The 72,089-nt window shown below is 38.2% G+C and overlaps 1 protein-coding gene across 1 annotated transcript; it reads right to left on the reverse strand.

Annotated features, from left to right (window-relative positions):
• Window positions 1–48,164: 48,164 nt before the first annotated feature.
• On the reverse strand, window positions 48,165–58,378 carry Gmnc (geminin coiled-coil domain containing). The gene is made up of 5 exons (XM_076548659.1): window positions 58,063–58,378; window positions 56,230–56,404; window positions 54,288–54,376; window positions 53,317–53,433; window positions 48,165–51,685 (listed from the first exon to the last, which is right to left on the reverse strand). Exons 1-5 carry the CDS (start codon window positions 58,063–58,065, stop codon window positions 51,068–51,070), a joined length of 1,002 nt encoding a protein of 333 aa, XP_076404774.1. The 5' UTR covers window positions 58,066–58,378; the 3' UTR covers window positions 48,165–51,067.
• Between the last annotated feature and the right edge of the window lie 13,711 nt (window positions 58,379–72,089).

Raw genomic sequence — 72,089 nt, forward strand, 5'->3', positions numbered from 1 at the left:
AAATGACTCACCTTCTACTTTCTAACTGTGTAACAATTAGGAGATATTTCTTTAAAATAAACTGAGATCTTTAGAGGCTTTCAGTGAGATTTCAGCAGAGTAACGTAACTTTTTCAGTGTTACCCTTTGCTTAGTTTCCTGTAATCCTGTCTTTCATTGCAAATGACTTTAATTATAGCCCATATTTTAAAATGAAAAACATAATGAAATATGAATCCTGCTGTTGACCAACTTATGTGAATTCAGAAGCTAACAACTTGTGTGACATTTGTCAATACTAATCAGGTTTCCAATGTAACAAAAAAAAATGCAACAATGAACCACAGAACCAGGTGCACCTCAATGACACCTAAATAAACATTGTATGACAAATTGCTCAACACTAATATATGCTTTTAGTAGCTCACTGAATGGTAGAAAGACCCAGGAAGCAATTTCACATACCATAAACTACCTTCAAGAAGATACCAAACTGGATTATTTATCCCCAGAAATCCATAAGGAATATATTAAAAATATTTGGGTTAGACTTCTGATTTCAAGTAACTACCATCAACCTTTATTTTATTGCCTATGAGTAATTGTGACCTAAAACGGTAAAAGGATTTGTTTCAAGTTTCACTATTTTCAAAAATGAAATCACAGATTCTATCATCCATATATTCAATGATTTATTTGAGAATTACATCATGGATATTTCCAGTTGACTCTGCTATTTTGTAGGGATAAAATGTTTCATGGGCAATATAAAACATTGAACCTCATAACTTTTACTTAATTTTCTTTTCCATTTTTTCACGTGTTTATGGTATTTATGTTTATATGAATGTTTTTATATGTGTGTAGGTGCACATATGTATGGGCACATGTGCACATATGTATATGTACATTCAGAGACCCGAGGTTGATGTAAAAATTCATTATTGATTCATTGAGATAGAGTCTTCCCATATTGAATTCATAGCTTGCTCGTACGGTTGGTGTTGCTGGACAGCCTACTCTAGGAATACCCTTCTAGTCCACCTAGAATTCATTTGGATTTTTAAGGATGCCAACTCAGTTCTCATGCAAATGCTTAAGCACTGAACTATCTCCTCACCCTATATATGTTTAGTTGTTTGCAGGGGAGGAGGAGTGGATGAGGGAGGGAGAGACAAGGAAGGGGAAATTGGGGTCAGGATGAAAAAACAATAAATAAATAAATAAATAAATAAAATAGTGTTTCAACATGTTGTTTAAATATAGTTCTCTTATTTATTTATCTATGCTTAATTGATTTACCAATTACTTATTTAATCATTGTTATTATTACTTATGCTAACGCTCAAATGTTCATAGATGTGCACAGGAAAACTCATTAGCTTTTGCTATAGTACCCTCTTTGATGGGTACAAAAGTTCTTGTTTAAAGACTTGTTTACATTGAGGCATAGTAAGTTTTTCTAGGTTTATCATCTCATATATAGAATTAGGCCTCCTCTGCGGGTTCCTGGCCCTTTTATGGGAGGACAGGCGGGGATTAGCATCCAAAATCTATGTAATGATAGGTACAACATTGTTAGGTACTTTTAGAAAGATCCAACATCATGCCTTTGACCCATCCACTGAGCATGTTACATGAATGTAATCTGAGTAAGCATTGGTCAAGCCTAGGCTCAGAACCATTTCACAAAATACTTCACATTTTTCAAGACAGCCAAGGTCCTTAAAGGAAGAAAAGACTTGGGGAAGCATGGAAATTGTAAATAAAGGTAAGGAAATCTTAAATTATCCTGCCTCAGGAAAAAAAAGTCAGTAGTACATTGATATTTTAAATAAAGGGTTACTAGTGATTATGCAGAATAGAAAGACACAGTCTTCTAGTGAAACGGAGAAGAATCAAGAAATGGAAATTGTTTTACTGTATGGAATTTCCTGGCAGTATGGCATAATGGAATAAATTGTTGGGCAATATTTAGCTATGTAAAGGTGTATTACATTTGTTTATGCTGCAGAATATTACTTTAACTATATGAAGCTGTGTTACATTTGTTTATGCTGCATTTGTTTGACAATGTAAGGATGTGTTACATTTGTTTGTGCTGTATTTGTTTAATTATGAAAAGATGCATTGCATTTGTTTAATCTAAGGCACCAGATTGGTCTAATAAAGAGCTGAATGGCCAGTAACTAGGCAGAGAAAGGATAGGTGGAGTTGGCAGGTAGAGGGAATAAGCAGGAGGAGAAATCTAGGCTCAGGAGAGAAGAGAATGAGGGAGAAAGAGAGGAACAGGCCTGGGGCCAGAAACCAGGCAGCTGCCAGACAGACAGACACTAGAAGTAGGAAAATAGGTCATAGAGAAAGAAAGGAAGGTAAAAAAGCCCCAAGGAAAAATGTAGGTAAAGAGAAACAGATTAAAATAAGAACTAAAATAAGGCCAAGCATTCATAACTAATAATAAGTCTCCATATCATGATTTGGGCGCTGGTTGGTGGCTGAAAAGAAAAAGCCTGGTACAGTAAATGCCGGGATGTGTGTGTGTGTGTGTGTGTGTGTGTGTGTGTGTGTGTGTGTGTGTGTGTATACTCTATGCATTTGAGGATATGGATGTAACCCCATTACTACTCATACAGAGGTCAGATATCAGGTAGTCTCCTCTATCACTCCCTATTTTCTTGAGACAAGGTCTTGAGACAAGGTCTCTCACTAACCCAAAGCTCACATTTTGCTTGGCTGGTTCACCAGGGATCTTGGGATCCACCTGACTTTTGTCCTCAATGCTGGGGGTATAGGCACATGTAGCCATAACATCGTCTCCGGTGGGTACTGCAAATTTGAAGTCAGAATCTCATGTTTGCCAAGCAAGTACTATTACCCACTGAACCATTTTCCCCCAGCCCTGTAAGTAACAGTTTGAATGAAATAACAGAAGTTTGATTCCTAGCCTTGTCAAATATTAGCTATTCGGTTATCATGAAGCCACCTAGTTGCAATGGTTCTCATATACATAGTAATTTATGGACGTGACTTGAAAAGGCTAAGTAACCTTTAAAATAGTAGTCAATGTTTAGGCTTATTTCTGGTGTCTGTAGAATATCTTCCTTATGGCTTTACTACTCTGCATAACATACATTATTTCCTATATGTATCATGTAGGAAATACATATAATGTACATATAATATAGAGGCAGCTTGATGAAGATGTATTGTCATTCTCTCTATGCCCTCACAGAACAAATCATGATCCTGGAGCACAAAGATGGACTCAGGGAGGTTTCCTAAGAGTATGATGAACATGGACACCGAGAAAAGGCTGCTAGATTTGACCTTCAAGTTTCTCATACCGTTTTAGAAGTCAACATTTTGCCCTTGTTTTTCCTTCTTGCTGACAACACCGTGACAATTGTCCTAATTGTTTTTTCAGGTCAATGAAAGTAGCACCCTGAGTGGCACACTGTTACCACTCTAGTTGCAAAGGGACCTGGGAGAATGGAGCCAATAAATGAAGCAGACTAAAGCCTCATGCAATAGCCAACTTTATTATGAGCCGCAGACAATTTATACTCTGAGAGCTAAGAAAGTTCACCTGAGTAAAGCTCTCATAGCTTCAAGCTATATAGAGTCACAGGGACAAGCTATGCATGGCAAGAATGTGTTTTTCCACAGAGGCATGCAAACAAATAACAATAGCCAGGTGTAGTGAATAATTTGAAGTCAACTCACTCCTATCCTCTCCACCTGGGAGGAACACAAAAACACATTCTAAGAACAACTCTGTGTTTTGAAGAAACTGAGCTCTCAAGACTCTTGTATCATTTCCTGGGAGTTTTCTCACAAGCACTCAGAATTCTTGACTCCATTTCTTGGACTATGTTCCGACAGTACACGTCATGTATAGTCAGCTATGTTATCAAACAAGCTATCACAAACTGGATGACTTAAAACAACAAGTAATTGGTACTAATTGTACTACAGTTTTAGAGTTTGGAAAGGCATGGTGAAGAAGTTTGCAGGGGCCAGGTGGGGGTGGCACATGCCTTTGAGCCCATCACTTGGGAGTCAGAGACAGGAGGATCTCTGTGAGTTTGAGGCCAGCCTGGTCTACAGAGAGAGATCCAGGACAGAAACCAAAACTACACAGAGAAGCCCTGTTTTGAAAACTCCAAAAAAAGAAAGAAAGAAAGAGAGAGAGAGAGAGAGAGAGAGAGAGAGAGAGAGAGAGAGAGAGAAAGAGAGAAAGAAAGAAAGTTTGCAGGGTTAGTTCTGTGTACAACTTTAGAAAGAGAGTCTATTATGCTTGCCTCCTAACTTGTGGGAACTTCATCAGTCCTTGATTAATTCAGACTCTATCTTTACTCTCACTTGAGTTTTTCTCTGTGTCTGTCTATGTGTTTCTGTATAATGATGCCATTTGACTTAGAATTCTTTTAAGAAGAGGGAAATGATTTCTTTCATTTCCTGATTAGGAGAGTTTGTTTCTATGAACTAGTATAACCAGACTGTCCAAAACCTAGTTTTTCTTTTAGTCTCAGATTCTCCATGTTAGGTTACAGGAAGTGCACATAACCAAAAAGGACACAATTGGCCCACCTCAAGCCTGACTATAGAAGGATTTCTGGCTATTAGATAAAAGCTAGCATTCCTCAGATACTTGTGAAATGAGTTCCTATCCCCTAAAGGGAATCTTTTCCCATGACTCTGGCCGAAGGGACAAGTGACTCTCCATTAACAAATACTTGTGGTTCCATATTAAAATCCATACTGGCCTCCGGGTTTTTGCAGTCACTATTCACATGTGTCCATTTTACATTTCAAAGCCTCCACACACCCTGGCCCTCCTCACCTCAGATCCCAAGTCTCTTTATATACACAAGCTCCACCTGTTTATTCTTTACAGTTCTTTCTCTTGTTATGGACATTATTCTCGCTTGCTAGTCTCTACTAATCTCACTTCCTTAGTTAAGCCCATGTGGGATCTGTTCTTCTAGATGCCTCTGGATGTTCTCTCTCTCTTAGCTACAATAAGAATATACCCCATTAACCATGGGATGGCTGGCCATTTTAGTGAATTCTTTACTGCCCTTTTACATACACTCCATTTTTTTCAGTATATTTTAGTTAGCTTTACTATTAAAGGAAGAAAAAACTGATATAAATGTAGTATCACTTACCCAAAGCATGAATGTTCATTCATTATTGCATATTCCAAGACAAGCATGCTAATAGTCTTAATTTTCAATGAACAATGAATTCAAAAGATAGAAATGCAAAAATAAAATGTTTAGAGATTTCTTGTTAAGTTCTTCAGGATTCCAAGGGCAGAGATTGGTTTTGCCCATTACTGTCTTAATTTCCGTAGAGACTAGTCAACTATAACTCTCTACAGGAGAATGCTTTCATGGTTACATAAATCTCTGCAGAGATCTTAACACCTTCTTTCCTCTTTTATGAATTTGTCTACAGAACCAATGGCTCCATAGAGCCCCAACCTTTTCCTGCCATACAGTGGTTTCCATAAAATCTGAAAGGAGCTTTCCAACTGATATAGCCTGACCTACACAAAGTTCAGTGAAGACGTGATCCATTGCCAAATGGTTCCAAAGAGTTCAAACAACAAACAGGAAAGTGGAGCAAAGACCTAGCTGCACATGAATTGGGGATGAGCTTGTCAAAGACTCCATGTTCTCCAGACACCAAAACAAAGACAAATAATCATTTTTCTTCTTCACCAAATAGAGGCAAAAAGCAGCTGATGCCAGCCGAAGTCGAAAGAAGAGAAACATGCCAGAAGTAAATCATTCCAGGGCTCCAGTTTTTCTTTTTATCTGAAGCCAACTTCCTGTAGGTGGCAGACCCCTCAAAATGTACTTTCAAGAACTTCATGGTTGCCACACTGTTACCCCATGTGGGTCATGCTCTATACTTCAAAAAGAGGGGTTTTGTCACAGTCCCTGAAAAATCAGGCAAGACTGTAAATGTAAAAATAAAAAGCAATACAAAGGAAATGTGTTTAGAGTGGCCATATATATTGGGAAAAGGCACAAAGAGATCCAGTGACCACATGCCTAACTCCCTCCACAATTATCTAAACATCCCCGGTGTCAAGATGTGGTTCTTCCCACCATTGGTTCATAATTGTCTGAGCTCCAGTCTCTTCAGTAAGGTGGTGTGACAAGTTGTAAGCACTGTATGAAACATCTTTCTGGGAGGCAAGCTGCATAAGTAGCCACTGAGGCTTCAAAGGGAGAGCTCATATCTAACCAACAAGAGGAAGTTGCTTTATCTAGTCTTACCAAAAGTAACCAGAGCCTAGAAACTGTGAAAGCACGTATTGTTTTCATACCTGGCACAAACAAACATATTCTAAGCTTTATCCTCCTTTAACTGCTTATAGTGTTTGTTTTAGTTATAGGCATATGCCACCTCAAGATTAAGTTGTTAAAAAAGAAATTTGGGAGTAAACTGCCTGGCAGAGATGAAGCTAATTTTTTTAAGAACACTCAGACACACACACACACACACACACACACACACACACACACACACACACACATGCTGGTCAGCTTTTTCTTTCTTTTTTTTTTTTTTTGTCAACTTGACACAAGCTAAGAGTTATTTGGGAGGAGAAAATGTTCTTCAACAGATTAGCTGCAAGTTTCTAAAAGCCAAAGGTGGTTGGTGACTTCAAGCAAATAATATTTTATGGATACAACAGGGTAGTTGTACATGTGATTGTGATGGCATGCACAAGACTTGTACAAGTTCAAGTCTGGCAGTATGAGATAGGAAGGGACATACATGAAGTGTCACCACTAATTGAGGAGTTATTAGCTGTTAGGAAAGGATTAAACATTAATAACAGACACACCTTAAAATAACAAATGCTTTTGTTAGAAAAATAACCTAACGATTGCAAAACCAAAATTAAGCACAGTACATTTGATCAATATATCTAGAAATTTTATTATCACTTGAGAACATTTAACTATACTAGATAATTAACATAGTGTATAATTCAAAAGATACCTGTCATGCACACACACACATAAATACAAACACAACACAACACACACACACACACACACACACACACACACACACACACACACACACCTAAAAGGAACTCCAAATATGTGAAGTCTTAGATGTATAAGAGTATCCACATATGTCTTTTTTGCATCATTTTCATATTTTTTTCAATTTCCCTTGAATGCTGACTTACTGTATCTTCATATCTGGCATTCAAATTTGTTCACCACTACTGTGGTGTATTTGAAGCCAGAAAAAGAGGAAACAGTATTTTTTGGAAACTTTCCACTTATAGACAGCACATTTGAAAACAAAGACATATCACCACAGAAACACCACGGTCTCCATTTTCCTGATCAGTCCTGCCATACAGAACCCCTTTTCAGTGGTCGGAGGGATACCTAGCCCCAATCTACAACACAACTCTGGCACGTAAGGCTCAAGGAACATTGTACAAGAGGGGCCAGATAGACTGCAAAAGCCAGAAGACCAGGAAATTTGTTGTGAGGTTGTATATCATAAAAATGGCAGGAGTCTTCACCCATACAGAACCTGAACAAGTACAACACCAATGAGCATGCTAACATGGAAGGGAGAAATAGCATTACCAGGAGTAAGCCTTGCAATCACACACACACACACACACACACACACACACACACACACACACACACACACACACACAGAGATATGTATGTTGTGAATATGTGTCACTCTGATTGGTTGATGAATAAAATGCTGATTGACCAGTAGCCAGGCAGGAAGTATAGGTGGGATAAGATAAGGTGGGACAAGGAGAATTCTGGGAAGAGGAAGAATGAGTGAGGAGATGCCAGCCCACCGTCCAGGGAGCAGCATGTAATGGCACACAGGTACTGGAGAAACTTCAGCTACATATGTGTGTGTGTGTGTGTGTGTGTGTGTGTGTGTGTGTGTGTGTGTATACATATGTGTATATGTGTAACACTAAACAGACTGAATAGGTTATATTTATATTACCTAGACATTTATGTATATGTGTATCAATAACAAGCATAGACCATAATTTTGAAATGGAGCAAAAAGTGGGGGTTACGTGGAAGGGATTGAAGGAAGAAAAGGGAAGGGGAAAAATGTAACTATATTTTATTTAATTTTTTAGAAGAGAAGAAAAGAGTAAAAGGAGAAAAGACTTTAAAAATGCCACTATAAACTCTTAGTTATAAAATATCTAATTTGAGATACTGTATTATGGTCATCAAGCTGCATACAGAACAGCAAAGTATCCAGAGTGTGAGATGATCGGATCCTTTTGTGCTTGAAAATAGAAGCACCTGGCCATACCTTGTCTACCTAGCAGTCTACAGTAGATAACAGAAAACCTTTGGCAGGAGGTGCCACGTTTAAGTGGCTTGATCCAGGACTGGTGACTGAGCTGATCTAAGGAGACAATTGCACAGATAGTATCCTATGCAAGCTTTTCTAAGACTGAGATTTCCAGGGAATGGATGAGCTTTGTTAGTATCTAATACTGTTTCCTGTGGTTTCTGCTCTCCTCTGAACTGATTCTTTCTTAGGAGGGAACAAGAAGAAACATCTTCAAGTTCAAGCCACTGCTCCTCTAGCTTTCATCAGCAGCATCCCTCTCCTTGCTATCACAGGTATTTCTGCTACATAGTTTTTAATACTGTCAACAGTAAAGTAATTTTGAACTGATTGAATTCTGATGAAATTGTTGTTATTAGTATTATTTATCACTACCTGCCTGATGTCATTGTAGAAGATTTTACACTCAATTATCTTATGCAATACCACCTAAAGTTTATCAATTTAATATTTTAACCCAATAGCGAATAACTGCAAAAAAATCTCCATCATTTCAATGCTGAATAAAATAATACAAAATAGTATGTAGAGTATGATACCAAGTGTGGAAAACTGATTTTCCACACCTACTCATCTGAATGTGCATCCTCTGCACTCATAGGTATAAAATATATACATGTGCACATAAGCTCATACAAATATCACCACAAAAGACACAATGCATATAGTAGCTACCTATGACTTGGATCTGGATGACTCCTTAGCTTTTTCTTTTAGAGTCACCTACTTTTCTAATTTATCTGACAGGTAAATGTTACTTTCAAATGCAGAGAATGAGTACAAAGTTAAGATTTGTAGAGGTAATGAAGAAAACATACTCAAGAAACTGGAGAATCAACGCCAGGACTTGCAATGCTTCTTAACACAGAAGTGGAGGCAAGTGCATTTCCACTTGCCTATGCTCAGAACTTTGAGTTGTTCTTTGGCTCAATATTTTTAAAGTTTCTCTGCTATGAACTAGCAGTCAGGAGGAGGAAGAATGGCCCATTCATTTAATGATGATAAATAGCCTCTTTGGTCCTTACCTGGGAGGCTGCGGTAACCTGGGTCTGCCTTTTGTGTGTGTCTGTGGGTAGCAGGGAAGAATTCTCCTGGTGGCTGGATCCTGGCTGGGCTCCCTTTTGGCGTGTGTCTGACATTGTCTGGGGGACACTTTGTGCCTGCTGAGGCACACTCCTCTCCCAGGGCCTACAGCTAAGAAAACAAAAGCTCCCAGTGCCAAGGCTGCCAGCCTTATCTGTAAATCACTTCTCCTTTTTTGTCTCTTCAAGGGTACGCTGACCTTAGCACAGAGCTTGGGCAGGCAGCTCATCATTTTTTTTTCCCTGACAGCTTAAAAGATCAAAGGGGTTTGGCTTTCCTAGTCCTTAACTCTGCCAGGTTTTGTATGTGAGCATCATTTTCAGCCTATTGGTCACTAGCACCTCCAGGAACGAGTGTATGTGTGTGTGTGTGTGTGTGTGTGTGTGTGTGTGTGTGTGTGTGTGTGTGTGTGTGTGTGTTCACATGTGTGCGCCTGTATTCACAGCTACCTGTAAATGATTATCCACTTAAAATATATGTCAGATTTTCTACTTGATTGTCTGAGAAATCTTAACTTAAGCAATGTTAGTAAACTGAAGCCTTGCCAGTATCTGCTTTGTGAAAATATCAATATATAGATTAAGGAGAATGATGGGGCTTTGTTTCTAATTTTCACTTTTAGTGTTTTTACACTTACAAAGGGGAAAAATGAAGACTACAGGATGTAGAAATCACTCATACCCAGAAAGCCAGTTTGTGGTGAATCGAGTAAAAACCCTAATCTCCTAATGTTTTGGAATTATACACCAAATTTGTCAGAAGCAGCTGTCTTGTGCAAACATAAAGCACTAGAGAATACAATCCATATAGACACTGTCATAGTAATAATCTAATCATTGGAAAATCATTAGACGCGTTAATTAGGACCATCACCACAGCAGGACATTGATGGTGATTTTTATCACCTTTTTGATTTAAAGCTTTTACATTTTCCAGTTAAGTATTTGTTACCTTCCTAATGACTTGTATTTTAGCACACACACTAGTCAACAGATTTGCAGTGCTATGCTGGGTACATCCCATGGATCAGTTTTGTCATGCACGTCTCACAACCAGTCTCCAGAATCTGTTTGGATAAGTAATACTGAATAGAAGAGAATCCAGAGTCAGCAGGTGCAGGGCATTCTTTTACCTTCCCGCATTCTTCTGGCGATATCTGCTGGATGATAGGGTGTCATTGTTTTAGAATCAAAGTTTTTAAGAAGCCTTGGGAGACTCTAGAGCAGAGAGGTTCTCTTCCAAGACCGTCTAGACTGCCTCCAGGTCACTGAACAGGTACATTGACCCCACCGTGTTCACAAAGAGGAAGCACACACACACAGAGGCTACTTTAAAATCTGCATGAATAACCAGTCTGAAAATAATCAACTACAGCTTTTCCCACTCCAATATGAATAGCTACAGTGGAGGAATGTGGTACATTTCAGGCTTTTTTTTTTTTTTTTAATTCAGTAGTTTGCACCGACCATTCCTGACACATGTCCCAAATTACAGTTTAAACAGCAGTAGGAAACTACTGTACTTGGTGGGCCCCCAGTGAACAGTCAGTGTTAATAACTAATACTGCAAAGTGACTGTCCTCACACAGACCTGTGCAGGGTTTTGCCTGAGACAGGAAGTGTCTTGTGTTTTTCAGCAGGGACATTAATGACAGCTATGGCCATGCCTTGTTTTCCCAAAGTTAAAATCCAGATACCCCTCTGGAATGCTTTTCTGAAGCTCCTCAGAGTCTGCTACCCTGAGTTTCAAGATGCCTTATTCTGAAGGTTCACATACGTCACCAACTTGCCTCTCGTCTGTGCTTGTCTCTCCCCTCCCACATCCCTTAGGCCTAGAAACAGTTCTGATCATTAAAAAATCAAAAATGAAGCTATTCACTGGCATAAGGCTATATTCTAACTCTGTTGGATCTTGAGTAACTTTCAAAACTCAACAAAATGTCAAACAAATGTCTTTCAAGGATGGAGGAAGCCCTGCAACCCTGGCAAATTTTTCTAGCTTTGTAGATTAGCATTCAGCAGAGTCCAATTGTCTGCCTTTGCTCACTGCTGATCCTTACCTGGGACATCTTCTCTTTCTTTGATCTGGCAGTCCACGGACTCTAATCTTGATTTTCAGCCTACCTGCCCTTTTCTTGCAACAGGCAACTATTTAATGATGTGGATGATATTCTAGAATCAGAATCAAGATTTAAGAAGAAACATAAAGCCGTGATAGCATGTGGTAAAATCAAAACAATACAAAACAAATAAAAATATGTTGCAGTTCAAAATAGTTTGGTACCTGGCTGGGGTCAATGTGGCTGGAGGTGTGCATCCTTGTGCCTCTCGGTGGTCACCATTTTTCTCCTCTGTGATAATCCATTGACTATCCTCTGCAGTTCTAAGCATAATTTCTCTTAAAGCCCATCCTTTAGAAGACATAGTACATTAATACATTGTGTTAATTAAGGTGAGTGTTCAAGCAACTTACATAATTGCAACCTGGATGAAGAGATTGGAAGCTGTCCCTAGCCTGTCTTTTTAGTGCTGTTTGTATGAACAGCAGATAAGGACAGGGGGCCGAACTACATTACCTGTGGCTCTTCATATAGAATTCCAACCGCCTTGTGTAAGACCCTCCATGTGCTTGACAGGAATCCCAATGGGTCCCTGCTCCAACCTCCTTGATGAAGTTATCCTTGGAGTGGAGCTGTCAGTTTTGTTCCCAGGGCCACAAGACTTGTGTATGGTTCTTGTGTGTTGCTTGTCTCAGCAACTCAGACCTTCTGTCTGAGATGGTATCAGAGCTCAAATGGGATGGTATGTTGGCAAATTGTACCTAATTCAGCATCTAGTCATGCTTATGAGTATCTGTGCATGTCTTGTTTCACTTTTCTTTTCTCAATTACCTCATCTAGCCAGACTGGGAAGATAACATGATTTAATTGTTGAGGAATATGAGCCTCACAAAAATTAAAGATGCTTACCCAAATCCACACAGCTGAGATATAAATTTCTCCTATTCTTGATGAATGCTTTATCTCAAATATAAACATGTATGCTAGTCTTGATGTCACAATGCTACCAGTACTCAGTGTTGGTCATCTAGTGTAAGTCTATATGTGACCATAGTGGCATCACACAAGAATCATCCATCCAGCAAAAAGCATCCGGGTGCATCTCTTATGAAGGGTGTGTTTCTTACTGACTTTTCCCAGAGTTTCCCAAACGCATTATGCTAGCAAAAATCTATCTATGAAGCTCCCTTTCTAGTTCCGCTGTTGCCATACTAAGCAAAGTTTTTGCTTGAGGAGAGAGGAGGGGAAAAAATTTGTAATGAAGTTTAGTTGTGACTCACTCACCCTATGGATTCTTTTTAATTTTTAGCAGTTTGTCAAAAAGAAGCAGAGGGAATGGAAAAATGGAAAAGGAGATATTTTGGTAAAAGGGATGGAATCATAAGAAAAGAAAGAAAGAAAGAAGCAAAAGAAAGATCCTGTGACTTCTCAGGCATCGTTGCCTAGAAAAAAAAATATTTGATAATAATCTTCAAGCAATTTTGCTATTGACTGCAATTTATTACCAGTAGATGGTGCTGTGCATTAGCAAACATCCTGTTTTAGAACCACCAGGTCTCCAGGGAGCCCATCCGTGGGGAAATTGAAGTGAGATAGAATTATCCAAGGGAGAAATATTCAATAGCAGATCCCATGAAAAAGGCACACCTGTGCTATTTAGAAAATGAAATTATTAGTTTTTATATAAAATGTTAAAAAAAAACCCATCACTTAACTTACGTCTGTTAGAATAATTCTGGTGAGACAAATCTAATAGAAATTCTATGCAGTGCAATGAACAGTGCTTTCGTACAGGAAAATGTTTGTATCTTGATGACATCTTTCTAGCTTGGTGAATATTACATAAATGTCCAGATAGTGACCAATCAGCAAACTGCTTTCTCTGTCCCAATTTAGCCCCACTCCTCACAGCCTGTTCTTCCGGCTTTGGAAGCTGTCCTCTGAAACCACACGTCTATGAATTATATGTATTCTGACAACCTTATCTACCTTATATTTTAGATTTTTTTCCTTTTACAACCGTGGGACAATAAAAGAACTCCAGTTGTTGGAATGGGCCTGGTGACTTACTCCAATGATCCCAGCACACAGGAGGCAGAGACAGGTAGAACTGTGAATTCCTGGTCTGCATATGGAGTACCAGGCCAGCCAGGGTTACATAGTGAGAGTCTTTTTCAAAACAAGAATCCATTTACTTTATGCCAACACTGCTTATGATGGGCTTTGTGCTCAACACAAGTTTATTGACTGGTTGATTAGTGAACCGCATTATAACTGAGTTTTTTATACACTCAATCATTCATTCCAAAACAAAGATCATTCTGGCAGAAGTGTAAAAAGCGAATTGTATTTGTCTTAGGGTCAAAGTGAGGTTAACATGCTGTAGCACTGAAAGCTGAAGACAGACAGGAAACCATTGAAAAATCATGAGTGTGAAATGATGTATCTGCTGCTACTCAGACAGTGTGGAGACCTAAGCATTGAGGAGAACCAGCAAGAAAGCTTGTGAGGAGATGTCAGACTCTGAGGTTAAATGAAATATAGCCACTGTGAAAAAAAATATTACTGGACATATAAGTAAATGGAGAAATTGACAATTTTGAAAGTTCCTTCTGGGGAAACACAGCATGTTTTGAAAAGGGACTTTTTGATTAGCATCTTGGGGTGGTGATGGAGAATGCCAGCAAGGAAGCTCCCGTTACCACAGCTGGAAAGCAGCAGGCCATTTGACGATAATAAATTTTATATTAGTAAGTTTGGAGACAGAGACAGAGATGAATAGTTCAAGAAAGCAAAGGAGAGAAGAGCACTACTTCCAGATGTCTCTCTTTCTTCCTCTTTTCAAAGTAATTATTGAACAAACATACGAAAAACATGTGTTCAGTGGTCCAGCAAATAATTAGCCTTCTCAGAGGGGTTACTCCACAGGGATTTCTTTATGGCAGAGAGATTAATTTACAGACTAGGTGACATCACTGTCAGGGTAAAAATGATACACCTTCATAATTACTTGGATATAGGGATAACTAAGAAACAAGAATAAATTAATGTCCACAGTTTAGACCAAGGAAACTGTATTATGTCAGTCTCCATGAAAAAGAAAAGAAATTGGTAGAAAGAAGGAAAGGCATCATTTTTTATTTGTGAAGTTGAGGCCTGGTGAAATAGTTCAGTAGGCAAGTTCACATACTTGTATGCATGAAGACTGGAGTTCAATACTACAAACTCATGCAAAAAAACAAACCTTTCAGGCTTGATAGTATGTCTTTGCAATCCCATCACTGGAGAGTTGGATACAGGACAACCTCTGGGGCTTACTTGTGGGGGATTTCTGCAGCCACCAAGACCTTCAGAATGTTGATCCACATGAGGCAAGAAGGAAGTATGGTTCAACACAACTCAACAGCCAGTGTTGTTTCAAACTTTGAGGGCATGATGCCAGGCAGTTTATTTTAGACATGTTTAAGCACAGCACAATTTGGAGAAAAGTTTTCTGGTGATAATTAACTCAGTCCTGTGGGCACAATAAAGCTTAAGAAATGACCACATTGAAACTCTTTGAAAAGTACACATGACATCTGTAAAGATGGGTTCTACAGATTGACTACAGGTGACATCTTAAGAGTATGGGCAAAGATGTTGTGTAGTCTTGTTTATATAGGTAACACAAAGGTCACCAGGCTGTTAACGACCTCCACTTCCAGGCAGAAATCAAGTTATATATCTCTCCCTGTGAAGAGACAACCGGTGTGTTTAACATTCTTGAATTCCCTCGAGCTTATCTGTGAGCACAAGGACCTCTATGTCTCCTGCACTTACTGGCCTGCCAGCCTTGCCAGCAACAAAGGCTCCAAGCCAGAGCCAGACTCAGACTTTAAACGAAACAAAACAACAACAACAACAACAACAACAACAAAGGAAGGGAATCAGTAGCCCTCTACAGCCAGGGAAACAGGTGGATTAACTTCAAATCTTCACCTCTCTCCTTTCTCCTCCAAATCCAGTTCCCCAGTCTCACCCCCAGCTCTTTAGCAGACCACCTGCTGGAGCCTTCTCGCCCTCTCTGTCCCTACCTCCTGTGGATCACATAGCTCTTCCCTTCCAACCTTCATACCCCCCAATCACCCTGATATCCAAGCCCACAACTCCCACAGGCATTTCAATGGGAATCTGCAGGCCACTCCAGCCAGGGATATCTTCACCTCTCCCTCCTCTCATCCAAATCCAACTCCCCAGTCTCACTCTACTTATGTAGCAGGTCACCTGCTGTGGCCTCCCCCTTCTCTTACAAACTCATGGAAACACAACAACTCATTACTGAATGAAAAAAATGGGTCCCGACAGAGATTAAAGACTTTCTAGAATTGAATGAAAATGAATACACAGCATACTGAAACTTGAGGGACATAATGAAGGCAGTTCTAAAAGGCCAGTTCATGGCACAAAGTGCCTACATCAAAAACATTGGAAATATCTAATACTAATAACACCATGCCTGAAATCTCTAAAATAAATAAATAAATAAATATGGCAAGAAATAATCAAATGCAGGGCTGAAATCAATAAAAACAAAAGAACAAACAAAAATACAAAGAATCAACGAAACAAGGGTTGTTTGTTTAAGAAAATCAATACAGTTGAAAAACCCTTATTGAAGTTCATTAAAAGGCAGAAAGAGAACATGCAAATTAACAAAACTAGAGATGAAAAGAGGAGGGTAACAACAGAGACAGAGGAAATACAGAGAATCATAAGGGCATACCTTAAAATCATGTACTCCACCAAATTGAAAAATCTAATGAAATGGATAACTCTCTCAACACACACCGATTACCAAAGTTAAATCAAGATCAAATAAGTAATTTAAGCAGTCTTTTAAGCCCAAGTGTCATAGAAGCAGTAATTAAGTCTCCCAACACCAACTACAGCCTAAGGTTCAATGGTTCTAGCACCGAATTCTACCAAATTTTTAAAGAAGAGATAATGCCAATACTCCTCAAATTATTCCACAAAACAGAAACAGAAGGACTATCTACTGATTTGTTTTATGAGGCCACAGTTGCTCTGAAAACCAAACCACATATCCCCCGCAAAAAGAAGACCAGTTCCCATATAAAAGTAGATGCAAAAATTCTCAATGAAATGCTGCCACCAAATCCCAGAGATTCAGGATGTTTCGACATCCATAAATCGATAAATGTAATACATCATATTAGCAAACTGAAAGAAAAAGAAAACACGTGTCCACGTTATTGGATGCAGCAAAGGTCTTTGACAAAATCCAACATCCCTTCATGATGAAAGTCCTAGAGCAATTCAGGATGTAATAAACATACCTTAACAAAATAAAGGCAGTTTACAGCAAACCCATATCCATAAATGGAGAGTAATTCAAAGCAATTCCACTAAAATAAGGAACCAGAAAAGGCTGTTCACTTTCTCCATACCTGCTCAATATAGTACTAGTACTCATAGCTACAGCTATAAGACAACTGACGGAGATCAAGGGGATACAATTGGAAAGGAAGAAGTCAACGTATCTTTATTTTCAAATGATATGATAGGATACATAACTGACCCTAAAAATTCTATTGGGAAATTCCTATAGCTGATAAACACTTTTAGCAAAGTAATTGGTTACAAAATAAACTCACAAAAATCATTAGCTTTCCTATATACAAATGACAGACTGATAAATAAATCAGGAAAACAACACATTTCAAAATAGCCTCAAATATTGAAAAAAATATATTGGAGTAACTCTAACCAAGCAAGTTATATGATAAAAAAACTTATATGACAAAAAAAAAATTTAAGACACTAAAGAAAGAAAATGAAGAAGGTATCTGAAGATAGAACTATCCCCAATGCTCATGGATTAGTAATATTAATATAGTAATAATATGTCATTTACTGGACATTCTACAAATTTGAGCACCTTGTACATTAGAAAGTCCCACACACCCACAGTGTTTGCCTAGGCAGGAGGAGTTCTCATAGATTAGAATCCTTCATCTGCAGGAATCTTAGGCTGGCATTGTATGCTGGTAAGTCCTGGGACATAGAGTATGGCTCCTTCTCTGCATCTCCTGGAAATATTGCCCAAGTGAGAGTTCTCCGTGGTGTCTCTACTCCTACAAGTTCTTTCTTGGCACTCTTAAACACACAGAGAGAACTACAATACCGTTTGAAATACTGCCACAGTGCTCAGCTCCTGAATTTTGCTTGTGTGAACATTTAGTAGCAAGTGGATCCACCAAGGTTTACTGTCTCTTCTGGATCAAAAGTTAAGTCACACATGGGCCTTCTTGAGCCCAGTATGGAACATACATGAATATTCAGAGGTGTAAGCTGTCCTTGAATAATAGATGTGAAGGGCTCAACCAATGACTCTATATAGACATCCTAAAGCTCTGCACTAATGATGGGTGGAGAAGGCTTGATAATACCTGAAATGCCTCCAAGTATTTCACTCAAATTCTGCTGCCTCTTATCCATACTAAACTCTACCAAGTGACAGACTGGTTCTACGCTTAGTGTTGCCTCAGACTTGCCTTATGTAGACTGTGAATGATCTGAATCTTTCCTTTATATTTCTTTTAAAACTGTAACTGCCATCTTTACTATCTTTCTCATTTCACTCTTAGCTGTTAAATAAAAGTAGCTACATAGCAGCTTGAACACATTGCTTTTAAGATGCTTTTTCTGCTGTGTGCCAAAATGAGTTCATCACTCATAAATTATGCATCATCTAAAAATCCTTAGAACACAGACCCATACCACCCAAGTTCCTGGCAGCTATCTAGTTATGTGTTCTTTACGCTGCTTCTAATGCCATATTCCAGAGTCTTCTCAAAGATCTTATCAGAATAAACTTTATTGCCCATTTTTCTATCTACATTTTATCCATTCCCCTTTAGTAATTGCTAGGTTTAGAATTTCCCTGTGAGTACGCCCTTCCCTGTTCTCACTGGACTCATCCTAATGTTCCACCTATGGAAACCTAGACTTTTCCTAGCCCACTCCTCCAAATTCTTGCAGCCTCTGCCTTCTATCTAGCTTCAAAGCCATTCATACCTTTGTTAGGAAAACAGCTTTACCTCCAATCACCCATTTTCCTTATTGCTTTGTTTCTTTCCGCTGCTGTATCACAAATCAGACTGTGAAAACCCTACACGTACGTCTGCTTCCCAGAGTTCCATAGGCTACAAAGTGTAGGAGCATTTGAAAATGGCCTCTGTGCTGCCTTGTAACACAGTGAAGAACAAGTGAGATGCAGCAGACAGAGAGGGAAAGTCTGGCTTTCTTGTGCTTCTGACCGGCAACCCATTCCTGTAATAATGAACCCACTCCAGCAACAAGGGCATAAGTCCATCTGTAAGAGTTTAGCCCTCATAGAGTAATTATCCCTGAAATTCCCTATCTTCTTAACACAGCCACAAAGCAATTAAATTTCAACATGAATTCTGAAGGAGACATTTCAAGCCATAGCAGACTACTATCAGAATTATGGAAGAAATTTTCATAGAGATAAAATGATCAGTTTTTGAATAATACAAAACTAGTAGAACAAGTGAGTAAAACAGACAAATTCATAGTTACAATTGAAGATTTTAATGCCTACAGAAGGAGCAAAGGAACATTATTCTCCAACTTCATTGTATTGAAATGTCTGTAACTCTCTGCTAAGCACTAATTAACACATTAACTTTATAACTAATCTAGTTTTTTAATGTGTATATGCATGTCTCTACATTCATGTGTACTATATATGTGTACTTGGCTTGAAGACCAGAAGAGAGCATCAGAACTGGAGTTACAGTTCTGAACTGCTATTTACATGGAATCAAACCCTGGTTCTCCACAAGCACAATAAATGGTCTTAACCCCTGAGCCACTTCTCTATGCCCTTTATCTAGTTCAAATGAATCAGTGTTTGTAAAGTTCAGTGGGCAGATTAATCATACCCAAACATGTATGTATATTCACTTCTTATATCATCATAAAGATGAATATATTATGTTTACTGTTAAAGGGAACTAAAGTTGCTAATCACCTTATCTTAAAGTACATTATCCTTTATTATTGGGTGGGTCCAGAGCGATAAAAATGATATTCACAAGTGGGAGAGAGGTGCTAAAGTATTATTTTCAAAAAAGAAGGAACAATGATGTCATCAAAAGGCAGGCTGAAGCAGACTGATGCTGGGCCATTTTTAGGTTTGAAAATTCGAAGTAACATGAGAATTCCAGGAGACCAGAAGAGATAAAAAATATATAGTAGTATTTAGGATATAGATCACAGTGATGATGAGTTTGCTTTCCCAGGTATTATACCTGTCTATAATAATATATTATGCAAAAAATTAAGTTCTTCAATATGTGAGCATGGGCTGCACTAATTGTAGTGGGATTATTAATGATAAAAAGGAGGGTATAAAGCTGTGAGGAAGATGGAGTTGGGTAAAAAGGAAATCTGGAGGGAAGTAGCAGTGAATGGAAGTATCAATATGAATTATATAAACATGAAATTCTCTAAGAATATGAATATTATTTAGTAAAAATAAAACAAAATATTGACTCTTTTAGAATAAATAAAGCCAATTATATACATAGAAACACAATGTATTCAAGAGAAATAGCATAAACCACTAACTAACACTCTGGTTCAAGAAATAATTTGATAAAATCTAAAGGTAATTATGAGTTTTTATACATTTAATTTGTATATGAAATAGTATTTAAACATGTTATTAAGTATCTTCTATTAACATCCCTATGAAGCCTTTTAAATATAGGAGCTGGAGATTCACAGTCATCTAGTCAATTTTAACACTAAAATGAGCTTATGTTTTATTCTTCATGGAAATTACTTTACAGATCAATTTAAAGAATCAGTCTTCCAGTCTTCAGCATTTACAATTAGTTACCTATTTTTGTATACAGTGCACATTAACTTCCTACAAAAACTTAGTATCCATAAGTTCATCTATAGTTATTAATATATTTCAACCACAGATTTTCATTTATTCAGGATATATTCATACATACAAATGAGGAGTAAAAATTTTGTTTCCTTTCTCTCTCTCTCTCTCTGTCTCTCTCTCTCTCTCTCTCTTTCTTTCTTTCTTTTTGGTTTTTTTGGAGACAGGGTTTTTCTTTGTAGCTTTGTGCCTTTCCTGGAACTCACTCTGTAGACCAGGCCGGCCTCGAACTCACAGAAATCTGCCTGGCTCTGCCTCCCAAAATATTTTCTTTATTTTTCTATTTTATGTGCACATTTGCCTGTGTGAGGGTGTCGGATCCCCTGGAACTAGAGTTATAGACAGTTGTGAGCTGCCATGTGGGTGCTGGGAATTGAACTCAGGTCCTCTGGAAGAGCAGGCAGTGCTTTTAACCACTGAGCCATCTCTCCAGCCCGCAAAACTTTGTTTTACAAAGTGACATTGTTAAGATTCAAATTAGACATAGAAGACTCTTCCCCTGCTCCATGTTTTTAAGCACAGTATTTAATCGACATAAATGTGAAAACAAACTTTCAAGGACTGACACCCATTTTACCTGTGTGACTCTTGATGTCATCTGAGAGAATATAGGCGTAGGGCTGTCATAGTTACTCTGTTCTCTTCCTGGTTGTGAGTTTCTGTAGCTGAAGTTTTTCTGTGTCCCGCCTGGCCTGCCTTCAGAACAAATATCTCCCATCCATTTTCCGCAGCCACTGGGACCCAAGTAAACACACAGAGGCTTATATTAGTTACAAACTGTATAGTCTATGGCAGGCCTCTTGCTACCTAGTTCTTATATCTTAAATTAACCTATTACTATTAACCTATGTACTTCCACATGTTCTGTGGTTTTACCTGTGTCCCATTACATGTTGCTCCTTGGGTGGCTTGCTGGCATCTCTCCCTGCCTTCTTCTTGTCTCTCTTTGAATTTCCCATCTGTTTCTAAGCTGCCTTGCCATTGACCAAATGTTAAAAACTTAGACTTTCTGGACAGTGAAACATGTCTGCTCCTGGCAGCACCCATTTAGTTCAAAGAGAAAGATGGACATTAAAGACACTCTATATGGAATTTATCTTCTTTGTGGCAAAAAAAAAACCAGCCATTTGGGCAAGAAACTGTTCTTGCCTGGACTGCTTGACAAAATGTTGTATTGACTGAACATGCAGGACCCATAGAAAGGTGACCACTTAACTTTGCAAGGCAAGATGGTCCTTCAGATTCCTGTTTCACAGAGGAAACTGCCAGACATTCTACCAGACACAGAGAAAAGTGACTGAGAGACTCTAGGCCTCTGGGCTGGAGATGAATGCCCCAACATTACAGAGGAACTTTGCGTCCAGGCAGGCAGCTATCTCTATCATTTCCAGAATTTTGGGAAGTTGCTTACAAAGCACTCCCTGTTTACTTAGGTAATATTAAATTCTTCTGGGCTCTTTGATGTAGTTGAAGACTAGATAGTTATAATTTTTCTTGGTTATGATAAAAGATAAATTAGATATAAAACTTTAGAATCACAAATATAGGATAGATAGAATATTTTCTTTAATTTTGCCAAATACAAATAGACTAAATATTGTAACTGTAATTTTCACTTGATAATTGTTTGTGATATGCAATTTTACTATGTTAAAGTTAAAAACCTTCCTTTTAATTAGACAGAAAAGGAGAAATGCTGTGGGATAATGCTTTTGTACACTGGTTTAATAAAACACTGATTGGCCAGTAGTGAAGTAGGAAGTACAGGCAGGAAAAGCAGACAAGGAGAATTCTGGGAAGAGGAAGAACAGAGTCAGAGAGATGCCAGCCTGCCACCTAAGGAGCAACATGTAATGGGAGCAACAGATAAAGCCACAGAACATGTGGCAATACATAGATGAATAGTTATGGATTAATTTAAGATATAAAAGCTAGCTAGCAAAAAGCTTGATCCAGGGTCATGCAGTTATAGTTAATATAAGCCTCTATGTGTTTACTTGGGGGACACAAGTGGGAGAGATTTGTCCCAAATGCCAGAAGGCCAGGACACAGGAAATCTTCCGGCTACAAGTTTCCATGTTAACCACCAACCACTGCACAAAGAAACTCCTCAGAGGCAATTTTCAATATTAATAAAAATACAGGAAGTCAGCTTCGATTTGAAACTCTTGAGGAGAGAATCCAAGTTGCTGTGTGAAATATGCTCCTGGAAACAAAACTGGATGTGCTAGATACTTGCACAGCCAGAAGTTACTCTAATTCCCCCGAAGTCCTGGAAGTTCTAAAAATGACAGGAAAAAGATGAAGAGATAGCCATTGTGTTCAATGGCTTAAACGTGAAATAAAATTACATAAGAAATTTTATAATTGTCAATTACAGTCTCCCAAAGGCACAAGATTACTGTGCATTAGTCTGGAATCCTTCCTTCAATGCCAGCCACTACCACCTTTATCATTTGTTGATAACCTTTTATGTCCCCAGTTTTGTGTGAAATGCAGAAAATATTCTCCTGAGATTTAGAAGAGCTGAGCCTGTAACCCTAGGTCCTGTCTTTGTAGCCCCATCCTTTCTATTTCTAAGGAGGAAACAGGGAAGACAGAAGGCTTATTCTCACAGGATCTTTTGCTACCACTAACTGGACTGAAATTTTAGCTGTATGACTAACTCCTGGTTGCACTTCAGTGTGCAGAATGCTGCATATCTGTTTTCTTGGGGGCTGCATATGCTGCTTGAGTCCATGAAAACAAAAATAAAAAGCAAATCAGACAAACAAATTGAGTGATGACAAACTTACCAGAGGGTAAGTGTTTTTAAAGAAAATGCTTGCATCTATGTCTGTATATGTACTAAAGGTATTCATAAAGTTTGGTGAGCAAACTGTCCAAAATTATGTAATTCTAAAATGGCCTCATATTAGTAGTGGCAAAGTAGAGAGAAAGTAGACAATCTTTAGAACAAAATATATAAAAGAAATGACATTTCAATAGAGAAGAAAAGTGAGAAAAACCAATTGCTTGTGGCAAAAGAGAGGACATATCAGTTCCCACACCCCAACCATTCTAAAAACCACCACTTTCTGAGCTCCATTACAACTTTACCATTCCATACTTCTAAGATACTCGACAGTAGACTCCCTTCCCACCATCCAATGGAAATATAATCTGGTCTGACTTAAGACACAGACTGTACCAGATTTTTTTGAGTCTCAATCCAAGATCACCTCTTTCCTTGTAAGTTCTAAGGACCATTTCATTCATTTCTGTGTGCCTACTTTCTCATGTATAAAAGGAAGATATAAGTAATGCATTGTGTGGCTGTTATAGTGCATTCAATTGTACTTATAAAGTTTATGAAGCCACAAGTCACCTACAGTAACAGGAGATCACTGTTAATGCTTATTCAATTTAGAATGACTGAGAACAAGTTTTGTAGCAGAGAATGGAGCTATGTCATTCTTCGTTCACTCCTCCCTCTCTTTTTCTCTCTCTTATGTGTTTCTCTTTCTCCATTTCCCCCTGTTCCCCTCTCTCCTTCAACATTGTTCATCCCTCACTTACAAGATTTATACTTAACTTTCCAGGTATCTTGAACAAGTTGGCCTTGAAGAAGCAGGCCAAGGGCCAGGGGCCTTGGGAGACTCTTCAGTGTCTGGCTTTCTTCACTGTAAGCTCCACTGAGCTATGGGGACAGCCAGGTATGGATTTCATGAACCCCATCATCAGTAGGTCTTAATTTATTGCACCTAATATAATGCCTTTTTCTCTAATCATGCCAACATGTTCTTGACACCATGCATGACATCTTATTACTTCTCAATAAAAAGCTGGCAAGCCCAAACAGGCTGATAAAGTAAAGCATCCCAGCAGGCTCAACTGTTGAATGCATCCATGCTGAATTGAACAGCACATTCCAAAGAGATCCACAACAGCTCAGCCCAGAAGAGAAGAAAGAAGGAGGAATTTATAATCCTCTCGATGACTGATTTTGATATTTCTACATTGAAAACTAGGGGTCTGTGCACCCTAAAATCCAAAACTATTCTGCTGAATGTGCCATGTTCTAAGATGCCATTCTCAACTGCCCCCATCAGAATTCACCCTCACAAAGAGAATCACAGATTTCCTTCCTATGAGACAAGACTCTACAGTCTTTGAAGTTTCTGCCAGCATCTCTAAAGAGAAAGCAGCATGCCATATGTTTGAATCAGTTTAGTTACAGCTCAGCCTGGTGTGAAATCAGTCTGGGATGACTGCTGCATGATATAAGAAATGTGCAAGGAAACATTAAATGTAAGGCAACAGGAGTTTGTTTAGTGTCAAAGGCTTTGACATTTCCTTCATGTTTTTGCTAAACAATATTAAACTACGTTTTATGTTAGGTGTCTTATTCTCCTATGAGCCCAAAGTGAGGTTGAGATTTTTCTTGACTAAAATAGTAGATCATCCTCAAAGTCCTTTGTATCATTAGTATAAATTTTAGGACACACATCTTGTAAATTATCTTAATTGAGAAACACACAGATATATGTATATAATCTATATACATACATACACATATAAATATATAATGTACACATATAATGTATATGGATACACATACATACATGTAATAGAACCGTATAATTTTATAATGTGTAAAGTGCATAAAGGCAAAATCAGGGAAATTTGTATTCTCATCCCTGTAAACAATACTAGTGACTTTTCAAGTTAAGGTAGAAGGGGTACTTTGGCTCCCAGTTAAAGGATTACAGCCCTTCATGCAGGGAATGATGGTGGCAGCAGCAGGAGGTCCCATTTTCTCCACAGTTAGGCAGCAGAGAGGAATCAGAAAGTAGGGCCAAAGTATTAAACCTCAGGCCCAACCACAGTGACCCATCTCCTCCAGCAAGACTCTATGTTCCAGACTTCCAAGCATGCTCAGCCTGCATTGCCCAGGCTGCTTGCCCAACATATCTGTAGACTACCATGTCATGTCATGATATCAAATGGCTAGTCAGTGGTTCTCAACCTTCCTAATGCTGGGACCCTTTAACATAGTTCCTCATGTTGGGGTGACCCCTCCCCCAACCATAAAATCATTTTTGTTGCTACTTCATAGCTGTAATTTTGCTACTGTTATGAACTGTAATGTAAATATTATTGGAGATAGAGGTTGCCAAAGGGGTCATGACCCACAGGTTGAAAACTTCTCGGTTGCTGGGTTAGATGTTGCTGAGCGATTTCCCAGACTTCTCAAATACTAACTGGAGACCAAGAGTCACACAAACTAATGAAAGAAGTTCACATTAAAACCACAAGAAACACTTGTAAGTTTTGTTTGTTATGAGTCTCCGAATTCCTTTTCTGTAGTAGTTTATAAAGTGGATAACAGGTTTCCATGAAAGACTATAGTTCCCTAGTGTAGAACACTACAGTTTACCCTCTATCTAAGTTCAAGCTGTGTCTGCTGCCAAAAATCTCTTCCTCCTTCTTCACCTCCTTGTTCATCAGCTTTAGTGACTACTATTCTATTCTATTTCTATGGAGTTAACACTTTTATTTTTCTGATGATCAATTACATAGATTATCTTGGCTCCTATCTATTGCTTATTTCACTTATAATAAGTAAAGAGTACTTCAACCCCGTTATTGTCATGGAACCTGGGACTGAGGGAGGATGTTGTTGAGAACTTACTTGCCATCAAAGGACTCAGTCTATAGCAAGGAGGATCTGACATTAAATGAATTGACATTTAGAAAGAAACTGCAATGCATAGGAAATGTTCATGTTCCGTGGGAGAAAAAAACAAAGAAACAGAAGTTGAAGAGAGGTATTCTCTGAGGTAAAGGATATATCCAGTGCAACCTGTAAAAAAAATAAGGGCCAGGCAGTGGTAGGGCATGCCTTTAATGCCAGCACTCAGGAGGCAGAAGCCGAGGCAGAAGGTTCTCTGTGAATCTGAGGTCAGTCTGGTCTACAGAGCTAGTTCCATAACAGCCAGGGCTGTTCCACAGAGAAATCCTGTCTTAAAAACAAGCAAGCAAGCAAACAAGCAAGGATAAGGAAATCTGAGGACTGATGTGTCCGTGATGAATTCCCACTCCATTGTAACCAGAGCACTCCTTGGGTGTTTTCAAATGAAGCTAGATGAAAAGACACACTACTTTAACATGTTTCAGATTCAGTCTTCTCAGTGACCAGAGATACTGATCTTGCTCATTCTGCTCCTCAACCATAACTGTAATATCAGGAATGTAGGACAGAGGATTTAGCTACCCCAGTTATGGATTTCTTGGTAATCAGTTAAAACTGGAGAAAATATATTGAATTGGCTCACCCAGGCATAGAAAACAATTGCCACATGTTCTCATTCAAACATGGATCCTAGCTATACAGCTCTGATTTTGTATGATCAACTTGCAATTTCTGCAGAAGCCAGGGAAATGGAAAGGAGCCATTGGGAGGAGGAGCCCCTGAGGAAAGAGGAACAATCAACTACAGGGAAAACAAAAGTAGAGAGGAGAACGCTGAGGTGGGTGCAAAGGTGAAGCAGAGCGGCCGTGGGTATACAGAGGAGGCAAGAAGCAAGGGTTAACAGGAATCACAGGGGTGTTACAAAGTCATATGGAAATGAGAAATCTTGAAACCAATGTAAACACTATATATATATGTATACATATATATATATATATGTTACATGTAAAAACTATATATATAAATTACATGGAGATACTTACAGAGTTGTAAAACACTCTTTTAGAAGCCATGGATTATTAAAAAAAAATGCCAACAGTGAGCGTCCCCTCATGAGAAGGCATGATGCAAACTACTGGGCTAGCAATAAAAGGCATTAGCAGAATTACTTATGAACCCTATGAACTATGAGACCAACCATCAAGGCTAGTTGTGTGATATGTTTAATAAAGGTACTACTGTTATGAAAGTAACCAACCTCTCCCATTCAACAGGAAGGAATTCATGCTTGGACTGTAAACCTGATCAAAGGCCCAAAACTCAAAGGGGAGATTCTAAGGTCTGCCCGGTGCAGGGAGTATTGGATAGTATTGCTTAGGTGATTGTCACAGCACAAACTACCTTATAAATATTTATGTACTGAAAACAAAAGTTTTCAGCCTTAGTCATAGAAACCTCTTTAAGTTTCCAATTGGAGAAGCTCCATTTGAGCTTCTCCAATGGTGCTTTAAGACTCATCATTGGGCATGGCGCTGAGAATAAGTGATAAATGAGTGCTCAGTCCTAAATAAGACATTTATATTGTCTCCTCTAAGCTTCAGAGACTAATGCAAAAGTGGGAACAGAGAGAATGTGAGAGCAGCAAAACAGGAAAAGGATGGTGAAATGTCATATTTTGGGCAAGACATGGTCATTGCAATCAGAAGCTCATACCCGCTGTAGATGACTTTACTGAACCAGAATGAGAATGATTATGTCAGCAGTCAGACATGGATGATGGAAGTCCTCAGGGGACCCTAATCCTCCTTGCTGAACTACTTGCTACTGATATGTTCAGGGCTTGGCTTGGGATGTCATTGCCTTCAGTTTTGTGGTCAATGGTGACCCTACCAGGCTCCAGTAGACAATACCAATCCAATGATCACATGTATGACCCTGCTTAAACTAACCTGGCCATGAAACCAACCCAAAAGTAGTAAATCTGGGAAAGAGACAAATAGGAAGGAAAGGAGTTGACAGAGTTGGAAGAGAGCTAAGAGGCAGTGGAACAGGAGAAAGAGTAATCATAATGCATTACATACATATATAAACTTGTCAAAGAACTAAAACAATCAATGGGATTTTAGCTATTTGAAAAGCTATTATCAGGCTTAGAAGCACCTGCTTAATCACTGTTACATTTGATTGCACCTATTTGTGTAAAGGTAGATCGCTTTACACTACTGTGCACTGATGCATTTAGACATATATGTAATGGCTTCTTTTCCATTTGAACTTCTCCAAGGCATGCAACAACTATTTATATCACTTTAGAGTGTTTCTGTAATGTCAGCGATGATTTACAGAAAGTAGAACACTGTGTTAGAGGTTTCCCTTTGTTACTCAGGGTAGTGTATGATTATAGCTAATGCACTAACCCATTTGAAGTAGCCCAGAGCCTTTTGAGGATCTCTGAGAGAATGTATTCATTTTTGTCTGGGAAATGAACAATTTCCATTGTAGTGGAATCTGTGCCCAAATATTGGGTATTGTGCAGCCAGTACACTGTTGGGCTGGCTGAGAAGCATATGCTGTTGGTGAATTAGTTGGCTTTCTAGTGATTACTAGTCTTACATTTGAGACAAATGTAGTTAAATGCTACAGAGGGTACAAATTAGCTCTCCATTTTCAAATTAAATAGGGTTATTTTACAATAAAGGTCATAATTCTCAAAAATAAGCATACATTTCAATCTACACCAGTTGCAAAGTGACCACTCTGAGCTTTAGTTGCACACAGTGTTTATCCATACAATGTGCCAGGCACTTCCACAAATGCCTTTTGACTCAAGTGAATCACATATGCCTATTCAGGCAGACTTAACTGTAGGAAATTGCCAAATTCATATCAAGCCATATACGTTGGATAGAAATAGAAATTTCTTATGGTTAAACCTAGTAGACAGCTATACCGATGGGAGAACAACTTCTACACATCTTTCATGAAAACTTTTTTGTTCTAATGGAGCCATTTAAAATAAAATCAAAGAGGTTTGAAATGTACTCTTTTCTTCATTTACAAAAAAATCAATTTTTCTGTATTTTTAAGAGTCCTTTCTAAACTTTCATAAAGAACAATTCTCTCAAGTAAAATATTCAGTCAATAATTTTGGGGGAGAAAAATTATGGGCAGGCAATGGCATATATTTTACAAAAATGTAGGGATAGGGAAAGACACAGTAGATTGAATCTCTTATTATTAAATGTGATAGATAAGATGGTAAATGATGACAGATTTTTTTTTATCGATCCTAGGTTTTATTGAAATACATGTTTTACCAGCATCATCAAAAGTAATATGAACATCAGAATCTGGCAAAAATAAATAAAAACAGAATTTCACAGAACCAGTTATAAATTAGTGGGGTTTACTTCAACATTTGGTTTGCTTTTTTAATCTGTTCCTTTTAAATAATGATTTAATTTTGTATGTGTATGTGTATGCATGTGTGAGTTATGTATACAATGTGTGTACAGTCAGTTGTGAGCTATCTGACGTGGGTACTAGAAACTGAACCCATTTCCTCTTCAAGAGCAGACTGTGTTCTTAATCACTTAATCACTGAGCCATTTCTCCAGCACAGAGGGGTTTGATTTTTCTTTAAGTCTTTGTTTTGAGACTGGCTTTCACATGTATCCCAGGTAGCCTGAAACCTGCTATGTAGAACAAGTGTCCTTGAACTTCTGATCCTCCAGCTTCTGCCTCTTGAATGCTGATATTACAGAAGTATGCCCCAACATCTGGCCTATTGGATTTTCTTTATTTTGTTTTTTATCACCTATTCACAGTTGATTTTGATTACTTCATATTTAAAAGTTTGAATAGTTATCATCTTTATAATGATAGTTGGTTTTTCTCCTATGAGACAGTTATGTTTTAACTTGACCTATGAAAGCAGGTCTAAGAAAGTTCCAATACTGAATTAGCAATCTGCCCTCCTCCACTCATGTTAAGTTTGTCAGGACTATTTAATGTGATAGCCCAAGTTTGATATAATGAATAACATTCATAAACTGAAGTGAAAGTCAGTGAACCAGGAGATGAGGCAATTCGTGACCAGATTGTTCTGACCTCTCAGAGTACTGTCTGTCAACCTACTTGGCAAGATGAGTTCACTCTTTTTATTCATGCAGAACAAAGTCACTTAAATTTTAAGGGACTAAAATTTTCCTCTGAATTTTCCTTTGACCTCAGCTAAATCTGCTGTTGCTCCCTGATCCAGCACTAGGGAGGGTATGTGCGTCTATACATGTTTGAATCTGGGTATGTGGTTTGTGTTTACCAAAGGTTTTGTTCATTGGCAACTAGTGTCCATTGTCTTAATTTTAACCTGTAATCCTTTTCCACACCTCAAATGACTTGATTCTTGAAAGTTTGCACAAGGATGTTTTGGGCACACATAGTAAAATGTATACTGAAAATGTCGGATCAAAGATATTGATAATAAGTTACTCAAGATATATTTTAAGAAAAAATCCTAAAAGTTGATAAGATATGCTATTAAAATATCTGTTGAGAGCTAAGGAAAGAATTATAGTCCATATCAAGTGAAATATACTTCATGAATGGCGAAGGAATGTTTGATGAAATGGTTAGGCTAGCATGGTTATACTACATGAGGCAAAAAGTGCAGTGTAAAAAGAGGGTCCAACAATTCTCCCTCATATAAATCCTCCTCTCCTCGAGGGAGTCTTTGCCCCAGAGGAGATGGGAATGGGGGGTGGGCTGGGGGGAAGGTGGGGGTGGGGTGGGAGGAGAAAGAACAAGGGAACCCGTGGCCGATATGTAAAATTAAATTTAATAAATAAATTTAAAAAATGAAAAAAAGAGAGTCCAGAATTCTGTTGATCAGAACGATAATCAATGTTTTGATAGAAAAATCAACATACATGAAAAGCATAGGGTTAGGCATCTTCTGTAGATGGGGTGAATGGCAGGTGTATTAGTTTTGTGTTGCTGCAACAAAACACTGGAGGTCATCAACTTACTAGAGAGAAGGTTTATTTTGACTCTCATATCAGAAGGTTACATTCCATTGCTGATTGGCCTAGTTTGGCTTGTAATAAGAAATTACATCTTGGTAGTATGGTTGTAAAAGAAGCTGCTTTGCTCATGGTGAGCAGGAAACAGAGAAAGGAGGGGAGCCAGAATAGCAACATCCCCTTCAGTTGTATCCTTTCATGTGACTGGAAGTCTTACAACTATATCCCACATCCTTACGTTTCTACCATTTGCCCATAGCACTGCAGGCTGGGGATTAAGCCTTAAAGATCATCTTTATGAGGACCAGCACATATCCCTGTCAATACAGTAGCAGATCCTAGTACTTAATAGGATTTCCAGATGGGAAATGAGGTCAGCATGTGTGAATCCCTGGATTCAATCTCTGTTACAGGAGAAAAAGCCAGATGACAACAGTGTTGGCGTCGTTTGGTGATGTGTACAGATGTCAATGTTAATCTCAAAGGCTGTAGACCTGGTTCAAAGACAAAGCATTCCTTTGGAAAAAAGAGGTCTGGATATCAAAGCTATAAGCATCTTCCTTAGTAGATGGGTCCCAACTTTGGATCTTGTTTCTAATCTAAGCCATTTCTAAAGCTTTAAATGTACCGAGTTTTGAGGGGCAGAGTCCTTGTGAGGAATGGCTATGGATTTGATGGCAGTGGAATATAGTTATAATTACCCTAATATTATAAAAAAAAATATATGGCTTACCATTTAATCAGGTAAAAACATGCCTTAAAATGAAAATGCTCTCATATCTTGAGAATTATTAAAATCCTAGTTCAAGATGGTGTGAATAACTGAGTATCTAAATCATTGTTGAAATCTTGTTAAAATGATCACATATAAGGACTTGATGGTCAATGGAGTGAGATCTAAGTCAAGGTAAAACTGACTGTGTTGTATCCAGAGACAATCCAGAAGTTAGATCACTGGCCATGGGTTTATGATTCAAATGGCAATGTTTGGTTATTAGAAGAAACTGATGTGGGTTTCTTAGATTGTGGGAAACTGAAATAGAAAGGACAAAGTCGAAATCTTGACCATGCACCCAGTCCTCACTGCTATACTAGATGGTGCACCAGAATCGATCATTTCTTTGTCATGAGGCTATTCAGAATTCTTTCTCTTCACTGTTTTGAAATTTGAAATACAATGGTGATAATCACCAAACCCCAGCATGTGATCCTCCCTGTGACATGTACCTGTTGCCTCTTCCCAACTCCACCATGGCCTCTAGCAATACATTTTAGTTTTAGATTTAGCTTATTTGAGATATGCTTTTTCAGATTCTGTGTATGCATGACAGCCCATGTTGTTTCTATTTTTGTGCCTAGCTTACTTCACTTAATGTTTTAGCCTCCAGGTTAATTTCCATTGCTATAGATTACAAAATTTTATTGTTTTTATGCTTGAATAGTATTCCATTGTGTATATCTACCATATCTTTAACCTAAGCATACTCTGATGGATCTTGAGGTTGATTTGGTGTTTTCGTCATTATGAATGGTTCCTCAATAAATGTGGGCTTACTGATGAATTATTTTCAGACTGATTTTATTGCCTTTGGAATTACAACCAACAGTGAGACAGCAGGATCATATGGCTGTCCTGTTTTTGATATTGGATGAAATTCCATAGTGTTTCCACAGGGGCTATATTAATTTACATCTCCATCAACTGTATGGAAGAATCCCATCTCTTCATACGCATGCCATCGGTTATTATCATTTGTAAATTAGCCATTTTAATCAGGGTAAGGTGTTATCTCATTATGCTCTATTTTGATTTTGTTTTGAAATTATTTTCCTTTTTTTTGTAATAAAAATTTTTCAAATTTTATTTAATTTATATCTGTGAATGCTAGTAATTCTGAGTATTATTCTGAATTTTTTACAGTTACTTCAAAATTCTCCCCTATTTTTGGTTCTGTCATTGGACCTTGGTTAGTTTCTTTTAAAGTATCATTATTCTCTGATCATTTAATGTCCTTGCACTGTTATCTGTGCCTGGGAGGAGATGCCTGCTTGCTTTAATGGCTGTTCTATGGCAGCAGTAGAACTTCACAATTAACTCCAGCCTGTGATTCTGGAAGTGACACCTAGTGATGACCCAGGCTGGCAAAGCATGTGATTTCTCTAGCAGTCTGTTGCATGTCACAGGTATCCAATGGACCTAATACCTGGATTTCTGCCAGTGAGAAAACTCCTGTGCTCTGTTATCATAAGCAGCTGTTAGCTAGAAGATACAACAGCTTTGTATAGGCCCATGGAGGTACCCTAATAATGTATCATCCTGTTATTTGGGTTCTGCAGTTGGACAGGTATGTAAGCTAGTTTTGAGTTCAGGTGAAATGAGTCATGTGGAGAACTGAAATGGATATCTGTGCTTCTTAGAAATGTACAGTTTAAGAATTCTTTTCTGCTTAAGTAAAGCAGTGATGTATACTTCTAGCTGATCTGACTTGTATGTGACCTTTAGAATCAAACAAGAATAGTCCATCCAATTCTCGAAACAAGTGTAGAGATAGGGCTTTTCCTCATGGCAGTGCCATTGTTTGGACCACTTGGATGTCTGTGACTACTTTTTATTTTTATTTTTATTTTTATTTTTATTTTTTTTTACAAATATAGCCATTAGAGCCCATGTGATTCTCTGAACATTGTGAAATTGAGAGTTACCTTGCCTAAGCACTACTTTTGGAGTTGGCCTTGTGTACAGATTGGGCAATATAAGATCTCAGTATAGATTGCATTTCCCATCATCGATCCAATGGTCACCAGGTCTCCATCAAAGATGAACTGTGAGCTAGGGCTCGTTTTTGAGTATCACAGCAGACAGAAAAATAGGGTCACCATCAAAGTCTTTGTGTTGATCACATTCTGTGTTGAAAAAAGAATTAGAGCACTACATTTTCCTTAGTGCTCCCATGAAGTGAGAATGGGGTGCACATCCGGAGAAGAACTCACAGGGCCAGAGAACCTAATGCCTGCTTGTGGTTCTTTTTGCTGTGGAAATCCAGTGCTTACAGAGTCCTGTGTTTCTTACCCTGTGATGACTTAGGAAAATAAATATCAGCCTTCTAACTCAGACTTCACTTAGTTCTGCCAAGTATGTAGACATCTTGAACCTATTTCTCCATGTTTTCAAGAGGATATTCTAGTCTATGGATAATTTCTAGTTGAGCTTTCAGGAGTAGGCAGACAGGGCCCAAGAGTTACTTGCCTGCTCTCTTACTGATGTCACTCCCAACAAAATCATAGTAACATAATAGGTATCTGAAATACCTAATTTTGTCATGTGTCTGTATTTGCCTTATGGTCCCTAGCATGTATGCTTTAAATTTGTTTGTTTTACCAAAATTCAAAATTTCATACAGACTGTGGTATATTTTTAGTTTTCATTGTATGTTGCAATTTTGGATTTAGTTTCTTGCTGTTGGGTGGCACAGCACACACTGAAATAATTCTTAATATTATCAATCGTGTTTTCATTTGGATATGGTTAAATATACAACAGAGAACTTTCACAGCTTCTACATGTTGCCCTAGAATTGGAAGGCAATTTGAGGCTGATTTCAGCACCTTGGCTAGAGCAATGGGATCAAGACCATTTGTACAATCAAGACCATTTGTACAATCAAGACCATCTTGTGCAATAGGTCAATACTGCCTCTATATAGTACTAAATCTGTGTCCAAAGGTGATTGATAAAAGGATACTGCAGTCATTTTGGGTAGTTTTGTAAATTTTACTCAAAACCTTAAGCTTTTATTATCATCCTTCAATAATGTTAATAAAAACTAAACAGAGGGCTTTGGGGCTGGGTAAAACATTAAAGAGCACAAAATCAAAGATCCCTACTTACATTATGGATGACCACTTTAGATTATGTTTTCTACTTAGAATTTATTCATGAAGTAGAGTTGTCATCATCATAAATAAATCTATTAAAAGACATGATTTCTGGTGAAATGAATTATTTGATCAGTAATTTCAGGTAACAATTTTATACATCCATTTTTTTCTGTGTAAAATGAAATAAGTAATATAAATATTGTGAATCTAAGATTTTTATTTATGCAATGAAAGTGGGAATATGATACAGATCTTATTATTGTATGCATATTATTTTATGAAAGTGTCATAAGCAAACTATATTATTTATGACAGTTGGTTAGAATAATGACTGGCATCTCTTCATTTGTTGTGTCAAGTTTGAAAATATTATCTAATAATAACTGGTTACAAATTTAATGGAAAAACTGAAGTGCTTGCAGAGAAATATATCCTTACTGAAATGATTTTGGTTCTCAGCTGAAGAAAGAGGTCATTGCAATGTACCTACTAAGGCTACACACTATAATGTTGACTGTAGTTTACTCATACATGAATCAAATTGTTCGGGTGGGATTTAGAACAGCAGATATTCAAGTGGTACCTTCTAGACAGAGACAGATCTCTTTTCCTCTCTCCCTCCCTCTCAATCTTTCTTTCTTTTACTTATAACAGATTGTAGTATAATGGAGACTAGAATTACTGTGAGATGATAATCACAAGAAGATAAACTATGTGTGCTGTGAGTGAAGTCATTTATTTTTGTGCATGTTTACTTTTGTCTCTTGGTAATGACTTACAAGAGTTCAACTTAAAATGAAATGCTATACCATACAGTCATAAATGATCTGAAATGTATTCATGTTGAATTAATACATTTAGAACCTTGTAAATTTTGCATAATTGATGGTCAGCTTCTTCAACAACTTAATGCTATGGACAAAAGAAAGCACTGCTGATATAGGAGGGAAGAATCTGAGCAGACATTTAAATGTTGAACTTTTCTATTGAAAGAATAAATGTTTGGCAATTGTAGAACACTTATTGGTTAAAATGCATGGTATAATAGTAATAAGTGAAATGTAATAATACATTGTTTTAAAAATATTCAAAATATTAGACATAGCAGCAATAGTGACTATATAAAATAAAATGTTGGTACTTGTTGAATTTCATAAAGGCTTAATTTGTATGTTTGGAATATTTTATATGTATAAAAACAAGGCAAACATTGACAATCTTTTTGCAAAACTATAACTATGCATTTTAAAGAAAATATTAGATGTATACAGAAGTATGAATGGTGGCTTTGAAATTGTTTTTGTTCCATTTAGTTATTTTGGCCTTGTAATATTTCTCCCATAATCAAATGTGATTAAAATTATGCAAATACTTTTAAAATAAACTGTACAATCTTTCACTCTCATCAGCAGTGGAGGAATGTTCTGCTTGTTCCACCTGCTGACAACATGAACTGTCACATGTATTTCTGATCTTAGCCATTCTGACGGGGGTAAGGTAGAATCTCAGAGTCATTTTGATTTGCATTTCCTTGATGGCTAAGGCTGTTAAACATTTCTTTAAGTGTTTCTTGATTTGAGTTTCCTCTGTTGAGAATTCTGTTTATATTTGCACCCTACTTTTTAATTGGATTATTTAGTTTATTGATATCTGGTTTCTTGAGTTCTTTATATTAGCCCTCTGTCAGATGTGGAGTTAGTACAAACCTTTTCCCATGCATTGTCCTTTTGACAGCATTCTTTGCCTTACAGAAGCTTTTCAGTTCCATGAGGTTCCATGTATTAATCAATCTTAGTGCCTATGCTATTGGTATTCTGTTCAGTAAGTTCCCTCCTGTCTGGGAGGAGGGGACTGCATCTGCCTGGACTGAGTCTACCAGGTCGATCTCAGTCCTCGGGGGAGGCTTTGCCCTGGAGGAGGTGGGCTCGGGGGAGAACAAGGGAATCCATGGCTGATATGTAGAACTGAATGGTATTGTAAAATAAAATAAAAGGAAAAAAAAGTTCCTTCCTGTGCCAGTTTGTTCAATGTTATTACCCACTTTTTTTTCTATCAGGTTCAATGGATCTGGTTGTATGTTGAGGTCCTTGATCCACTTGGATGTGAGTTTTGTGCAGAGTGATAGATATGGATATTTTTGCATTCTTCTATATAGCAACATTCAATGAGACCAGCACCATTCATTGAAGATACTTCCTTTTTCCATTGTGTATTTTTGGCTTCTTTACCAAAATTCAGGTGTCTATAGGTATGTGGATTTACATCTGGGTTTTTAATTGGATTCTACTGATTAACATGTCTGTTCTTATGCCAATAGCAAGAAGTTTTTATTACTAAAGCTCTGTAGTACCACTTAAAATCAGGGATGGAGATATCTTCAGAAGTTCTTTTGTTGTATAGGATTGTTTGAGCTATCCTGAGTTTTTTGTTTTTTCCATATGAAGTTGTGTTCTTTCTAGGTCTGTAAAGAGTTGCACAGGAAATTTGTTGAGGATTGCATTGAATCTGTAGATTATTTTTGGTAGAATGACCATTTTTACTATGTTAATCCTAATGATCCATAGGTCAGGGAAATCTTTCCATTTTCTGATATCTTCTTCAAACTTGTAGAGCCACTTTGGAAATTAATATGGCAGAAAATTTGGAATAGATCTAACTCAAGACCCAGCTATATACTAATCTAGGGCATATAACCAATGGATACTCCATCCTACCACAATGAGACATGCTCAACTATGTTCATTGAAGCTTTATTCATAATAGCCAGAAACGGAATCAATCTAGATATCCCTTAACTGAACAATGGATAAAGAAAATGTGGTATATTTATACAATGGAGTATTATTCAGCTGTTAAAAACAATGACATCACGAAATTTGCATGCAAATGGACGGATCTAGGGGAAAAAAAAAATCACTTTGTGTGAGGTAACACAGACCCAGAAAGACAAACATGGTATGTAATCACTCATAAGTGGATATTAGCTATAAAATAATAGATAATCATGCTACAATCCACAGCCCCATAGAGGCTAGGTAGTATGGAGGGCTTAAGGGAGGACTCAAGGATCTGCCTGGGAAGGGGAATTAGCATAGATTTTATAGGTGGGATGGGGATGGGTGGAGTTGCCAACAGGAGGAATCAGGTGGCAGGGAGGAACAAAATACTGGGAGAAATGGCTAGAATGGGGACAATTAAGAGGTAAAGTGAAGCCAGGCGTTGGTGGCACACGCCTTTAATCCCAGCACTCGGGAGGCGGAGGCAGGCGGATCTCTGTGAGTTCGAGGCCAGCCTGGGCTACCAAGTGAGCTCCAGGAAAGGCGCAAAGCTACACAGAGAAACCCTGTCTCGAAAAACCAAAAAAAAAAAAAAAAAAGAGGTAAAGTGAAAACCTAGTGCAATGGAAACTCATGGAATCTAGGAGAGGGACCCTAAAGGAGGATGTAGAATCTGAACTGGCCATCATTGGTAGCCAGGCAAGGCCTCAAGTGGAGGGACTGGGACACCAAGCCAGACAAAACCTTCAACCAACAGTTTGTTGTGCCTGTAGAGTGCTCTGGGTTCAGAGCCTAGCAGAGGTGTCATCAAAGCGACCAGAAAGACTTCATCCAGCAACTGATGGGAATAGATGCAGAATCCTACAGCCGAATATTATGTGGAGCTCATTAGGTGGAAATTTGTGGAGGAGGGGGAGGAAGGAAAAGAAGAACCAAAGGAGTCAGGGACATCACAGTAACAGGGCCCACAGAATCAACTGACCAGCCATCTGATGGGAGCAGAGGCAGAATCCCACAGCCAAACAATAGGTGGAAATGGGGATTCCTGCTGAGGAGGAGGAGGGACTGGAGGTATCAGAGGGGTCAGGGACACCAGGAGAGCACAGCCCACAGGATCAACTGATCAGGACTCATAGGGGCTCACAGAAATCAGAGAGCCTGCAGGGGTCTGATTTAGGTCCCCTGCATATATGTTATGTCTGAATAGCTTCGTCTTCTTGTGAGACTTCTGAAAGCAGGAACAGGGTCTGTCTCTACCTCTTTTGCCTTCTTATAGGACCCTTTTCCTCCTCCTGGGTTGCTTCATCCAGTCTTGATGTGGTGGTGTGTGCCTGTTCTTATTGTAGTTTGTTATGCAGTGTTTGGTTGATTTTCCCCAGAGGCCTGCTCTTTCCTGAGGGAAGGCAGAGGGGGTGGTGTATCTGGGGGAAAGGGAAAGTGAGGGAGGAAAGAAACTGGGGGTGGGGTGGGGGGAGAGAGAGGGGAAACTGCAGTCAAGATGCAATATATGAGAGAATAAAAAAAAAGGAAAGAAGAAGATAAATTGTTAACATCCTCTCTTAATACTAAGACCAAGTCTTATCTAGAGCATAGATCTATGTAGGGAATAAACCTTTTGTCACAAGTAGTGACAGCTCAGGGAAAACGTCTAAGTAAAAATGAAATGATGATACCACGGGGAGCATCATTGCCTCTTGAATGACACCTTCTCATTCACAGTCTCTGTCCCTTACTAAGCTGCGTGTCTGCTGTTTGTGTTTCTAAGGGCAGTTGTACTCAGGTGCACTAAATAGTTTTGGAAGTTTCTTGTGCTTCTCATGGCATCTTTCAATATTCCATGTTATCTTAGTGTTATCATTGCTCTGGTGAAGCACCATGGTGAAACAGGAAGGTAAGGGTTTATTTGGTTTATGCTTCCACATCAGAATTCATCACTGAAGAAAGTCAGGACAGGAACTCAAACAGGGCAGGAACCTGGAGATAGGAGCTGAGGCCATTGAGGGGTGCTGCCTACTGGCTGATTCCTCCTAGCTTCCTCAACTTGTTTTTTTTATAGAACCCAAAACCACCAACATAGGGTGTCCCCACTCAAAGTATGCTGGGCCCTCCCCCACAGATCACTGATTAAGAAAATGCCCTACAGGCTTGTCTGCCTACAGTCCAATCTTCAGGAGGCATTTTCTCAATTGAAATTCCTCCCTCTAAGATGACTGTAGCTTGTATCAAGTTGACACAAAACAATCCAGAACAAATAAATCTCTTCCATTGATGTTATTTCTTCACAGACAACAATAGTGTGGACGATAATACTCTTTCAGGCTAATTATATGTTAGGAGCAATTATAAATGCTTCTATATAGACCAATTGATTGTTACCTTAAAATCTTTGTTAGGTACTTTAATAATATTTGGAATATTTATTAAATTTCTGAAAATGAGATTAAATTTTAAAGCTGTGAGGTAGCCTGCTTAAAGCAACAGATCTGTGAAGTAGAAAGTGTAATCCATCCACTTTTAGCTGAAATAAACTTTCAGAAGGAACTTTTCAATTTATTATGTTAAATTTGGGTAGAGTCTAGACATAATGTAAATGCTACTTTAACAGGCATTTGTAACACTGGGTGTTTAGGGGAACAGCGAGGTAGCTCAGTAATTAACAGCACTTGCTACTTTTGTAGAGGTCCCTAATTTAGTTCCAGCACCTGTACTGGGTGGTCTCTATGCTTACCTACATGCATGCCATGTACATACCTATACTTGGGCATACATACATATATGAATCTATGTATGTATATGTATATACATACATACATATATACATAATGAAAATAAAGTTGAGGTTTTAATATTTATAGATCTAACACATAAACATTCCCCAGAGTGTTGGTTATTACAAGCACCAAGGTATGGACCTATTTTAAGAACTTGCAGCAGGAATTGTTGTCACAGGATGCTCACAGTTTTTTATATTTGAAAGAACTTCCATATAATAAGAATTATTATCTTATATAATGACATTTTTTCATGTCTTGATAAATTCCTTGTCTCTATACAAGCTGTGCTGTCTGTCTTCATCGGCTGGGTTAGGGAATTGTAACTATGGTAAGTCCTGGTTGAGGAACAGTAATCCAAAAGTTTGAAATCCAAAATGCCCCCAAATCTAGAACTCTCCAAATACAGTCACAATACTGCAGGTGCAAAATTCCTGACTTCATGCAATAGGCTGAGTCAAAACAAGTACATCAGAGGTATTGTGAGATTATCTTCATACTGTACTGTAAGATATATATATATGTATATGTATATGTATATATATATATCATAAATAAATTTTATTCTTCCATTCAGAACCCATTCCCAAAATGTTGCATTGTTGTATTGCAAATATTCCCACATCTAGAACAAGTTCTTAAATATGTAACACTTCCAGTTGTAAGCATTTCAGGTAACTCATACTGAACTAAAAGCTAGCTAAAATTCAGATTTGACATTGAAAACAATGTTTCGGGAAGAGACTAATACAGTCACACTTGAGGAAGAGAAAACATTCCCTCCATAGGCTGTAGGACTGGACAATACAAAACCTGGAGAAGAATAAGTGAGAACTGCCCTTGCCAGACATGTGTTGCCTCTACTTTGGTTAAAGTCTTGACAAATGGCAGCATCCGGGGAAGACTGGAGCAAAGCCAGGAAGGACAAACATTTTCTCCTAGCTTCCTCCTGAGATTCTGGGGAAAACTGTGTGCCCATTCACAACAAAGTGAGCTTGAATCCCTCTTTCAAAATATTGTGTCTCGTTTGCATCCCCACAAAATTGCACAAACACATACATACATGGCTTATAAAATGTAATTGTGTGTGGGGGAGGTAGTGCTGGTAGTGGTGTGTGTGTGTGTGTGTGTGTGTGTTAGTGTATGAAGGAACGAACACACATGCCTTAACACATTCTGTGGAAATCACAGGCTGTAGAAGTCACAGGTCAACCTCGGGTTTTGGTCTTCACATGCCACTTTGAGGCCACTGAACTTGTGTCCAAGCTGCCCTGCAAGTTTTCAGAGGATTCTCCCTGCTCTGTCTTCGTTCTAATGGAGTAACACTAGGATTACAGACATGTACTAACCTGCCCAGTTTTTATGTAGATTCCAGGGATCTGAACTCAGGTCATCAGGCTTTTGGCACAAGTTCTTTGGCCCACTGAACTAACTTCCCCAGCCTGAGGTTTTGAAGATCACATATTATAAACACTAGCTGTTTCTAGTTTACATAATTTGTAGTGCATGATTACATTTTGCTGCAATAGTTTATAAAAAGAGCTTCTCTCCAGATTTCTTGAAAGTCGGTTTCCTACCTCATCGTTCTTAAATTTTTGCCTACATGAAAAGTAATTTTTCAATTAAAAATATAAAAGTCTTGAAATTGTGAGATAAATTATTTTAATCAAAAATAGTTTAAGAATTAAGAGGACACATGAAGAGATATGAGCTAAGAAAATAGGTATCAGGCTCTGCTGACTTCCAGGGTTTAAATATCACCGTCCAATCAAAAAATAAAATGATGTGAATATTTGTTGCCCAAACATTTAACTCAGTCACACGGCCTTTATCTCCTCCCAGGACACCATTTACTCATTTGTCAATTTGGGAGGATGGAAATCAACCACGTGATCATCACCCAGACCTGTGCTCATTACTGCTTAAAAATGTGTTCGCATTTTCTGCTGCTATTTTGGTTTTAATATTAGCAAAAATATATGTGAGAGGGGAGATGCTGCCCTAACTTTTTTCTACTGCTCTCTACTGCCAGATACTATATTGTTTGCCCAGTTACCTTTTATGATTTGCTCAGATATAAATTGTTACTTTCATATATAATGCAACTACTAGTTTTCATTGTTTTAATACATGCCTTCTAATTTATTTATGTATAAGTAAAATTCAATATACAAAGTTTATAAGTTCATCTACATATAGCAAAAGACACATTATAGCATCCCTTCTAAGACTGTGATTGGAAGATGATTTCATCAAGCTAAAAATATTCATCAACATTTCGTAAGAACAATTTTATGACAGCCTGAATCCCTTGCTAGAAGAGAAGCAAAAGACTTTGTGTGACAATGAGAAAAACATCAGGAACCAAGGCTAAAGGCACAGAAACTAATCTATAGCATTCATACATGTTATGTAAGTCTGAATATACATAATTAGGGAAGTCACTGCCTATTAAGATTCCCATTTTATAAGTTATTCCATAAAATATGATTCATGAATAAAATGAATTTGAATTATACTTATAATGAGAAATTGATACGGATAATTTATAAAAGTTAGCCAATCATAACTCAAAATTCACAATAGTTATCAATTGACAGAATCAGAATACCCAACCTCCACAAATTTTTAATAAGACAATTAAAATATTTGTTCTAGGGGGTTGAGAGATGGCTCACTGGCTAAGAGCACTGGCTGCTCTTCCAGATAACCAGGCTTTGTTTCCCAGAACCTACGTGGCAGCTCTCAACTGTCTGTAACTCCAGTTCCAGGGGATCCAGCACACTCACCCAGACATGCATGCAGGGAAAACACCAATGCACATAAAAATATTAGTTCTGCTTATTGAAGTAATTTTATTAAACTTCCAAATCAGCAGGTTAGATTTTCCATACCCACCAGAAATTTCCTGAGTATTATTTCAATACATAAGAACACAGCAAACACAACGTAACAAGTACTTCGATGTATTGTACATAGCTGCCTTCCTCAGGGTGGCGTCACTAGCTGCAGAAGTCTTTTATGTGGCTAAAACCCAAACGGTAGTAGTTCTCATGTATTATAGATTTATATCCTGGCTTACAGTGCTTTCTTCTCAGACAGATGATGGTAACTATTATATGCTCTTCTTAGTGTTCATGCTACATGCTCAGTACATGCAAGTTTTTTTTAAAAAAATATTATTGTTAAAACACTAAACTGAGGAGTTTGAAAACTATCTCAGTTTTTTTTCTTGAGGGATGTTTGATTTAATCTTAAGAAAGTCAGAGTATTTTGAAAGAAAATAGAGCAAAGTTAGACTCACCAGTCATTGTTCTAAAGCTGGTGCAAACAGACATGAAAAGCAATGCTCCATTTGTAGCAATACAAACAGCACATCTCAGTCATCCCCTTGCTCTTTTGGCTTCATTGCACCTTGTTAGGCTTCTGTTATAGACAGAAATTCTATTTACAGAGAAACTTGCACTGTATTCTAGGGACATATACATCCTTATATAAAAGGGTGTAACCACTTACGCTGGTTCCCATTCCTGAGAGGTCTTACACCTTACACTACTGTCTTCTTCTATCCTTCCAAAAGGTGCCTGCATTCCTTGTCAGCAAAGCTTTGCATCCCCTGAATCTCCATAATATCATGCTTTTAGCAAATCCATCCCTGCTTTTCCTCTATTCAACAACATATAGGACATGTACCGTAGTCCCTAGAAGACCAAGTTATATCTTAAAAGGAGCATATACAGAATTAATTCATAAAGGTATATAGGTGGTTTACATATTTAAAATGATGTTTTAGAATGTACAAAGGTTTTTTTCCTTTGAGAATTTAAAAAGGAATATTTTGAACTCCGTGTGATAGTTAAGAATAAATAATAGAATCTGAAAAAGTGTACATCATCCTTAAAAAAAAAAGTAACACTACTTTCAGGCCTAAACCCTGACATTGAGAAGGGGAGTTCATTCTTAAGGCCACACTGTGAGCAGAGGGGTCACATATTTTTAACTGCTATATCATTTCTCTGTTCAATGCATTGTGGCTGTAAAAGGAATGGATATTTGAACATGTTGTGTTTTGATTTGCTGACATAAACATATCCCCAGAATGGCTGCAGATGTTAAGCTGTTTTTTCCGAAGTTTGTGTCCAAATGCCCTGAAGAGGAAATCAATGCTTCTTCAATTCACCACTGGGCTAGTTTAGAACCCAGACCATTTTGTCTTCATTGTTGCTAATGAGATGACTCACAACAAACTCAATTCAGCTTCTATCATTTCAAAAGTCTATTGGCTAAATGATGATACAAATGTTCAGTGTGCACAGTAAGGGGGCCAAGCAGGGCTAGCCATGGTCCTTACACACCAGAGGAGAAAAGACAGTCTCTGGCAAGATGGTGTTCTAACTCCCAATGGAGTCAGGCTGTGGTGTTGGCGTTCACAGAGCTCTCCGGGCAGGTGGGCCCAGACGGGTATCTGTGCAGGTGCCACTTCCAGATTTCACCTGGAAACACATCCTGCTAGCTAGGGATGGAAGGAAGGTGTTTCTGTAGCCTCCATAAGGTAGCCAATCTCAAGAGGCCAACCTGAAAGGGGGGTGTGTTTTGGCCTTTTGCCTGATTGTAAGGAGAGGTTTTGACTTGGCAGCATCCTCATTAAAGAGCTGTTCCTGCTGTCAGCTTCCCTGCAAAGGAGGATCCTGAGGGACCATTCCCTCTGGAGGCTCCTGAGATACTGAGGCCTCAACCCAGCGGGACATCAATTTAAGGACTCTATTGAAATGGGAAATTACCTTGAAACACCCTTTCTGTGACTTTTTATTTCAAATGATCAGTCTGGCATAGAGATGAAGACAAAGACAACTCTATCTATTGTGTACCTGTAAAAGGAGATTTTAATCCTCCATCTCCAAAGGGAATAAGCAAAAAGCTCACAGGGTGTTAGAATGCATGAATTCTTCACTGCATGTGTTCTCACCCATTGTCTTAGTAGCCCTCCAGGATTATCTAAAATGATTCCCATAAAGGAGAATAATGCCAATACCTCAACAAATCTGAACTCTATTTCCTGAAAGCCTTCCCTGTGTGTGTGTGTGTGTGTGTGTGTGTGTGTGTGTGTGTGTGTGTGTGTGGTGTTGTCATAAATGCGTAAATATTTGCATGTATGTGGGCAGACATGTATTTGTATGTCTGTGGAGAGACCCAGATGTTATGAGGTGTCTTTGTCCATTGTTGTCCACTGCATTTGTTGGGAAGTATCCCTTCCTGAACCCAGACAGCTCAGATTCCACCTACTCTAGCTAGCCAACCCATCTGAATGTGAATTCCTGTGCTTGTGATGCGAGTATTTTATCCACTTAGTGAACCCCGTCCCCATCACCCAATAGACTTTCATGCAAAATGTTTGTACATTTCTACTTTAAGTTTTAATATGAGCAAAAGTAATTGGGAAATAAATTAATTTTCCTCCTAATTTATCTGCCTTTTCATTGAAGAGGCCTATTAGTATATTCAATGATAATTCACTTCCTGATTTTTTGCCACCATTCTCTCTCCATACTAAGTTTGTGAAGTGAGTTAGTTTTTACAGTTCTCTTTAAGATTGGTACAGGATGAATTAGGTCTCTGTTGTACATGGTGAGATTTTTGAGTCTCCAATTGGAGACCAGTGATAACAGTAAAATAAAGGATTAAGAGCTCTCTCTACCTCCAGTACCTCTGCATAAAAGGCTTGATGAATTCTGCAGTAGCCATGGTGCCATACATTCATTTGGCTTCCACAGAATGAGCATTATGTGTGACAGCAAAAAGAATATTTTCTTGGACCTCAGTTAGTTCTCATGCTGGGCCTATACTGCTGGATCCTAGCAGCTCCCTTGGGGGAGGGGTGAGAAGGTACCCCCTCAATGACACAAACACCTGGGTGTCAGTGGAAGGCAAACAGCAGACTCCTTTACTCAATAATGGAGAAGGCCTTATATACCCCACTCCCAGCACCCAGGCTGTGTGACAATCTGGTAGCATTGCGTGGTTGTCCCTCATTAGCTGTGATCAGGAACTTTGACAGTGCCTGTTGCTAAACCCTCAGACAAACTCCAGGTTGGCTCATAAGGAAGTATGCATGCCTTGGCAACTGGTTTGAGCACTTTCCTTAACCCTATGGGCCTGTCATATTACAGACCTAAGTTTTCTCATTTTTTACATATACATATTTACATCAGTTTTCCCTTTCATTTCATCACTCCCCCCTTCTGTGTGCTTCGACCCCTGATCTCTTTCCAATTTATGTCTCTTTTCTTTGTTGTTATTCCATACATGTATCAATGCATAGGTATATAAATATGACCTGCTCAGTCTGTTTAGTGTTGCTAAGCCCTTACTGTTTTTCCCATTTCCCCCTTCGTATCATTTGTATCCTGCTATTTCCATATCAAGCACTCCCCAGCCTTACACCATTTATTTCCTGATTTATACAGTTACTCTAGGTTATATGCTTACATCTGAAGATTTGGAGCTATTGACTAAATGATGAGAGAGAACATGCAGTATTTGTATTTGGGGTATAGATTACTACATTCAGTATAATATTTTCTAGTTCCACTTTTTTACCTGCAAATTTCATGTTTCTTTACACACCTACACTAACTGCATTGACTATATTCATATTCAAGTACCATTTAGAAAAAGATTCAGTCATAATTTTCTCCAAGACAAAATAAAAATCAAATGGCACTGCACAAAAACAAAATCCTGACACTGAGAAAGATTCTCTGTTATTCTCTGTAGATATTATACAGAGATATGATAATTAATTTATTCCTTGTGAATTATGGTCTAGAATAGATCACAGACTTGGGGAAACTGCTCAGTCTCCATGTGCAGGTAGTCTGAACTGCTGATCTTCCCCCTTGGCATTGCCAAGGCCATCTTGTTTCCCTGAGAAGAGGGAGAAGATTGGAAAGGGTTTTATGAGACACAGCTTGCCACTTAAGTCCACAGACCTTGTTGTACTCTATTTTCTGTAGAGTTTGTGTACCCACCTCTTTGTCACCATTTAGGAATCTGCTCCCAATCACAGCTTCTCTTGAGATCCCAAACCAGATTCCTGTCACCACGCCTTGAACTCAGATTACATCACACTAGAACAGAGAGTTCTCTCTTCTCCAGAGCCAGCTGCTTTGATCAAAGACTCTCAGGTTTTGCCTTCTATTTACAGATACTTTAGTTTCAAGACACATTTTTTGTATCCTCACTGGAGACTGTCATGGGTTATATCTACTGAACAATTTCTCCAAATTGTTAACTGTACTTTTTAAAAACTGAATTGGAAATGAAAAAATATTTAATGATGTAAAATTCATAGCAGAAATAGGTACAAAACCTCTTTCTTAGTGCATTACTCCATTCACTGGAAATTATTTCTGAAATAAGAGCCAAAGGACAATAAAATAAATTATGTCATTTATTAGTCAGAGATTCATTATGAAATTGACTTATATAATTATAAAGAGTTCCAATCATAAATAAATCATAGCATTTAAAATGCAAGTGGTAAATTGTGCTTGACATTTGTAGATATTCTGTATAAGAACTAAAACTAGATGCTTATGTTCATCTAACAAAATGTAGACATAAAACATATTTAAAAACATAACTATGCCATATATTTGTAGTTTAAGAACTACACCTATTAGGTTTATTCATAAATAACCACAAACAAAGAAGTTGGGTGGGTAGGGAGTTGAGGGTAGATAGGGTGAATCTAGAAGGAATTGGGGGTGTTGGTGAATATTATTAAAATACATTGTATGCAATTTTCAAATAGTTAATATATTATTATTAAAGAGAGAGAAATTCAGAATATAATTAACAATCAACATTAGATACAAATTCTCATATGAGGTTAGGTACAAGACTTCTGTATCCATAAGGCATTTGATTCTTTAGGCCATAGATTATTCAAAAGCCTCATTTATTACCTGGAAAAAGGAGACAGCCAGTAACCCTAAATAACAATGATACTAATCCAGCTATAAATGTACTCTAAAATTAGTGCAAATAAAGAGAAATATAGTCACAACTTAGCAGGAGAAAAATCTGTTGTTGCAAATCATTTGCATCATATGAAAGTTCTCATCACATTCAAAAAAGGACAGAGCTTTTGTTTGTCACTTTATCTTGTAGAATATTAACTGGTTCCCTGGAGAGAAAAGACCAAGCCATAGAAGTCAGAACATGCACTCAAATAATGAAATTTCAAATTTCTTAAATATCAACAAAATGATATTCTTTATCTAACTCAAAATAGATCAGCAATTTCAACACATGATTGCAAAAATATACGCTAATTCCTCAGATACTGCTTTTCACAGTATAAGTCAAAATGAGTTATAAATGGAATGTAATTTCCATAAACCAGGCTGAGACCAAGTTGCTTTGAAACAGTCTCAAAAGCTGTGATATGTATGTGGCTGTTCTTTGTACACCAAATGCACTGTGCTGAACTTGGGCATTTCCTCATGGTGTGCATCACATGATACAGCACTGAAACAATGCAGCATAAATACCTGGTAGCTAATTTTGTTTTTCTGTTTATTTGACTTTCAAAATAATTGCATTGTTTACTCAATTCCTAGCGGAGTAACATACAATCAATTCTAATGCTCAGTTTGCTATCCTGTAATGAGATTGATGTCACCCACCACAGCTTTCACATGAATACTAGAAAGTGAAAGGCAGTCCTTTGAAAAGAAAGCTGTCAAAAGTTCTATGGCTCCATAAGTTATAAAAACACTCTAGCGAATACTATTAGCTCCTTCATGGATAATAAGTAAAACTGATTAGCAATAAAGATTATAGCATAGATTCTTTGATTTGATGATCAAACTAAATCAGAGAACAAAGAACAAAAACCAAAGGAATATCTGTGTTACAAAGAATTCCAAACAATACACATTTGAGACAGAAATTCTGTGAAGTGAGTGACTGAGATGAAATGGAGAGAGAGCGAGAAATAGCAAGGGGCCATGTGCAGACAGCACAGGTGGATGTCCATGATATGTGCTTAATTCTGAGAAGAACAGGGTGGAAAGGAAATAAACTCTTGTGAACATTTCTTTAATCTAGAAAGGGATAAATCTGTGATGAGGGTATTTGCATTTAAGCTAGGCATAGTTTGAAAATTAGCATGTCTCTATTGGTAGATGCAAATGACTCTCCCATGCAAAAGTGGCTTACACTGAAGAATATTGTGATCAGAACAGAATTTGTAATGGTAAATATATATTGCTTATAGTTATCATCCTTGTTTTGATTGTATGTAAGTAAGGTTCACCCTATATAATATCTGCATCACTTATCAAAATTAAAGGGAAGAATAGGCTTGGATGTCATCTTGGACTAAAGCTGATAGAACTCACACTCAACTCAGAATGTTAGTGATTGCCTAATCTAACTTGTATATTCTAGAGACAGGGAAACTAAACCTTCACACAAATGAAGTAGCTTTTTCAAGGTTAACCTGTGCAGGGGTCTAGGACTCATGACATGTCACAGTGCCTTGTCCAACATGGATACTAAGTATCCTATAAATATTTTTGAGGGAATTGCTGAATGAAGGATAAACAAGGATAAGGCAATGGCAAAGGCAAGCTAGACTCCTCTTCCAATGACAGGGTTGTCAGGGTCTGTGTAGTTAAGGAATCTTCCCCCACACACACACACTTTTAAATTAAGTCCTTCAAAAAAAGTTTGAACAAACCATACTGATAAAAAAAAAAATGCCAGGTGACAATTGAGATACTTATACCACATGGTACTTTAAAGTAGCAGTAATTCTTTTGACTGCTACAGTATGTCATTGGTATTGCTTATCAGTGAGGTTAGCATTGTTGAAAAGACACTTAGACGACATCGCATGAAACACTATTGTTTGATCTTTCCTGGGCATAATGTTACTTGCATTGGTAGTATGTCTTCACTAGTGCCAATGGGCACACCCCTAGTCTGCGAATATTTAGGGGTAAGTATGTGAAGTAGAAACAGTGCTCATTCTAAAAGCAGTTTTCAGAAATAAAGACAAGCAGAGGAGTCATAGAAGCAACATTTAGACCATTTGATCAAAAAGGATATGCTGTTAAACTGGCCATAACTGGAAAAGCACTTTCTGGTCTTGAAAAACACATGTGATTAGAAAATACATTTCCAGGTGTCGGGCAAAGGGAGAAAGTCAACTGCAGGGATGGACATGTAAATGAGTCAAACATGAGTTAAAGAAGAGCAGATGCCTATCAGTATTTTGTCATGACAACCATGCCCTACAGATTGGAGTGTGTCACCAAAAGGAACACTGGCAGTGGCAGGAGGCAGGCAGCTGCTGTGTTCTGGGTGGTCAAGTCCGTGTGAAAGACGTCTTTGTAAACAGAGGACCTGGCAGTACTCTGTGGTAGAAGAGGGGTCACTAGGGCTGCTTAGGGACCCAGGTAAACTTCCAGCCACCCTCCTCATCTCGACGCACAAAGGCTTGTCCCTGATGGAAAGAGTGAGTTTTCACATTGCAGTGAGGGCTCAGAGATGTGGAGAAGGCCACCTCTGTCTTGTTGGGTGACACGTCTACACTGTGGTAAGGAAGAGTTTGTACCCCTCCTGGAGGGTTGGAAAAAGTAGGAAAACAGTGGCAGTCTTCCTGGTGGATGGCAGTGACATGGGAGGCATGTGTTCTGTCCCCTCCATAGTCAAGGCGTAGATCTCTAGGAACAGTTGCATAGCCAACTGCATCATGTAGAAATTGGGAGGATGTACTGGGTACTGTTCTGGAATGAGAGGCAAAGGCACTGTAGTTAGCTGGTAGGGTGTCATCAATGGTGTTTAGGTCTTTCAACCCAAGGGTTTGAAGAACCCAAGGGTCCACACAGGGCCCAGGTTGTTCTTCACAGTTAGAAAACTCTGTGGAGAGGTTTCTCTTGGCAGTTTTGGACTGGGGTATCTCAGCAGGTGGATGTCTGTGTTCTTTGGGTTTCCTCTTCTCTTTTCTGAGTTTTCCACACACTTTGGAAAACTCATCTGATGACAGCAATTTCTGTAAAAGCAATATTTGAAAATTGTATTTCTTTGGATAGTTACTGTTCACCCAATTGCTTAGGAAAAAAAAAAACAGCTAAATGTCTTGTGTGTCCCCACAGAAGCAAAACTAATCAATTAGCTACTACTGTTGGTTGAATAAACATCCTTAATAAGTTGTTACTTTGATTCATGCTCTTTATTAAGTTTTTACAAATTAAAGGAAACTGAAGACATCTATAAGATTTCAACTAAGAGAAATAAACACTGATGCCAATAGCAGCTGCCACTTACTAAACTTACTTATAAGTAAATAAGTGGGACCCTAATTTATAAACAATTGCTTATATGTTTTTCTCATTGGATGTAGATGCTCTTAAAATGATTAATAAATAAAAACACAACCATATTAGTGATCAACTGAGTGCTTCTTAGTCTAGATTTAAACCTTATATATCTGAATCTAGACAGAATGTCTGATTTCAATACTATTCACTACCTCCTGTGTTTATGATACTAACTTTCAAAACACTCCCATATCATGTATTATATTATTCTAAATTTAGAAAACCAATATCAACATAATTAAAAGTTCTCAATATCACTCAATGATCTTTTATGGATTGATATCTGATGTTAAGATCCCAGGCTAATAACTATAAGGATGTGTTTTCATTGGTCAAAGCTAACTGGATTGCAAAGTAGTCAAATTTAATGACTCTCTCTGAACTCAAAAGCAGGAGGTAGCATCAAATTTACATCAAATAATGCCATATTTTGTCCAGAAATAAGATAAAACTGATGTTAGACATAGTAATGAGAATGATGGAAAATGCAAACTGAAATGTGAAAAATCAAAGAAAGGAAGAACAAAAGGTTACAAGTGAGCTATTGATTGTTGGGTTCACTTAAAAGGGCAGGGGAAAGAGCGCTTGCATATCTGTAATCACCAGGGGAGACACCTGGAACCCAGGTATTTCAGATTTAGATCTCTCCCCCCCCTCTCTCCACCTTATATTTTCAGGAAAGGTCTCTCACTGATCTCCTTATGCTGTGTGGCCGGTGGGATGCAAGGATCTACTTGTTTCTGCTTTCCCTGTTATCTGCTGGGATTGCAGAGATGAGTGCTGCTATGCCTGGCTTATTGTGAACACCTCAGGATCCACACTCAGTTCTTAATGGATGCATATAAAGCACTGTACTTACTTAGCCATCCCCACAGCCCCCAAAGAGGTTCTTACCAAGGCTCTTGGCCCATCCATTTATCAATTACGATAGCAAAGGCCCCGAGGAAGAACTTTAGCTAACATCTAACACATCATTAGAATTACTGATATTTTTTACACTTGATTTCTACTCCAATATTCCACTCTTTATGAACCCCAGTAGTCTTAGCAATTCCTCTGATTAACTTCTGTCCTTAATTCCCTCTGTGATGTTGAGCTAAAAATCTGAAACTAGAAACTTGCGAGAAATGGTATATAAAAATCCTGTTGAAGTTATATATTTCCTTAAGGAAAATTATCCATCCCACTAACTCCCATGAAGACATCTTGTTCAGTAAACTTAGTGTATTTAATCATGGGGTGTCAGCAGTGGTTTCCTCTGTCAAGTTACTGCCTTGCACTTAGAAAACAGATAATTACATACCTTGGCCTTTCCTTCCAGACATTTAACCAAAGTAGAATTCAGGTATTGTCTGAGGTGATTATTCTCTTCATGTAGCCTAGCAAGTTCTTCCTCCTTCTGTACTAGAGTGTCCTGGAGCTGCAAGAAGCGTACAATAGTAAAGGGTGCTCCCCTCTATTGGCTTTGTAACCCAATAACAACGCACTGCTCCCCAACCTTCTTAAACTTGATTATTCTTGTTTGTTTTCTGAACATACTTTCAAAGAGCCCTGGTCCTCTGAGTCTTAAATCACATCTACACTCCCTACCCCCTGACTGTTCAGTTTGCGCCCTGCATAGCCCATTCATTACAAAGTGTTTGAAGAGATCAGATGACTTTCAAAATTGTAACCACAGGGAGTCAGGTGGGGAGGGAGGAAAGTGAGCCTCACGGAACTGTTTAAATATAGGAAAGATGGTTAGAAGGCTTGGCTGGACTCCTTCCTTGCACATTTATGAAAATAAAAATAGAAAATATGACCTGGCAGTTCCCAGCCTCAAGGTAGGTCAGACTATGTGTCCAATAAATAAAACTGCTAGTTGGGAACAACCACAAATGAGACCCGGAGGAAGAAGTGATCTTTGGGAAACCCTTATCCTCATCCTTCCTCTCAAAGATGAGCTACGTTTATTGTTTAAAACACTACTGTATTCATCCCTTGGCCTTTGCAGCAGCCCTCAGAGAAGGGCTGCAGAAATATTCCACAGACAAGGAAAAAGAACTTGGTTAACTGAGAGGTCACTCATAAGTTTTCTCAGTGCCTTTGTTTCTGTGAGCTTGTTCATTTGACGTTTATCTCTTCAGAGTCACAACAGGCACTGAGCTAGTGTGAATTTATAAAAAAGAAAAAAATGTTTAAAACTAACAAGCAATATGAAATAAAGGGAGACTCAGGGGTGAGTGGGCTTTCTGAAATGAGGCTGGTCTCAATGTTCTTGCTACCTATCCATACCTGCTTATTTCTGTAGAGCTGGGAGGAGAGCTGAGCCTCTTCCCAGGAACATGAGTCCAGAACAGGGACATTTAAGTCACAGGATGCTTCTATGTGAAAATACAAAACAGATGAATAAATGTGTTCAGAACCGTGTGATAAATACTCACAAAGACCTTCTAAAGTTTAACAGATTTAATTACTTTTATTTCACACAGGAAAACAAAACTTTTAACTATTTCAGAAGAAGGAAGTAAGCAAATATTTATGCACTAGAAAAGTGGCCAAAGTCAAAATGTGGATGTACATTCTTACTGGTTAAGTTAATAAAGGCTGTCTCTTCCATACCAGCACTTCATGGAAATATTTACTGGCCCTTCCTTTCCACCAGGCACAATCCTACAATTCTACTTCCATTTTCTAGTGTTAAGGTTATTTTCTGGTTTTTAGCATTTGATAGTATTACATTTGGCTCCATAATAAAATCCTATATTGTGATGCTGCATTTTCCTCTCACTCGTCCCACTGGTGAAATGCGAAGGACAGAATTTGTTCAGAATATTACATCATGGTATGATAACATTTTCCAGTATTTCTTTCTTTATTAGTGCTGGACATTAAAACTAGGACTGTGTACATGCTGTTGAAGCACTCCATGGCTGAGTCAAATCCACAACCCTTATGCCCATTTACCTTAGTGATATGCTTCTTGTTTCTCTGAAGAATTTTACGGTGATTTCACTGCTATACCATACCTACTCTATGTCAAATGTCTATATATGTATATTTTAATGTTTTTTTCAAAGAAGTTTGTTTTTCATATTTTACAGCATGCTGTCCCCATCAATGAAAACTGTTTCTGCATGCTAATGTACTCAAGTTTTCCCTCTCCAACCTTGGCTTCATTCACATTTGACATGCCTGCACGACTTAAAATGTTGTTGTTGAAACACTTAGTATTAAATTGGAAAGATGAGTAAGAAAATAAAAATGAAACTTGGGTTCACATCCTGAGACACTCCACTCCTGCTTTTGCTTATAGTAAAAAGGCAAAACTGAACAACTTCCTCCACGACATATGGTTCATTCATTTTGATTTTTGCTTCAGCATCTTTTCATACCCCTCCCCAGAGTCTCTGAAATACCTTGGGGGAGCAGAATGGATGCACAGGTGTTTAATTCTGCGGTACCTGAAAGTTTTACAGGAATCAGCATTAATGCAGAAATCCCTGTAGTATGGGGTAAAAATATTCATTAAGCTTCAGGCCAGTGATAGTGTTGAGTATAGTTTACACCAACTTTGGAGATCTCTCTAAAGCTGAAGTGAGCCAGGCTGTGGTGGAGCACGCCTTTAATCCCAGCACTCAGGAGGCAGAGCCAGGCAGATCTTTGTGAGTTCGAGGCCAGCCTGGTCTCCAACATGAGATCCAGGAAAGGCTCAAAGCTACACAGAGAAACCCTGTCTTGAAAAAAAAAAAACTAAATAAATAAAAATAAAAATAAATAAAGTTGAAATGTATATGTGAAGGGGGAAATGGTTATTTCCAGGTATTGAAGTATTGTTCACAGAATTTGTACAACAAAATAAACTTTGTTACTCATTCTTAATTTCTTTCTCTTAAAGTCACATGGATCTCACCAAACTACAAAATAAATGCTCCACCAAATATTTTTACTCCAGAAATGTGCTTCTAGACTGCTGTCTATGAAACTATGCAACAGACCCAAAGTTACTCCATGAGTTGGCAATCTCCAAGAATTACAAAATGTAGGAAATAAGCATTAAAGAGGAAGGGTTTTATTTGTACTAGTTGATGTGTACAGAACAACTAATTTTCCTGCTAAAACATCCAGGAGTCTTAAATTCTCTATAATATCACTTTTTCTGTAGAGTCACAGTCCTTGATGCATACAGTCTCAGGGCTGTGAAAAGATCCAGGCAAAGCAGAAGAGTAAAACTTACCCTGTGTCTGTGGTGCTGGTTGGGTCTCAGCGTTGTCCAGGAGACCAGCAGCCCAGAAAGAGACCCAAGTCTCCTTGGAAACATCAACACTAGATTCTGACGTTGTAGTGGAATACGGGCAATTATAACTCTGGCCTCCTACAAAATACTGATCTTGGCAAGGCAGAATGGTGTTCTGTGAATTTCAGTTTGATGGGGGTATGGGAGATGGCATGATGGCAATTAGGAGGGGGGAGAGAGTGGGAGAAACATAGAGAAATTATTGTATGTGGCAAAGCAAACAAACAATAAAAGCGATAACTACAGGTCCAGATACATATTTGAATGGTGTGATTATAATTACTAAAAAGGGATAGGTTCTTTGAATTATCCACTACTCTCCTAAAGTCTTTCACCAAATAACTAGTATTGAATGGGACAGGTTTGTAAACATCAGAGGAGTATTTCCTATTGTAGTGCCTGGCTCAACTGATAAACTGCCTAAAATATTAAATAAAAAGAATTAGATTTCATGATTCAAAAATGTAAGAACTACTTGTTGCTCTGTAGTAGATATCTTGGTTGCATTTCTAAAAACCTTGAAAGACAAAGATCACAGACTACAAAGGGTTAAATGAACATTTCTACATGGCATCATATCAAGGAACCAATTTGGGAGTCTGAATCAGGTGTGTGTGTGTGTGAGTATGTGTGTCTTACACTAGAATGAATAAACATGTATATGCATATATATGTATACAGAGATGATGACATACATTTTGCCCCTAACTCCAGTCACAGGAGCATGACATCAATCCAAGTAAGCACTCAAAGCTAAGAATAAAGGTGGAGGGTTCTAGTTCCCTCCATCATAAACCCTCAATGCCCTTTCCAGGTTACCGTGCCACCCACCGGTAGTTGCCTGGCATGCCTTTCTCCACAGCGTTCTGATTCAGTGAACACCTTCTTGCCCCGCCCCACTTACTCCTCAAAATCTCAAATGTGGCCTTTCCAAATGTCCAAGCAGGGGCGGGCAGTCTGCCTCCTTCCTAGCTTAAGCTGTCCAGCAGCCCGTTCTTAATTATGTGTCAATGTTTAATCAAGTCAAAAACATCCCTCGCAGCAGAATCCAGGTTTGGGCAAACTCCTCTGGCCACTCCACGCCTGGGGCTGCATTGAGAACTTTCTCGGACATAATGTCGAGAAGGCAGAGAGTAGGGTAAAGAAAGAGGGTGGAGAAGAAGAGGAAGAAGTGGAAGGGGAGGAAGAGGAGGAGGAGGAGGAGAGACATAAGAATAAAAGAACAAAAGTTATTGAGTGACTTGAGTCACCCTAGGCCCCTGCTGCCAGTGAGTGAAGGATTGAAAAGGCACCCCTTTGAGGCAAGAACAGCTTGGGCAGTGCTGCTTGAGGAAATTCAGCCAAAAGTTTATCAAGTGCTATTTTCCTTTATTCTAAAAGTATGTTTGTAGACTCCTTCTTTTTTTTTGAGGTTATTCTTGGAATCAGAGCTAAGCTATTAAGCAATCGACACCTGAGAGGAAAACAAACCCCGAACACTCCTGAGGATTTCAAATCTAAGTGTTTGCAAATATGTGCATAATCTAGAGGAACAGGTGGAAGGAAAGAAGGTCTGTGCAGGGTGAGGGGGAAGGGGTGGGGCTGGCCGGCAAATATGCAGGGAAAAGGAGCAGAAAATAATAAAGGGGTGCGGGGCAGCAGAAATGGCCCATATTAACTGGAAAGTACCAAGGCATCTCCCAAGGCAGAATACATTCTAAATGCAGTTTATTGTCTTTCCAGGACCCCCGGGGTTCTGGCAGCGGGACTAGCTAAGGCCAGCTCCTCACTTACCATCTTGCAGAAGAAAGCGCTGCAGAGACTGGGCCCACTCAGCTTTTTCTTAAAGCCAGAGTTAGCTTGAAATGGGACTGCAGAGAGGAGCAAGGAAGCGAGTTCTAATCCGCTGGAGCTGCGAGTGACGTGCGTGGGGCTCCTGGCGGGTGTTGCTTGCTCTCTGATTTAGTGCAAGGCTGTCAAACAGGTGCCTCAGGAGCCGCCCAGCCTAAGCTACAGCCACTCGAGCTCCGGAGACACCCGCACTGGGACGCGAGACCTGCGGGACGCCAAGGAAGGACCCGAGGCTCCAGGTCGCTGGGGCTGTGCCCAGTCAAAGCCTGTGCCTGTGCGAACTGAGCCTATCTGGTATACCTGGCGCGGTGGCGGCTGGCGATGGGGACTCAGCTGCCCCACTCCCTCTGTGCCACGCGCCCAGCAGCCGGCAGGGCGGGGCTGGGCAGGGCGGCCAGCCAGCCCCCGGCGGCATCCGAAGTCCAAAGCTTAGTCTCTGTGCAGCGCTAAAGAAGCCCATCCAAGAGACCCTGGTGTGAGTGGTGTTCCCTGCATGCCCTGGGCACAGGAAAACAAGTGATGGCAACTTAATAATAAGGGCGACTTTATGTTATTTTATCAATGGGTCTTATTTCTCCCAGCTCTTGCAATGTTTAAATGTGAGGGCAAAATGTTATCAAACCTAGAATACACATTTTCCAAGACATGCATGCCATATCTAACTCCACAGCACTGTGGTCAATGGGCTGCACACAAGCACTCCATAAAAAATTTGTCCAAACAATGAATTACTGTTCATATTTAGGAATCCAAAGTGTTTTTTTCTGAGTTGGACTGATGCATATCACAATTACATAAAATTAAAAATATTACGATTAAGAAAAGTGGTATCTTCTATAGTTGGTAAAGTATTGTATTTCCTTATCTTTAATTTTATTCTCACGTGTATCTCTATAACGTTCAATCTAGGGATGAAAGAGAAGCCTCCTTCAGACAAACTTTCAATAGCCACTTCTCACTCGCACTCATCACCTAAATGGATATAAAGCAGTGAACAAATGGAATCCAGCTCCACCAAGTCTGGGAAGATCCCCAGAGGTCTCTAAGACACCCAGCCAGAGCCATCTGAACACCCCTGTCTATTGCTGAATAAGGCACAGTAGACAAGCAGTGGAATCCACCCACCAACAGACAAACACATAAAGAAAATGTGTAAACCAGGGAGTCTTATTCGGTTATAAAGAATGCCATTATGTCATTTGCAGATATCATTATGCTAAGTGAAATAAACCTCTCAGAAGGACAAATGGCTTACATATTCTCTTGCATGTAGAGTCTCTATTTAAAGTGTGTGTGTGTGTGTGTGTGTGTGTGTGTGTGTGTGTGTGTGTGTGTGCAAAATAGAAAGTGTACTGTTTTACTCTTTGGTGAGAGGAAAAGGATCAATAGATGGAGGGGACAAGAGAGGGTAATGCATGTAAATATGAGCAAAGTACATAATGTACATGAAGAAAATGTTATGAGGAAGCCTGTTATTTTGTATCACGAATAGTGCTATTAATAATTTTAGAAAAACTTAAAGAGGTTGATGGGCAACATAGGAGCCAGGCATCAGTATACTCTCGGGTTAAAAGGAAAGCCCTGAGGCTAAGGAAATGGACACTATTAGCACAACAGACAAGTGTCAGACTTAGGATTTGGATCTCATGCTTCATTTAGCCCATTCCCCAGCGAACTGCACTTGACATTCTCCCTCTTTATCCCACGTAGATGTCTCTGTGTGTAACTGGCACTGTTTCTGACTGATCTGTGTTATCTTCAGATTCATCAGTTGAAGTTCTGGTGCCAGCGTTACTGTGTTTAGAGAAAGGGTATTTCCAGAGACACAGCATAAATGTGGTCGTAAGAGTGGTATTCTCAGAAGACTGGCATGCCAGGGACTTGGGGTGGCACACACACACAGAGGAAAGGTCATGTGAGTTCAGAGTGAAAAGAGTTGAGAAGAGAAGGCTCAGAAAAAGCCAACAATCCTCAGAAACCTTGATGGTGGGCTTCCAATCTCTCCAACCGAGGCTAGCTCTCCTGCGATACAATTGGTGGGTAGCCTTGGCAAACTCATGTGTACAGAACCAGAGAAGCCAAGTTCAAGTCCAGCTTGCATACAGTTCTTCAGGGAAAAGTTGACCTTTCTTTGATTGTCCTCGTCTTCTGTTTGTCATGCATAGAGTTTAGAAAAACCTCTCAGTGCCCCAACACCCTAAAAGGTATAGCGAAAAAAGTGGTAAAATGTGCCAGAAAGGGTCCGTTCTCCTGCTCTGATAATAAATAATTACCACTACGTGTATAGATCACTACATAGGAAATAGATGAACTGGATCAATCAATGCCAGCTCATTCCAGTGTTATAAGAAAAAGTGGACCCCATGGACCCCACTCTGCCTTTGCAGTCCTAAGTCCTAAAGCCCCAGAGGGTGAAGAGTAACAGATCAAATTCACTTAGACCTTGTGAATGAACAATCTTATTCAAGACAAGGAGTTGTTCATGCTTTAGTCCTGCAGACACTTAATCTCTTGAAAAAAAAAAAAAAAACTGGCTGCGTTTGTGATGAGTACAGAGGCCAAAACAGGAGGGCTGGATGGACTTGCTTTAGGAAGTGTTCACAGATAAGATGTGTAAGCTTTTGCAAGACACATTTTTCTTCTTCACTCCAAAAATTATGCAAAGCAGTCAAATGAGCAAATATAGTAGGATAAAAAGAACAGAAAGGAATATCAGCCTTGCATTAAAATATACATGGATTGCCGGGCGATGGTGGCACACGCCTTTAATCCCAGCACTCGGGAGGCAGAGGCAGGTGGATCTCTGTGAGTTTGAGGCCAGCCTGGACTACCAAGTGAGTCCCAGGAAAGGCGCAAAGCTACACAGAGAAACCCTGTCTTGAAAAACCAAAAAAAAATATATATATACATGGATTTCAATTTCTGGAATTTTCTGAGATGGAAATATGTGGGTTCCATTATCAGGGTCTCTAAATCCTGGTAACTTATTTGATGAATTAAAAGAAAAATGCTTATAAGACAGATCAAATATGGACCATATATATTAATGCTCAATAATTTTATAGTTTTCTGATTAAATAGAAGTAACTTTTAATCATTATTACTAGGGAGGGTTCTGCCTCTGATGATGCATAGATGTCTACTGTTTTGCTGAGTGTGTTGAAGTCACTGAGCTGGATGTTGGATTTACAAAATGGGAGGTTTTGGAGGACTAAATGTAAGTTTTGAAGTTCTTTGATATATTTTTTAGCACATAAGCACTTCGTAAATCATCAACTACTTTAGCTAAATAGATGCAGAAGGGTATGTGGAGCTATGGAAACACTGAACACTAGAAAGTTGTGGACAACTGAATGTAAATCAAATCATAACTTCTTGTTAAAATTAAAACACAATAAAAATACTTCAAATCCTTGAACTCTGGCTATGCCCATCAGTTTCTTAAGATTTACTGCTTAAACATGAGCATAGTTACTATTATTATTATTTTAAAAAAACACTGAACCAAGTAAGCAATAATATGAAATCCTTTGGCAGGTATATCCATGCATATGAAATAAAGGCGCATGTTTCTTCACGATGCATATCAACCTATGCACATTTTTTTTATGTAAGTAATAAGATCAGTTAAAAATTGCCTTTGTGTTGTGTTAGAGAAGATGGTGTTAAAGAGGAAGCTAATAATAGTTGAGCTGTTGAATCAGCTGTTGAATTTTTATATATATATATAAAATGGGAGGTAATTTGACCTGCACAAAAAACAGGTCTGGAGACAGCAAAAGGTAGAGTATGATCAGAGGTGTGGTGAGAATATAAATAGATGGGCATATGGAATGATCTTTCATTTCACTCCTGGAGAATGCTTTCTTCGATTTGCCCATTAGTGGATTCAGTAGCATATATAATAAAGAAGAATCATTTTTCTTTGTAAACACAGCTCCTTCCCATAGCATAGACAGCTGAGTCTCCAAGCATAAAGAGGATCATGTTTCTCCTTTCTCCTACATGTAGACTGTGACATGAGGAAAAATTTCAATGAAGCAGTTTTATATTGTAAGACTTATATTTGCAGTTTTTTAGTGTATATGTAGAACCATGGTGCATTCAGTTTATTGGATGCAATTTTAAATTTACCCGCCCAAAAATATATGGGGGTGATCATTCACTTTAGAATGGACAGAAACTTGTCTACTCCCCATCACCTGGTTGTTCTTGGAAATTTCTAATGGTTATAATATATATGTCATAAGATTTTCAGTGATTAAAAACTGTTTTTACATAAGCCAAATAACTGAAAAAGAGTCAGTTTTTAATTCTGAGAAGAAAAATTAAAAAATTGAAAAAAATGTAGCAGTCACTAGACAGAAAAGAGAAATAAATGCTTTGGATGAGGTCAGGAGTGAAATGCTACATTTGGGACCAAATCACAAGGAACAACTCTATGTGTAGAGCATGTGCATTTGTGTGTGTGTGTGTGTGTGTGTGTGTGTGTGTGTGTGTGTGTGTGTGTGTGCGCGCGCGCGCACATGTGTGTACGTTGCTTATGTCATTCAGAATTTCTTTAATAGCTTTATATCTACCATTATTTATAGACTCATAAATGATTTCTGATAACGCAGTTATACTTGATGTATTTTATTAGGGCAGACTATAAATCATCATCATATGGGACAATCAGAAGTTTATCATTGTAAGCACATATTGGTCAAAGATCAGCTATGTACTTCACATATGTGCAGACATGTATTCATTATTCAGGAAAACTTTTTCTGTCTTTGGTAGCCTTGCTATCTGTCTTTTGTCATAGTTTAACACTTCAGCATAGGATCTGAGTCAAGTTAGAATGAAGAGGCTTTGCCTCACTGTTGATAGATATGAGAGTTCCCATTGCATTCAGGTCCCACCTGGGAACTGGGGCAATCAATACCTTACCTCTCTGCCATTTACTATGTGAGCACAGTTGACAAGCTCTGCTCCGAGTTAAGGTATCTGTCTAAGCTGAAATAAGAAAATGTCAGTAGGACTGTGAAAGAACATAAAAACATTGACGTTTACCTCACATTGATACAAACATTAGAGAGGAAGCATTTCAACCCAAGCAAAGAGGATTCAGGGCTAAAGGAGGTGGTTCTCTAAGTCTGTGCTTGCCTATTATGTAAGGCCCCAGCATCCATCCCCAGCAGCAGTAACAAAATAAATAAACAAGTCGATAAATCAATGCAACTTTATTCCACACACTTTATCCCAATGCACTGAGCAATGATTAAAATAGTTATGATGATTAATATATGTCAGAGATATGCTCCTCTAACTTTGATATAAAATCAAATTCTGCTTCATGAAAATCTGTATTTTTATCAACCAAGCTCCAGTATGCACATTGTTCAAAACTCCCTGTCTGGGATGCTTGGCAAGCTAGATGACAGATGACAGATAGTTGATGCAACATTAACAGCTTGGAAGGCGAATGGGCAGTGATTGCAGCACTTAAATTTATTGAAAATATAAAAAAAGGAAGTGGGTTCCTATTTCTAACAAGCGAGTGGATTCATTACATTCTACCTTTAGAATTATCTAAGAAACTAAAAATGTTCATTATTTCCCCAAAATGAATACAAAACCCTGAAAAGCATTCCCTCATTTCTTTTTCTTTTCTTATTAAGTTTTACTTTATATGTAAATGAAACCACAGTTTCCTAAAAAACACATTAATTTCTGGCAAATTCATCCTTGTCACAACCACATTAAAGAAATGTAAGTCAATCATTCTGTATCTAATCAACTTTCTTTCTTTCTTTCTCTCTCTCTCTCTCTCTCTCTCTCTCTCTCTCTCTCTCTCTCTCTCTCTCTCTTTCGAAAACAAACACATAACACCAATGTGTAGCAATGGAAGCATTTACAAACTTTAGAAAAATCTGAGAATATATTCATAGTGGTTAGTTACTGCTGTGAAACTAACATCACTGGACTCTGGAAAACACCATAATGAGAATTCCAAACTCCAACCCCACTGCCAGCAAATACGAATCCAAACTCTCTGGGACTTTGAATGGAGGGGGCTGTGACAAAGGCAGATGAGAACAGTCAGATACACAGATTCCCCCATCCCCTCTTTCGCTCTGCATGTGTGTGTGATGTGTGTATGTGTGTGGGTGAGGTGGTGTGTGTGTGTGTGTGTGTGTGTGTGTGTGTGTATTGTTCATTCACATATGTGGACATGCATGTGTATTCATGTGCCCAAGGTTGACATCAAATAGCTTCATCCACCACCCTCATATGTTGAGACATGGTCTCTTTCTGTACTCAAGCTTGCTGTCTCTGGGTATTCTATCTACACAGCTTGCTCTCATCATCCTTTATCTCTGCCCACTGTGATTACAAAGGGGCCTCTCCCTTACTTTTACTTGAGTATAGGGATCCATACTTGGTCCACATGCTCACACAGCAAATGCATTAACTACAGAGTCATCTTCCCAACCCCTGACAACATTTAAAAAGCTGGAATAAAAAGGGGTGTTTTCAATAAATTGGACTGTCTACAGTGTGGATTGTTATTACTAGAAAACAACACTGTGTTCATCGTGTTAAGATGCATGCAAGTACGTTCTCATAAACATAAAGGTGTTAATACACTCGTGTTTTAATTGCTTATTGCAAGCTCCTGCTGAGGCTTGTTGTCAATGCTGGTCTGTTAACTATGCATAGAAATCGCAACAGTTCTGCAGTGTTTAGTGGGTGCCCATTTAAAATCTGAAGACGGGGACCAATTTACTCCTTATTTTACAATAATTTAGAGCTATTAAAATGTGATTCGAATGTCTTTCTTTGACAATTCTTAACATCATAAGGAACATTAATAATCTGAATTAAATTACAGTTGCAATTCTCATACTGTTTCATTTGGCACAATATCCATAACATAGAAAGCACCATATTCTTAAAGAGGAATAACAAATAATATATTAACATGTAAAAGTAAATAAGGAAATTCTACAATTACAATAAAAATACACAGTGAACATGAGCAATCACAAAGGAAAATAAGTGTTTGCCATTATACAAAAATGTTAACCTTACCTCCTGAGACAGAAATCCAGGCTGCATGCAGAGGCTATCTGGAGGTAGTATCTCTAGTCAACTGCTTCATTTCTCACCCTACAGCCTATATTTAACCCTCAACACACTCTTCTGATTTCAGATATAGCCTTATAACCCGACCCAACATACCTAAGATAATGTACCCATGTCCACTTAATTTAATGTCCCCAAACCCATGTGGATATAATAAATATACACAAAACAGATAAGACAAGTTTAACAGTACATTACAAAAGAATGAGGATGAAATGCAGATTTATTTATACATTTTTTTTCAATAATACTTTTCAGAAATCAAGTAAACTGGAACAATTTTAATGTATTCTTTTAAATTTGTTATAATACAATAAATTATCTAAACTATTACACTGGGGACAGATTACATAATGTATCCACTGCTTCCTGTCTTGGTGGATATGTTCAGATTAGTTCCATGTCTTTGTTTCTGTAAACAATATATAATATACTATTTTGGTGTGTATATATTACATAATAGTGAATATTTGTTTACTTAATGGGGATATATATATTTTAGGAGAATAGTGATGGAGTAAAAAGTCTTAAATCTTTAACTCACAGTGCCAGTTTTCTTCCTATTAAATTGGATGAAATTTTAAATAGCCACACACAATTACTTTAATTTTTCAGAACATTTTTAAACTATGTGAAGCTTTGAAGTATTTATTTTGTGTAGTAGTATGATATATGTTTAACAAGTATGTATGTGTATGCCTTTCCCCCCCTCTTAATTTCTAAGTGGTTTTTTTGTGTGTGTTATTACTAATGAGATTTAATATTTTTCATTTATGACTGCTTCAGGGTTGAAGATGTGGTTAAACTGGTAGAGTGCCTACTTAGCATGCACAAAGCCCCAGGTTTCACCTGGAGTGCCACATAAACCAGATGTGTTGACACATGCTTGTCATCCCAAAACTCAGGGGATACAGCAAGAGAATCAGTAGTCCAATGTCAGCTTCAGCCACATAGTGAGTTTGAGGCCTCTCTGGGCTAAAAGGGGCTCCTGCTTCAAATACAAGGAAGGAAGGAGGGAAGGAAAGGAGGGAGGGTAGGAAGGAAGGAAGAAAGAGAGAGAGGGGGGGGGAAGGAAGGAAGGAAGGAAGGAAGGAAGGGAGGGAGGGAGGGAGGGAGGGAGGGAGGGAGGGAGGGAGGGAGGAAGGAAGGAAGGAAGGAAGGAAGGAAGGAAGGAAGGAAGGAAGGAAGGAATTGAAGGAGGAAGGAAGGGTTGTTTCAAAGCTAAAAAGAAGGCAGGTTTGGTGGTGCTGACTTTATTCACTGCACTCAGCAGGAAGAGGCAGGTGCATCTCTGAGTAAGAAGTCAGGCCAGTTTACAAAGTAAATTCCAGGCCATCGGGGCTACATAGTAAGACATTGTCTCAATAAACAAATATTACTGATTTCTTTAAATTATGTTTTGTATCTTGGTTAACTAAAACTCCAAAATTAACTGTACTTGGATTTTTTGTTTGTTTGTTTTTGTTTTTAAAGAATCTCTCGAGTTAGCCAGAATCAAATCAACAGCAGGAAGTGAGATTATTGCCTACATTAACATTAATTTGGTTCTTTAACCTACTGCTTTCACTTTCTTAACCATCATTGAAATCTAACAAAAAACAAAAAAAGCAAAACAAAACAAAACAAAAAACAAAAACAAACAAAAAAAAAACAGGCTTTCCAGTCAAAGGTCTAAACTTAAATAAAGTGCCATCAAACTTTTGTTATTTATAACACTAATTGTTCTTTGTATTATCAGGCATTTGGTTAGTTCTCCTTCACTTTTTTGAATGGCTTCTCTCATGTATCTAATGCTTCTCTAATATTTCTGACTGCAGGTTTTTGATAGTCCTTTTTGATATTCCTTCATTATGTCAATGAAACACCCAGTCTTCAAATGCTTGATAAAAACCTCCTACAAATCTGTTTCTACAAAGCACTCATTTCATACTTTCTACTTTTAAAAATTCAATCATAGTGGTTATATGATTTGCCCAAAAGTATCCATTTCTTTTCCAAATGTGTCCACACTGGGCGCTGTATCTCATAACCCTCCCTCTGCTCACATCACCTTCATCCGACTTCCTCATGCTTTCATAGTTTACTCTTTCTTTTGTCCTTTACTAGGATGTTGAGGCTTCATTATATCCAATGTGGCTTCTCAGAGCTCTGCTGATTTATTGGTTTTATTGTGGTTTTCCTCCATTGCAAGCAGAACTTACAGTCATGTTATTATATAATAACATATAATATACACAATGGTTGTTATGGCGATGGCTGGGTTCATTTTCATGAAGTGATTATTTTACTTCAGAATCAAATGAAACACATGTGAAGTTCTTATTGTCATTATATTTTTATCAAGTTGCCCATGTATTAATAAGTTTTCCCTTCTGTATCTGTCTACTGCACCTTTTCACACAAAGGTCTGTGGCTGTGTGTTTCTCTTCATAAATGCATATTAATCAAAGGGCAGCAGCCTCTTGTAGCCTCCAGACCATGTTTGAAACCCCGAGATCTTCCTATGGTCATTAATATTGCTTCTCCTCTGTCACTGTTTTCTCTTCCATTTGCTTTTAGATTTTCATTGCTTGCTTTTCATTGTGATTCTTGTAAATTGCATGCAGACACAGTTTTGCCAATTAAATTTAAAAGCATAAATCTTTTTGGAAGATTATAATAATTCATTCTTAACTTTGTAATTGGAGAAAATGTTTTTTTATCTTATTTAAATAACATTTTTTCATTGATTTTTACATACTGACCGCAGTATCTCCTCTTTCCTCTCCTCCCAATCCCTCCCATCCACTTCCCATTCTATCTCCCTCCCCTCCACTCCTCCTTAGTGTCCATTCAGAAAGGGGTAGGTCTCCCATGGGCTTGAACAAAGCGTGGCACATCAAGTTGAGGCAGGACCGAGCTCCTCCCCTTTCTTCAAGGATGGGCGAGGTAATCCAGCATGGGGAACAGGTTCCCAAAAGCCAGCTAAGCACCAGGGACAGGTCCTGATCTCACTGCCAGGAGCCTTACAAAGAGATCAAGCTACAAAACTGTCACACACGTGCAGAGGGCCTAGGTTGGTCCCATGGAGCCTTCCTAACTGTTGGTCCAGAATCCGTGAGCTCCCATGAGCTGAGGTCAGCTGTCTCTGTGGTTTCCCCTGTCATGACCCGCCTGGTTCTTATATCTCTCCTCCCTTTCTTCAGCAAGACTTCTGGAGCTAACACAGTACTTGGCTGTGGATCTGTACATCTGCTTCCATCAGTTACTGGATAGAGTATCTCTGATGACAATTAGGATAGTCACCAATTTGATTACAGTAGGTCGTCTGTTCAGGCACCCTCTCCACTATTGCTAGGGGTCTTAGCGAGGGTCATGCTTGTGAATTCCTGGCGGTTTCCCTTGCACCAGGTTGGAGAAAGTGTCTTATATCTAGTGTTGTATTTTATGTTTGAGTTCATATTTTTTTATACTTTCATCAGTTTTGCAGAATGATAGCATTTTTTCATATCCATGAAAGTAAATCTTTCCAGTATCCTTAAATCAAAAGAATTTGTCTATATTTTCACCCAAGAATTTATATTTTCTTTGTAGTTAGACACTATTTATAATTGAAAAACTTAAACATAATTGTCGTTTTTTTTCTTTTTGAGATTACTACAATCATATATTCACATATACATATATACTTTAAAATGTCAAATTTATGAAAGTATTAATACTTTAATCTATAGTTAACATAGCAGCAATTAAAATATTAAAGGTTAATACAAATTTATCACATTAAGTAGCTGCCAAAATTACATCAATGGACAGTGTATGCAGTACAGTAGAGACTTGCATCACTTTCAAAGTTAATAAGTGTTATTTTACTGCTTCCAGCATTAAAGTTGAGTGGAAAGTATTGAATTTTAGGAGCTGATTCCTCGTCTCCTGATTCCTCCTATTGCCAACGTGTTCTAGTAGGCACAAATTTATTAACATTTCAAGACAAGATTGGAACACTAGGAGAGCTGAGTCCTGTGGCTCGTGTGTAGGTACCGTCTATGTGGTGTACTGTCTTGGGTTTTAGCTGATGTGAAACAGCACATCTCCATAAGTAAATTATCCACAGAATTCGCTCCATTGCAGTAAAATCACTTTGTTCTGTTCATTCTTCTCTTCCCCTCATTTTTATCTTGTACTTTCAGGTGTCATGTTTTCAGTTTGATTGTATTTTTGCCTGTTTGACAAAGTTAGTGCTCACCGATATTATCATCTTGTTAACTTGCCATGTTATTTAATTTTATTTTTTACTTTCAGTGCTCAATCTAAAGACACATTTCTACTAATATTTGACTAAAATAATATTAATATTTTTAGTACATCTTATGTTTTTATGTGATTGCCAATTATTAATAACCAATGCTATCTGTGGATTATAGCTAATAATATAAGATAATCTATAATATCTAAACCAGTCTTCACACCAACCCTACAAGGTAGGCAAAATCATCATAACTAACCACAAAGGAATAAAAGTATTTGCCCAAACTGTGCAGACAATATGAAATTGAGCTAGTATTTTTTGAAATCAAGTAGATTCAGTTTTAGCAAAACTTGGGATGTTTTTATGTACTTACTCTTATGGACTCATTATTTGTCTTCACTCATTAATATCCTGTCATGCAAATGTAACACCACATATGTAATCCTTTCAATTCCCTCTCCCTTACTCTCATCTGTACCTCCCAGACATTTAAAACATCCTTAGACTCTGATCTGTGCACCATTTATTCCCAGCTTTGATTAGATAATTTGGAAATTTTACTTCAAGATTATTATTCTGAATAATGCTTTTCCATGTCACAAATTCAAATGAGATATCATTTCACAGCACAAATTAAACTAATATTAAAAGCTAATATCATGAGTGTTGTCTAGAACACACAGAAAGTTAGTATGGCATTTCTGGAAAATTCTTTGGTGACAGGAATACTTGCATGTTAATAAATATTTACCCATTATCCCACTTGGAAGTGATAGCATAAAAAAGCATTCAGAAATTAAAATTTAAGTTCAATTAAAATACGTTTATCATAGCACTAATTTGTAGTAAACATAATATCTCTTAAATTAATCAAACTGAATGTTTTAATAAACATTTAACTTTATGAAAGAATTTTGTTAATCTGTTAAAAATAATATGCAAAACAAAAAATATAGAGCATAAATATGAAAAAGAGAATTGGTGGGTTTGGAGGGAGAGAAGGGAAGGGAAATATGATATAATGACATTACCAACTCAAAAAAACTATTAAAATATGCAAATAATCCAGGCTAGAAATATCTTATGCAACGCTGGGAAGATATGGGGGTGGATCTGTGTGGCTTGTGAACAAGAGTGAGTTGTTGACATCATCAAAAATGGCCATTTGAACTTAGGAGCAACAGAAATTTAACATGTAGTTTTAAAATCTCTACAGATTTCATAGTGATTGTTTACTTAGGACCAACATTTACCCTGGCATTTTAATACTTTAAAGTGCATTCGTCCCCATTACCACTTCCTCATAAGCATGATTTTATTTTATATTTCTGTATATTTGACAAGCATTATATATTCTTCTTAAAAATATTTTTAAAATATGTATTTATTTTTTGAGATTATGATATAATTACATCATTACCCCCTTCCCTCTTCTCCCTCCAAACCCTCCCATGTACCCCTCCTTGCTCTCTTCCAAATTCATGGCCTTTTTTTCATTAAGTGTTGTTTCTCTCTCTCTCTCTCTCTCACACACACACACACGCACGCACGCACGCACTCACGCATGCACGCACACACACACACACACACACACACATCCCTAAAAGCATAAGTAGGTTTTAAAATGTTACTTGTACGTTTGTTTTCAGGCCTGACCATTTGGTATTGGATAACCTATCTACAAGTAACTAAGGAATTCTGAGAGCACTGTGTTCTTTACAGCAAAGTAGGATTTCATACTGAGACAATTTAAACCATACTGCCCTCTATGGGACTTGGGCTGATTTACAATCTTTCTTTCTTTTTTTTTTTTTTTCTTTTTCCTCTAGTCTATTCCCTACCTCTCTTCCCATGTTCTCGTTCTTCCTTTCCATGTTTGTTCTTAAAGACCCAATCACAGATGGCAGAATGAAGTTACACAAGTAAAACTTAGGTGTAAGGTGTGTATGTAAAGGGAGTATATATGCTAAAACAGGCAACATGCTCACATCCAGTGCTGAACCGTAGCTGGACTAATAATACTGTGTTCAGTGGAATTTAATATAGAGTACAAATGCCAAGCCAAAGTGAAGGCTTCTGTTCACACACGCGAACACAGATACTGATCTGGATAAAATCAGTTCTCTAAATCATGGATTAAAATGTAAATTATCAAAATTTGAGAAAATAAACAAAGTAATGGTGGGTGGTTTGGTGCTCAGCTTGCAAAGACTGTGTTTTTGTGCCTCTGTGTCCTTCCCTCTGGCAGATTCATGGAGAAATAATTTAATGACAGAGATGCAAAGAGTATTTGAGACCAGTGTGTTTTTTCTTACTAGAGGAGATCCTCTGCGCAGAGCTCCCCTTCCCTCCCCCTCCCTCTTTCTCTCTCATGCATGTTTTCTTTTTAAAAATGTAAATATAATTACACAATTTCCCCATCCCTTCAGGCAAGCCCATGTACCCCTCCTTTTCAAATACATCCGCCTTTTCTTTAATTGTTGTTGCATATATATTTGATAAAAAATATATAGAGAGAAACTGCTTAGATCTTATAATGTTGCTTGTATGTATATGAGTTCAGACAGAATACTTGGCATTGGATAGCCAATTGAGCATCTATTCCTTAGGG

Source organism: Peromyscus maniculatus, chromosome 12 (assembly GCF_049852395.1).
Source record: "Peromyscus maniculatus bairdii isolate BWxNUB_F1_BW_parent chromosome 12, HU_Pman_BW_mat_3.1, whole genome shotgun sequence".
Lineage (NCBI taxonomy): Eukaryota > Metazoa > Chordata > Mammalia > Rodentia > Cricetidae > Peromyscus > Peromyscus maniculatus.

What these genes read in the sequence shown, in the direction of transcription:
- Gmnc (XM_076548659.1), bottom strand. An exon ending in ACCAGCACCACAGACACAGG is followed by an intron (nt 54,377 to 56,229) that starts GTAAGTTTTACT and finishes ATTTTCACATAG; the next exon opens with AAGCATCCTGTGACTTAAAT. An exon ending in AGCTCTACAGAAATAAGCAG is followed by an intron (nt 53,434 to 54,287) that starts GTATGGATAGGT and finishes CGCTTCTTGCAG; the next exon opens with CTCCAGGACACTCTAGTACA.